This window comes from Rhipicephalus microplus, chromosome 4 (assembly GCF_043290135.1).
Source record: "Rhipicephalus microplus isolate Deutch F79 chromosome 4, USDA_Rmic, whole genome shotgun sequence".
Taxonomy (NCBI): domain Eukaryota; kingdom Metazoa; phylum Arthropoda; class Arachnida; order Ixodida; family Ixodidae; genus Rhipicephalus; species Rhipicephalus microplus.
The window spans coordinates 64,981,141-65,053,229 of record NC_134703.1 but is presented as its reverse complement, the minus strand read 5'-3'; the positions used below and the strand labels follow the sequence as shown (position 1 = coordinate 65,053,229).

General features: G+C 45.2%; 10 non-coding genes across 10 annotated transcripts; 8 read left to right on the top strand and 2 right to left on the bottom strand.

Moving 5' to 3' along the window:
• Positions 1–45,689: 45,689 nt before the first annotated feature.
• Positions 45,690–45,762, bottom strand: TRNAT-CGU (transfer RNA threonine (anticodon CGU)). Its single transcript has one exon. It is a non-coding gene; the product is annotated as a tRNA-Thr (tRNA).
• A 382-nt stretch (positions 45,763–46,144) lies between these two features.
• Positions 46,145–46,217, bottom strand: TRNAT-CGU (transfer RNA threonine (anticodon CGU)). Its single transcript has one exon. It is a non-coding gene; the product is annotated as a tRNA-Thr (tRNA).
• A 327-nt stretch (positions 46,218–46,544) lies between these two features.
• TRNAT-CGU (transfer RNA threonine (anticodon CGU)) lies at positions 46,545–46,617 on the top strand. Its single transcript has one exon. It is a non-coding gene; the product is annotated as a tRNA-Thr (tRNA).
• An 837-nt stretch (positions 46,618–47,454) lies between these two features.
• Positions 47,455–47,527, top strand: TRNAT-CGU (transfer RNA threonine (anticodon CGU)). The gene has a single exon. It is a non-coding gene; the product is annotated as a tRNA-Thr (tRNA).
• Positions 47,528–47,909: 382 nt separating this feature from the next.
• TRNAT-CGU (transfer RNA threonine (anticodon CGU)) lies at positions 47,910–47,982 on the top strand. The gene has a single exon. It is a non-coding gene; the product is annotated as a tRNA-Thr (tRNA).
• Positions 47,983–48,819: 837 nt separating this feature from the next.
• TRNAT-CGU (transfer RNA threonine (anticodon CGU)) lies at positions 48,820–48,892 on the top strand. Its single transcript has one exon. It is a non-coding gene; the product is annotated as a tRNA-Thr (tRNA).
• A 382-nt stretch (positions 48,893–49,274) lies between these two features.
• On the top strand, positions 49,275–49,347 carry TRNAT-CGU (transfer RNA threonine (anticodon CGU)). Its single transcript has one exon. It is a non-coding gene; the product is annotated as a tRNA-Thr (tRNA).
• Positions 49,348–49,729: 382 nt separating this feature from the next.
• TRNAT-CGU (transfer RNA threonine (anticodon CGU)) lies at positions 49,730–49,802 on the top strand. Its single transcript has one exon. It is a non-coding gene; the product is annotated as a tRNA-Thr (tRNA).
• A 382-nt stretch (positions 49,803–50,184) lies between these two features.
• On the top strand, positions 50,185–50,257 carry TRNAT-CGU (transfer RNA threonine (anticodon CGU)). The gene has a single exon. It is a non-coding gene; the product is annotated as a tRNA-Thr (tRNA).
• Positions 50,258–51,094: 837 nt separating this feature from the next.
• Positions 51,095–51,167, top strand: TRNAT-AGU (transfer RNA threonine (anticodon AGU)). The gene has a single exon. It is a non-coding gene; the product is annotated as a tRNA-Thr (tRNA).
• The last annotated feature ends 20,922 nt before the right edge of the window (positions 51,168–72,089 follow it).

The following is a 72,089-nucleotide window of genomic DNA, read 5'->3' as shown; positions in this document are numbered from 1 at the left end:
TGTCGGAGTTCCTGAAATGCATCATCACACGCCTGCGACCACGCTGACAAATCAGAACTTCCGGCAAGAAGATTGGTCAAGGGAGCGATAATGAAGGCGAAATTGCGTACGTAGTGCCGGAAGTAAGAACATAGGCCGATGAAGCTTCGAAGCTCTTTGATGGTGGTTGGCTTTGGGAACGCCGCGACTGCATTACGTTTCGTAGGGTCCGGGAGAATGCCGTCCTTAGAAACCACATGGCCGAGAATAACAAGCTTGCGAGCACCGAAGTGGCATTTCTTCAAGTTAAGTTGAAGTCTCGCCGTGGAAAGGCACATAAGAACTTGCTCGAGGCGGCTGAGGTGGGTCGCAAAGTCGCTTGAAAATACCACATTGTCATCCAAATAACAGAGGCACGTTTTCCATTTCAGACCTCGCAAGACGGTATCCATCATTCTTTCGAAAGTGGCAGGCGCATTGCAGAGGCCAAAGGGCATAACGGTGAATTCATATAGTCGAAACGGTGTTACAAAGGCTGTCATCGGGTGGTCACCCTTTGACATGGGCACCTGCCAGTAGCCGGAGCGTAAATCTAACGAAAAATGAACTCTGCTCCTTGTAGGCAGTCCAAAGCATCATCGATGCGCGGCAGAGGGTATACGTCTTTGCGCGTTATCTTGTTGAGTTGGCGGTAGTCAACGCAGAACTGGATGGATCCGTCTTTTTTCTTGACGAGAACAACCGGTGAAGCCCAGGGACTGTTGGAGGGCTCGATGATGCCACGTTTCAACATGTCGTCCACTTGTTCATCGATGACACGGCGTTCAGCAGATGAGACACGGTACGGACGCTGCCTTAGCGGGGCTTGTTGACCGGTGTCAATACGGTGAACGACCGCAGAGGTTCGGCTTAAGCCTGACTGGTCACGATCGAGATAAGAACGAAAGCGGAGAAGAAGATTTATAATCTCTTCGCGCGGAGTTGGTGCGAGCTCAGAGTCGATGGCATCCGAGAATACGTCCAGAGCATCATTAGGCGCGTTGGTAGGTGTGAGAGCACAAACTGGGAGCGAAACCGTGGAATCGGGTATAGTAGCCGGAATAATGCACTCGTAAGGTTCGTAGCTTCCCAGGCATTCTCCACGTAGTAGGGATGACGGGCTGTCCGAGGTATTGCACACATAAATGGCAGCGTGATCATTGCGAAAAATGACGACGGCAAACGGAAGCATGATATTTCGACGGCACGCAGATGGGACCGATGGCATAAACAACACAGGCGATTTCGGAGGGGAGGCACACGATACCGAGACAACAACAGCTGAGAAAGGCGCAATGTCAACGTCAGAAGCAGCAAACACTCTACACGAAGCACCATCGTCGGGGTCATAGCACGGCACAGATAACGCGAGTTCAGAACGAGCACAGTCGACCAAAGCAGAATTTGACGAAAGAAAGTCCCACCCAAGGATAACGTCATGCGAAGAACGGAATAAAACTACAAATGTGACGACGTACATGGCACCTTGAATGACGACTCGTGCAGTGCACAAAGCTGAAGGCTGAATATGGTGGGACGTAGCTGTCTGCAAAGATAGGTCGGTAAGTTGTGCGGTCACTTTCTTCAAGTTTCGGCACAGTTTCTCGTTAATTACAGATACGGCAGCTCCAGTGTCAACAAGTCCGTGCACCTTAATGCCATCAATATAGAGTTCGATTTCGTTCGGGGGAAAGCAGTTAGGTCTTGAAATTTTCGCTGCCAACGCAGTTCTTGCCTCCGGAACTGCGCCCGTCAGTTTTCCCCTCGCGGTGGGCTGTTGCGACGTAACATCGGAGAAATAGATCGACGACGAGGAGAAGGTGAACGGCTTGCGCCGGATGGTCGGCGACCGGGACGTACGTCTAGAGGTGGATCGGCAGGAACGGGATATCGCGGCTGAGTGGGCATGTAATGTGAGGCCCCTGCAATGCCGTGAGAAGGGAAGCTGCGACGACGGCAGTGACGAGCTACGTGGCCTGGGATGCCACATGAAAAACATATCGGCCGATTGTCCGGAGTGTGCCAGCGGCTGACGATAGGGGCACTGTTCGCTGAATAAGGTACCGTAAATGGTCGTGCAGGCGGCGGCGTCATATAAACGTTCTGGCCTGTTTCATATACAGCAGGAGACGGGACGGTCAGCAAGCGGGAAGGTGGCGTCGACGAATAAACGTGGCGAGTAGCTTCGTAGATGACCGGAGACGCTGGCGCACGTGGCCGAGCAACTGTGGCTGCATACGTTAGTGGTGCGGTAACAGTTGATGGAGCCTGAGCTGGCGGTAATGCTTCGGCAACTTGCGATTGAATGACCTGGCGAAGCGAAGGCGACAAGGGTGCCATCGGCTCGGTAGTTCTTGTGATTATAGATAGCTGCCGGGCGACCTCCTCGCGTATGAATTGCTTTATGACTGGCATCAACGCAGAGTAGTCGGCGGTGTCGTGGCGATAGTCGAGGGATGAGATATCCGCGGTGTCTTGAGCAGCGCAACGTGTAGAAGCGCGCTGCCTACGCAGCTCATCATAGCTTTAGCAGAGCTGAATCACCTCGGCGACCGTCTGGGGACTCTTCGCAGCCAGCATTTGAAATGCACCGTCGTCGATTCCTTTCATAGTGTTCTTGATCTTGCCTGCCTCGTCCAGAGTCGAATCGACGAGCTTGCAGAGAAATAGCACATCTTCGATGTAGCTCATGAAAGTTTCATCTGCTCTCTGTACTCTGCCCCGCAAGCGCTGTTCAGCACGAAGGCGGCGGACAGCAGGACGGCCAAAGACTTCCGTGAGGGTTTTCCCCGATTCCGACCAGGTACTGAAATCACTTTGATGATTTCTGTACCATAGTTTTGCCACGTCCGTCAGGTAAAAACTCACATTTGTGAGCTCATCGGCTGCGTTCCACTTATTGACGGCGCTCACCAGTTCATACTCGGCAATCCAGTTGTCCACATCTTGGTCCTCTGTGCCACCAAATATGGGGGGGTCGCGCTGCCGGAGAGCGCCAGCGCAGTAGACAGGCACAGGTGCGAGATCTGGAGTAGCAGCATGAGATGGCCCCGGATCAGTCATTGTAGGAGGTCGTTGGAGTGTGCGGCTGCGAAGTTCCAGGGTGAGGACCAGGTGGACCCAGCACCTCCACCACTTGAAACGGGTTGTTGAACAAGCAGGAGTTGACTCGGCGAAGGAGAGCTTTATTCAGCGCAAGGGCTAACTGAACGCAAGCCTGCAATCACTGCAAGTCTTCTTCCTTTTCTATACTCGAGCTCCATGCCCACTGCCCTCGTTACAGTGCAAATGAAAAACTAATGCTGGAAGTCGCATTCCGATGATGACATTTCGCTGTTTTGTTTTGGTGTGAGCACTCTGCTTTTTCGTTAAATGCCGTTTATCCTACAGTTCTACAGGAATAGCATTTGAAGCATACACCATTGCCCAGTGCAACTCATTTGCATGTGCAAGCTCAACAAAATTTCCATAACTCAAGCAAGCTCATTCATATTTCATCGTAACTCTGTTCTTTAGATTTTTGTTTCTTCAAGGAGGAAGAAGAAGTTGTCACAGAGAACAGCCTCTGCTTCGAGCTCTGTGAGTTTCCTAATTCTTTTGCCAAGATTTTTCAATTATCGACACACCTCGAAGGGGCGTTCCCCCTTAGAATGGGGGATCAAAACCCCATCCAGCAAGCGGGACCGGGCCAACCACATACATCATAGTGCGTCTGACGCAAGTTCTCACCCCGGCCCAAGCGTGGCCCACGTTGACAATTCTGATGACTCCTCCGTTGAAGATATGGCTTCGGACAGCGACTACGTGGTCGTACCAAGCCGACGCCTGAAGAGAAAAATCAGCCGGATATCGCCCACTAGCCGGCAAGCACAGACAAAGGCGAGTAGCATGCGGTCGTACACCATTTCGTATGTACCGACATCGAAGACAGACATCTTGAACTCTCTAAATAGGCAGATCCTGTCAGAGTACTTTGAGCTCATTGCTCCAGGGAAAGTCATAGAAATACGCATTAATACCCGAAAGAACATACTGTCCATGGAGGTCACTACGAAGGCCTCATTGGACACGCTGAAAACGATTGTTCGATTAGGAAACATTCCGGTTTGCGCATTCTCCGCGTACGACGAAGAAACGACGACAGGAGTTATATACGATGTGGATGAGGAGATAACAGACTCGAGTCTCGAGAAACTGCTGTCATTGTCGGCTCCCGTGCTTCGCTTCCACCGCTTTGGACGCACGCGATGTGTTAAAGTAGTGTTTCAGTCGAATACGTTACCCACACATGTAAAAATTGGGTACGTGAGCACTCGGTACGTCCTTACGTACCAAAACCTCTGCAATGTCATAAATGCATGAAATTTGGGCACGTTAGTGCAGTTTGCAAGGGTGCAGTAACCTGCAAGCATTGCGGTGGCCCTCATGATGGTGATAACTGCAATGCTGTGGCCAAATGCCCAAACTGCTCAGGCGCCCACGACGCAACATCAAAGGAATGTCCCAAAATGAGGAATGAAATTAGTATCCTGAAGAAGATGGTTCGAGACCACTCCACTCACAGAGAAGCTGCGAGGGCTGTACGGCGCCGTAAACATCGTTCGCGACACCGACGCAAACGAAGCAGCAGTGCTCATAGCTTATCGAATTCGACACACAAAACCGTGCCCTCACCACCTCCTAGACTACTTTTGTCGGCCAGAAAGGAGGATACAGATGCTCAAATGCCAATACAGCCCACGCAAGTACAATGTAACCAGTCATTGGCTGTCCCCACGTCGGAGACTCAGTGGCCTTCACTACCATCAAGAGCTACGGTAGCGCCATCATCACATGGTGCCCCTATCCCCAATGAAGAAAACAAGAAGATGGACAACACAAATGTCAAGGTTATGCTTAAAAATTTGATGTGTTCGATGCGTAAGATTCTCAGCAGCCTAAACACTCCCGCTGCCAAGGCGGCTGTGCAGCTACTTGAGGTTTTGGAGCCTCTTCTACTGGTTCTTCAGTAAGTGAACATGGCACTGATGTTCGAAGAACGCATGCGCCAGTCGCTTGTTATGCAATGGAATGCTCGTGGCCTACGTGGCCGTCTGTCGGACTTCAGACAATGGGTTTTTAAATATCAATTTCCTGTTATCGTTATATGTGAACCGAATATGGTTTCACCTTTTCGTATATCTGGATATATCTAGATTTGGTCCCGCAGTGATCAACGTACGAGTAAAATTCTCGTTTGTATACGCCGTGATTTGACGTTCATGAGACATGAAGTCGCGTCGCATACCAGTAATGATTACGTGAGCCTGACTATAACACATAAAAAGCGAACATTCTCCGTAATAGGAGGATACATACACGCAAGCGCACAGATGGACTGCTTCCACCTGGGGACCATTATTCAAGCAGCACAAAGGCCACACATTGTGATCGGCGATTTTAATGCACATCATCCTCTCTGGGGTAGCACTACAACGAATTATCGCGGAAAGGATTTAGCCAATTTTATATACAACTATGGACTAAGCGTACTCAAGGACGGATCACCTACATTTGTTCGTGGTACGTCCTACAGCAGCTGCCTCGACCTCTGTTTCGTTTCCAGAAACCTTCTATCTTCCGCATGTTGGTGCACAGATTTGGACACTCGCGGCAGTGATCACCTTCCAACCTATGTTCAGTTCAGGTGGTTTCGCCGCATGCACACACGCTACATCCGTCAAACCGACTGGACACTGTTCAAGGCATCTGTCAAGTCTTGCTGTGAGAACACGACTGATCCATCCGAGGTAGAGAACATCATTGCTTCATCACTGCGTGGCACAACCAAACAGCTTAACCTACCGATGCAAAGATCAGCAGTTGACTCCCAATACCAGGCCTTTCGTGCAATCCGTCGCCGTGCCGAACGCCGATACAGACGAACGAAGTCACCTTCAGACCTTTCCGCCTGTCGTCGAGCTCAACGACTTGTTCTTCGGCATCTTGACAAGATTGACAGGCAACGTTGGAGAAATTTCCGTGGATCTCTGGACCCCAGGCAACCTCTATCTAAGATCTGGCGGGTCGTACGAAGTTTGCCGACAACTCCCCAACAACGTCAACCATTTCAAGCTTTTGCTCTACATCAGGGACGGACAGAAGTTGAGATAGCCAGTGACTACTGTAGCCTCATCGTGGACACCACTGATGGTCTTGCCACTAATGAGCTTCTTACTACCATTGCGCCTCCATCGTCTGACGAGCGCCTTGATGTACGTTTTACAATACATGAGCTTGACGCTGCGATTTCTGCCTCCCGCCGATCATCGGCACCAGGACCTGACGGAATCACGTATGCTGCACTCAACCATATTGATACAGAAGCACGACGTATCCTGTTATCTCATTATAACACCTCATGGGAGTCAGGAGAAGTCCCAGCTAATTTGAAATGCAGTCGCATTATTGCATTGCTTAAGCCGGGGAAGTGTCCTTATGCACTTTCCTCCTACAGACCAATCGCGTTAGCCAGCTGCGTCGGAAAAGTGATGGAAAGAATGGTACTGGCACGATTAGAGTGGCTTCTAGAGAGCAACAACTCCTTTCCTGCATTTATGAACGGCTTCAGAAGATGCCGATCTGCCATTGATGGTGTGGTCGACTTGATCACCAGCGTTGAAGAGGAAAGAAGCCGGCGCAGACTAGTGGCGGCGGTCTTCTTAGACATTAGTGGTGCCTACGATAATGTGCTGCATTATGCGATCCTTGACGCACTGAAAGATTTTGACATCGGTGGACGAGTGTACGCTTGAAATTTTAGCTACCTTAGGGACCGCACCATTTACATGACGACAAGTAACGGAGACACCGATCGATATAAGGTTCATCGTGGTGTTACCCAAGGAGGAGTTCTCAGCCCGATCCTATTCAATGTCACAATGATCGGCCTAGCAGCAGAATTTCCCAGCACGGTGAAGATCACTGCATACGCTGATGACGCATGCATATGGGCATCCGGAACTACTCGTCCGCAATTGCGAGCTCGACTACAGCGTGCAGTGACGATCACATACAAATATCTACGACGTCAGGGGCCCACTCTTTCAATCGACAAATGCGCAGTGCTTGCGTTCACGCGCAAGAATATGTCGCAATACCCGATATTTATTAATGGGACAGCGATACCTGCTGTAACGCACCACAAGTTCCTTGGGGTTGTCGTACACAGAGATCTATCGTGGACGAGGCATGTCGCAGTACTTAAATCTAAATCGAAGAGCTTCGCTCTTATTCTTGGCCAAGTAGCAGGAGCAAGATGGGGCCCATCAGAATCATCGCTACTTCAATTTACAATGCTCTATTTGTGGGATACATTCGATACAGCATGCCGGTGCTTTCCAATATGAGACCTAGTTGTGTGAAGACACTAGAGAGTGTTCAAGCTCAATGCTTACGAAGATGCTTGGGTCTACCGCGCTGTACTTCAACAAATAGGACAATCGCAGAGACTCGGGCTTGTCCCATCAGTGTATACATGCTCTGCGAGCCACTTAAGAGTTCACCTCCAATTACTGAGCAACCACAGACAGCACCCACTGTCAGTACTACCCGCCACTCACCCAGATTGCAGTTTCTCAAGAGTAATATCACGGCATGAAAATATTATACCATCAAGGTTTTCTCCGCCAAAAGCCCCTGCAATGCCTCCATGGGTGCTGCCTAAACCACCTATCTCTTTTACGATACCTGGAATTACGAAGAAGTCGCTCATTTCTTCTGTCGGCCTCAGAAAACTGACCCTATATCACATTTATACAACGTACAGTGATTCTCTGCACGTGTACACCGACGGATCCACCACGCTAAACACCTCCGCCGCAGCATTTGTCATCCCAGACATGGATATCGCTCGACGATTCAAAGTGGACCATAAACCAACATCAACTGCCGCAGAGCTTGTCGCTATCCGAGAGCCAATAAGGTTTATTTCCGGAGAGCGACCTCGAGCCTGGACGATTTTCTGTGATGCCAAATCCGCTTTGCAAACCATTAATTGCATCATGAAGCAAGGTCCGTATTACAGCTTGGCAATAGAAATCACAGAACTTATTCAGGTTGCTTCAACAAATGGCCACCTTATAACTTTCCAGTGGATTCCCGCTCATTGCGGCGTGATGGGAAACGAAGATGCAGACGCTGAAGCTAAAAATGCCTTAAGCAGTGCCCCTGAAGTACGCATTGCGTTTTCACAAGCTGACACGAACGCCCTGCTTCGCTGCGTGATGCGCAGCTACACACTTCAGCACTGGACCAAACCGGAACGGCGACACCAGCGACTTCACAAATGGGACCCGGAAATGAGGTTCCGCATGCCTCCTAAATTGAAACGGCAACTCAAAAGTATTATCGACCGCATTCGTCTTGGTGTAGCGTACACCAGACGTTACGCACATATCATCGGTCGCAGTGACACCGGTCCTAATTGTGAACACTGTGATGTGCCAGAAACACTTGAGCACATATTTTGTGTCTGCCCAGCATACGCACGTGAATGACAAACACTGATTTCTTCTACTGAACTATATCGCAGTAGGTCATTAACTGATGAGATCATGTTGGGCCCTTGGCCAGACACCATCAGTGCAACTGCGGTCACAAGAGCAGTTATTACCTTTATAGAAACAACTGGACTATGTGCGCGGCTATAAAATGTGTCTCAGCTAGAAAGAACACTACATACTCACCTCCCTATCTCACCATCGTCATCCATTAATCTTTCTTTTCCCCTTTCTCTTCCCCCAGCGTAGAGTAGCAGGCTAGAGCAAGCTATCGCTCAAGCCGATCTTTCTGTCTTTCTGTAAATAAACTTACCTCCTCCTCCTCCCTTGTTTCTTCGTAATGTTGCCCTGCTTCCCTCGTAATACATAGCGATCATGAGCCTCAGAGTATGTAGTGCACCTATATAGTTTGATGATTTGCAAAAAGTAGTTAGATTGCGTTACTGCGTGAGTATACGACACTATAGCGTCATCCTATTCCGCTTTAGCAAGTGTAATAAGCTACGTATATAGACGTACGGCCGTATATAAAATATCCACCCGTACAAAAATCCTGGTGAAATTCGAGGATCTTTATAGGCAAAATTATAGGTTTTCGCAGATTATGTTTGTTTTCCGAAATCTGCTACGAGCTTAAAAATTTAGGAACATGTGGGCGCCAGAAAACAGTGCTACAATGTTTGTCCCTTTTTTTTCCAAGGAAGAGAACATCCAGCCCAGCAACGGATCTTGCTTGACATAACACAATTACTATACATTGAAAACTGATCATAGCTGTCATAAATTGAAGATCAATATGTAAAATTAAAATTGTGCTATTACTTCCTTATGTAACGCATTCGCACTGCGTATCATTCACGCAGGGAAAGTGTTTCGCAGGTGACGCCGTTATGAAGCTCTATGATACGTACCTGTCACGGCATAGAATTGCTTTTTCGGCGTTCAACTTCATGAATCTTCATCTCAGATATCACGCTCTGTTTTATAACACACTTGTGTAAGGGGTGCTTTATGAGCATTCATTTGGACACATTCGCTAGATTTAAATGAGCCAAGAAAGTACAGTATGCATTATCTTTATTGACTGAAATTTCATAACTCATAGCGCCACTGCACTACAAATAGTTGGTATCTGGAAAAGAGTGGTTACCGTGGCAATGAAAGGAGCTTGGGAAATTCACAGAGGTGGCTCTTATTTATAAGAGCAAATAATTTTGGATGAGAAGCATCTTATGGTGATGCTTTTTCCATCCCTCCTTCCCGCAGCGTGCACACCTCCACTGCGCATGCCTATCCCCCCTCCTCTCTCTGCTCTCACGAGTTCCTACCTTTCTCTCACAAGTCGGCAGCGAAGGCAAGGGAACGCTTCCCCAGAACACACGATCACTCCGAAGTCGCTGACAGCTGATCTTGCGGTGTTTCACGTTTACGTGAAACAGACCACGTCTGCTTTGGTTAACACAGAATCACATTCAATATCTCTGACGTGTGCGTTCAGGAGCTGGCTGTTTAGCAGTGCTATAGTCATGGTCACCAGCAGCGTTCACCAGCATCAAGCGATGGTGATCGGCAGCGCTAGCCTAACAGAGATTCTGAATGGTGGTGCACCTGCTTAAGGCGACGTAGACGAGCTTCTGCGGGTTCCGTTCACCATCTACCCGCTGCTCCTGAAGAGGCTATAGGACAATCACTGACGCAACAAGCCCAAAAAATCGCCATTTTTACTTTTTGCCTTTAAAGCGTTGACACTTTCGCCTCTATGAAATCGCACATTGGCTGGATGTCTGAGTGTAATAACACACAAAAAGCTGAAACATAGAGCAACCCATCAACTGAAGCTCATGCCACACTGTTGCGTTAAATATATTTTAAGCACACAAATTGCACTTTTATTTATTATTTCACGCAGCCGTAGTTTAGCACTAGCATAGTACCGTCAGTGATGCAAGAAAAGTAAGCGAGCAGCCCGAAGTGTATGCGGGAAGCTGCAGAGGCACCACTGTTTGTGCAAGATTCTGCCCTTTGTGGGTTACTGATGAAAGTATTACTTTTTATACTAATTATGAAGTATCCTTGTCTTCACCGGCTTTGTATCTGAACATTCTTTTTTTTTACCTCAGACGTTAAAGAATCGTCTTACCGGTGCAAAACCTCACACAGGAAAAGAAAAACGAATCGCAGAAACGTAAAAAATTTATTGTCATTCTGACCAAAATGAAAATGAATTTTGAAGATAATTAGTAGGTCTAGATAGCCATTCGCAGCGAATCATCACACAGTTTCGACAAGTATCAAGTTCTTTAGAAATCTATCGGCAACACAAAAATGCAGGCAGAATGAGAGAGAGAAACGAGAAAAAAGGAAGGCAGGGAGGTTAACCATATGCTAGTACCCGGTATGCTACTCTACACTGTGGTTGGGGAATAGGGGGTGGAAAGAGACAGACAGAGTTAGAAAACAAATAGGAGCAAAACACTGACACGCACGCAAACACCAAATCAATCCACTCAGAGGCGTTCCAAGAGGCCTGTAGTTCACAAGAAGCCCAGTAGCAATTGCACGGCCTTCTTCTGGGATGATGAGTCATGACGATGGTGCAGTATACTTTCTTCTGACAGGTACTGGTCATCTAACTTGTTTAGTGTATTAGAAATGTACTGTTCTTCTAGGTTATATTACGGGCAGTCACGCAGGACGTGTCCAATTGTTTCCTCGTCTCCGCAGTGTGCACAGGTGGTGGTGTCGGCCATATCTATGCGGAGCGCGTACGCACGGGTAAACGCGACTCCCAACCATAGTCTGCACGGAGCAGTAGCGTCACCTTGCCGGTGTTTTGTTAGAAGCTGCAAGCTTAACGTACGATCAAGGGATCGCAATCTTACATACGTAAAAAGAGGCTCATTCCAAAGTGACATGGAGCGTTGGCGAGCAAGCATGCGGAGCCTCCTAGCAGCGCCCGTCCTAAAAAGATGTATTGACTAATCGTTGTCTGTAGAGGCTGAACGGGCAGCTTGATCAGCCCGTTCATTACCGATAATTCCACAGTTGCTTGGCAACCACTGAAATATAACGTGGTCCTCTTTCTCTGTTACAGGGTGTAGCATTTCTGCTGTCTCAAATATCAACTGCACGTGCAGAAGTTTTTCACAAATTTTAGTACAGATTAACAAGCGTCGTGCCACGAGCAACGCTCGTTCAGTGCGCGGCTCGCGTGCGGTAAAGCAATTAAAAAAAAGATGCGAGGCATGACACGTGCTGAGTCCTTACAACGACCAGAGAATTCATCTGCGTGATCTCACCGACTCCATAATGCAATTGCAGAGGGCGTTAGATTACTGGGGTGCTAGAGGAGCAGGCGCGCTCTTCCTGAGGGCATGCTATGCATCACGGGAACGAAATTAGCGCCAGCGAAAGCGGAAAGTAGACAAAGAAGAGGGGCAGGAAGAAAAGAGAGAGAGAGAGATGGAGTTCCGGAAGTGCCCATTTGGGGCGTGTGATCCTGAAACAGGACCTCGAGTGAATGAAACGCGTGGTTGGATCAGCTACGAAAGCGCTGAGGATTCATTTTTAGTCAGCTGATTTGCATACTTAAGATTAGGTCTCCTCCTAGCGAAACTTCCTGTGTACCCTTGCCGGCACGCTTGGCAAACTCTGGAGACGGTATGTGCCTCTGCGGAACGAGATGGGCGGACTGAAAATAGAGTGATGAATATAATGGTAGGGTTGAAGCAGGTAAAGGCAATGAGGTTGAAGGGGGTGCCCAGCAGCGGTAGAGAAATAATTACGAAAAGAAGGAGCGAGGTAGTAGGAGCGAATATAGAAGGGACGAGCGTGGGCCAGAACATGGGCACCTCAGTGCTGCCTACGTACCACGGCCTTTAAGCGAAGGTTAAACTTCCTAGTACTGTGATTATTATCTGGCTACGTCGTAGCCTACCGCTCTTTCTGCAAAGCGACGCTGATCTTGCCAGCATTTGACCACACTGAGCGTGCAAAAGTAGTCGATGTATAACTCTTCATGTTATATTGGGCTCATATCCTGCATTTCCGTGAAGCGAGTCAGGCGTCGTCAGAGGGACCTGTGGAAGTTTAGAGTTTCTTCCATTTGTAGAAAAAAAGTTATACCTTTAAATATTGACTTGAAAAAATTCATTCCAAATATTAGAATGCAACAAAAAAGCGAGAAAATTTTTTTACTCTACTCTTGTTAGGGAAGACATAAGTGCTTTTTTAGTCATGCCCCTCCTCTACTTAGTTTTTGCAGTGATGTATGATGTATGATGTAAGCCTGTTTACAGCTGTCAAGCAATTTCCTCGCTTTGCCGTGGAGCTTCCTGTAACGAGCTGTATAGAGAGACGAAGCTCTAGACGAGACGCTCGTGTTTCTGTACGGAAACCTGCGATGACTCAATCGTCATTGGGCAGTAACGAGGCCGTTTATGCCATCACACAAAAAAATGTATTTTCAAAAGACATGAAATGTCTAATATTAAATGAAGTAAGGGAAAAAATATAACATGCTTGGAATACTGGTGCGAGAGTCACAAGGGCATAAAAACAGAAAGAGTTCACCGGAGAGGAAGGCGGTGGTCAAGTCCCGGCGGCAAACTCAACGCTGGGAAGGGACGGCCGACACTTGGGTAGCCTGGTAAGTCCAATGACAGCCACGGCCAAGAACGCGGCTCACTGCGGAGGTCGTTGACCTGGAGCACGCATGGCGTTTGCCATGCCTATCTCGAACGCTGGCTGGCGCTCGCTGCTGTAGGTGCCGGACTCGCCTGGCGGAAACGTCCTGGCGACGTTTCACCCACGCCAGGCCCGAACTGCAAGGACGGCTTGTATGGCCCAAGGTGGGAGCCTGCTGAGACCTCGAGTCCACAACCCGACGGGTCACTGCTCCCACGCACTGGTTCTTCAACCTTGCTTCTTCCTTCCAGCCACGTCTGCCTCACTCCTTCTTCTTCGCACCACCCCACTACCCTGATTTTCCTGCGTCGTCTTCTTCGACTGTCTCTGTGGCGCGCACTTCAAACACAATTCTATCTTCCCGATCACGCACGGCCACTTCACTCATCATACATGCTCCTACTTCGGAAAAAGTTTTTTTCCTTTCTAAAAAAAAAACTTTCTAGCCACGTCTTAGTCGCAATCACCACGTGTCCGCACAAGACCACTGCATCGCACCAGTGAATAGAGGTGATATATGTCCACAATAAATGTTCACACACCCTCACAGAAAAAAAAAACAAGGAAAAAACATGTAGTCAGCCATGGCACGATGACTGTTTTCTTCTGATGAATAAACCACGTGGTTCAGAAATATACATTGTAGACAAACTGTAAACCAGTTGCCATACACTTCCGTGAAAGCTTAGGTTACAGCCTACTCATGAAATCGGCACCTGAATTATCTGAGCCTCTAATATGTTGAATAACAAAAGAATACTCTTGTAATGCCAGACTTCATCTCAGTACTCTGCTGTTCAGGTGTTTGGCCTTAGCTAGATATTGTAATAGTTTGTGATCAGTTTGCACAACCAACTGCGTTCCGTACACAAAGATGTGAAACTTTTCTATTGCCCACACTAGTGCCTACAATCTCAGCCTTGTACTTGACTCTTCTCTCCTGTCGTGCGCTTCGTTGCTCCTTCGGCGGAGCCTCCCTGGGCACTGAAAGCATAGGCTTGTAATCAGTCGCCGCACCGCGGCCGTTGTCCTGCTTGCTAGGAGAGTTGAAATCTTTGAGAACTGGGGAACTGTACACCCTCGGGCTGTTCCTAAATGGCGGCGTTCGGCTGAACGCCTTGTTGCCGCTGTTGTACGACGAGTTTCCGCTTGACCGTTCTGATGACTTTGTGAAGGTCATGTTATTCAGGCGAGGCGGCTTCTTTGGCTTGGCCCCTAGCATGTCAGACTCGCGAACGCCACCGCCGTTGTTAGATCGACGCGCAGTCATATTTCCACCTCCGGCTGCCTTGGACTTTCCGCCGCCGCCACTGGAACCTTGGCCGATTCCAGAGTTCGTACCGGATGTCTCATTTTTCTTTGGAAGGGCCGGGCAGGCACAGCATTCGTTGGCTGCGAAAGCTGCTCTCAGCGGAAACGGAAGTGGTACTGTCGACGCGAAGTCCTCGGTCTTGAAGGCAGCGGCCCTCGGAGGTACCTGCACCCGCGTCGCGGTGTTCGGCGACGATGACTTGGTGGGTGGCTTGCTCGACACTGCTGTCAGAAACGGCTGTAGATGCATGTGGCTCGCCGGTGTCTTGCTCTCCTTGCGAGGGATCCTTGGGTTTGGTTCACGAGGCCGGTATGGTACCGATCCGCCACCGCTAGTGCCCATGGCGACAGCCACCACAGCAAACTGCTTGGTGCTCTCTTTCCATGTTGTATCAGGGTCGTGAGCCTGACGTGATCCGGGCACATTTCCCACGATAATGTCGCATAACGGGGAAATCATGCATTTTACGATGCATACGCCAAAAAAGTATGGTGAAAAAATTTCCACCTTTGCCTCTGGAACCTTAATTCTACTTCCATCCGCCAAGAACAATGTTGCCGTGGTTCCCGTAAGTGCTCCGTCTGGCACGAGGGAACGCCGTACAATCATCGTATTACTTCCTGTGTCCCGTAATACTGAGGCAGTCTTGCCGAATATCACGCCCTGCAACACGGGCATCTGATGCTTCGTCATCCTTGGTTCGGTATACACTGCACTAGCCATACTCTCTTCGCTTTTTTCGTCCTCCACCTGCTCGACTTTGTTAAGGTTCTCTCTTTGCGACCATATACATGAGGCTTTCCGGGTAGTGCTGGGTATCTTGGTGCACGCTTGGGTGTCGTGCCCAGTTTTACGACAATACCCACAGTATGGTTGCCTTGTCCGAGCGCGGCATTCTGCAGCTATGTGACCGGTCTTGTCACACACAAAACATCGAGTGGAAGCCTTTGAAGTTGAATTACCGCCTTTTCCTGCAGGAGTGTTCTCCCCATTGTCACGGAAAACAAGCACGTTTCACTGCCGCTGAGCTTCTAAAAAATTGTCGGCCGCTTCCGCCATCTCTTCAAGCTTACGGCGGTTTTTCTCTCGCAAAAATAGCGCCACCTTATCATGACAGTTGTTTTTAAATTGCTCCGCTACTATGAGATTCCGAACTGAGGAGTATTCCTTTTCCGTTTTCGACATCTCAACCCATCTGTCGAAGAAGCTTGTTAGCCTCGTTGCGTACTGCATGCCCGTTTCCCCATCTTGTGGCTTGCTGTGTCAGAATTTTTCACGGTAGCCCCTCGCCGTGAAACGAAATCGTTGCAGTAGCGCCAACTTGGTTTTGTCAGAATCGAGAGCCTCTTCTGGCAACAGACGACCAAAGACCTTGAGAGCCTCCCCGCTCAAACACAAACTTAGGGCCATGGCCCACTTGTCTTTTGGCAATTCTTGACCGGTAGCAACATTCTCAAACCTTTTGAGGTATGCGTCTAAGTCGCCCCGGTTCTCGTTAAACCCTGGCATGAAATTGTAAGGATTAATGGTAGGAGATGCTCGAACTGGTCGGACTTGGTCAGCCACCACTGAATCTCTAACGCCTTCAGCCTGAGCGAGTTGAAGACGCAACTGTATAGTCTTCTGGTATTCCTCCTGAAGTCGCCGTTCTAACTCCACCTGCTCCATCTTCTCTTTCCTTGCTTCACGTTCTGCAGCCCTCTCTTCTCGAGCTCGAGACTCCCGTTCTCCTACCCAAGCCCTTAACTCAGCTCCCTCTAGCCCCATGCGCAACGCCAGTGCCGTTAAATCCGAATTCAGCTTTGATCTGTCTTTCTTTTAGCAAAATTTAACTAGGGAACAGTAACTGTTAATGCAATAAACGGCTTCGTCCTGTCGCGGACGCCAATGTAACGAGCTGTATAGAAAGACAAAGCTCTAGACGAGACGCCCGTGTTTCTGTACGGAAACCTGCGATGACTCAATCGTCATCGGGCAGTAACGAGGCCGTTTATGCCATCACACAAAAAAATGTATTTTCAAAAGACATGAAATGTCTAATAATAAATTAAGTAAGCGAAAAAAAATATAACATGCTTGGAATACTGGTGCGAGAGTCACAAGGGCATAAGAACAGAAAGAGTTCACCGGAGAGGAAGGCGGTGGTCAAGTCCCGGCGGCAAACTCAACGCTGGGAAGGGACGGCCGACGCTTGGGTAGCCTGGTAAGTCCAATGACAGCCGCGGCCAAGAACGCGGCTCACTGCGGAGGTCGTTGACCTGGAGCACGCATGGCGTTTGCCATGCCTATCTCGAACGCTGGCTGGCGCTCGCTGCTGTAGGTGCCGGACTCGCCTGGCGGAAACGTCCTGGCGACGTTTCACCCACGCCAGGCCCGAACTGCAAGGACGGCTGATATGGCCCAAGGTGGGAGCCTGCTGAGACCTCGAGTCCACCACCCGACGGGTCACTGCTCCCACGCACTGGTTCTTCAACCTTGCTTCTTCCTTCCAGCCACGTCTGACTCACTCCTTCTTCTTCGCACCACCCCACTACCCTGATTTTCCTGCGTCGTCTTCTTCGACTGTCTCTGTGGCGTGCACTTCAAACACAATTCTATCTTCCCGATCACGCACGGCCACTACACTCATCACACTTCCTTTATCCTTTTAGCAACAAGCAGAAGCGCTGCCAGTCCAGAGCTCTGGTGTTTTGCGAAGCTATATTGGCAGGTGCTGTCGAGTCAAGGCGATGGTCGCCTGTCCTCGCACCATTGCCCCTCATACAGGCGTCGTCACACGCTCGCCACTTATTTCTTCACGAAACACGTAGACAATGTCAGTGGTAACCTTTGGTTGATATCTGGGCTTTAACGTCCCAAACCCAAAACAAGATTATGAGAGAAGCCGTAGTGGAGGGCTCCGGAAATTTTGACCACCTGGGCTTCTTCAACGTGCACCCAAATCTGAGCGCACGGGCCTAGAACATTTCCGCCTCCATTGGAAATGCAGCCGCCACAGCCGAGATTCGATCCCGCGACCTGCGGGTGAGCAGCTGAGTACCTTAGCCACTATACCACCGCGGCGGGGGAGTAGTAACCTTTAAGCCATAAGTATTTCGCGCTTTTCGGCTGCACGTACTATCTTCACTGGAATAGTCGAAGTCGCACAAAATGAAGCGAAATCAGTTGAGTAGTATTGCGAGACGACGGGAAAGACGTGCGACTCCATGGCAAGGGGGGTTAAGAGATAATTAATGACCAATATTTCTCTAATCAAGAGCTTATGTCCTTATGCCGTCACGTCAACAAACGGCTGACGTCACACGTTGTGCTTTAAAGACGGTGAATGCCATGGCAGGATAATGGCTCTTTCTTTTTATTTTCAGAGATTATTTCGGGGGCCCCTTAAAGTGTCCATGGTTAAGAGGATGCGCGGGAAAGGGGCAATGCCAGCACGAAGTGAAGCGGTCGAGTGAAGGACTGGCGTGTTGCCAGACGTGCGCCAATGGTTTCACTTGCGATATGCAATATCACGGTGGCACGGGGTCGTTACTTTGCTCGGGTGCTGAACTAAAGAGACGGGTGCGACACCGGCCGCGGCGGTCGCATTTCCATGGAAGCAAAACTAAACGTTAAAGGCATGTGTAATACACGGTGTCAGTGCATCTCGAAGAGCTCCTGGGGGTAGAAGTTTTCCGGAGCCCTTCATTACTGCGTGTCTCATAATAGCATCATTGATTTATTACGTTCATATTAAACAAATGTGTATTTGTATTTGCGTGAACCCTACTGTAGTGCACACTGTGGCGGTATAACGATCGAATGATGTGCGCTCTCCATTTTACTGCTAATACGCTCTGTTTGAAGACGTGAAAAGCATGCTGTGCTGTCTTCTCTTTATTTCTGAACTGCGAATGTGCTTGGATGCAAGTTTTTCAGTTAAAAAGAGGGAAATTCGGCAAAAGTAAAGAAAAAAGAAAATGTGTCTTACGTAACCGAGAACAGTTAGTACTGAACTATGCTCTTACAATAGAGAAGTTAAAAAAAAACGTGTGAGTGGGCTTTGTTTTTGTGTGCTTTTGGCAATGAGAAAGATTTTTCTCGCTATACTAACAGCATAGTTCTGAATATTCACATGAAAGGAATAAAATAAGCTCTAACATATCAACAGCCCCTGCCAGTGCGTGTAATTTATTTAGTCGTGGGAGAAGCTTTAAATTGAGTTTACTCTCATTTCGCAGCCGGGATTACGCACATTGGTTGTTGCTTAAGCAGTTCATTTAACGCGAGATCTGCACGTAACAATAAACGCAAAATAGAAGTGAACAAACACTGTCCATTTAGGTATGCTTGTAAGCCTTCGGTTTCTTCATGCCCATTTCTACTTTAGAGAAAAGTTCACCATGTGAAATAAAACAACGAACCGGGACGCAACAACCTAATAAAGTAAGGATCCTGATACCTCATATTCATTTAAAGGCACTCATGCTCCTTTTATTATTCTTTATTTCATTGAATGCTTCAGTTATGATAGCCAGAATATTGAGCTAATTAACGGGATTATATAACAACTTGTGGAAAGCATTGCCGCAATAATTTGTCCACCGTCTTTTTTTATAAAGTGATTATATCTGAGCGCCAAAAAAGTTTTTTTGTTTTCTCCCAGATCAAGCTACAGAAGTCGTGCCGGGTGTGAAAACAATTACTTCGAACTATATACGTAGTCCCCATCGCTATGCGCATTATAATATGCATTTTGTGGTTGTATATGCAGAAATGGGAGAAAAAAAGAATACACATCTTTGAAAACTCCAGTCCACTCCGAAATAATAAGAACGGGCCTACAGTGTCATCCTCTGGCTTTGCCACTGATCACCGATTATGTCTGAAGAATGAGGGCAAAAGGAGAGATTTCGTGGTTGAGCAAAGTCAGTGGGATATCAAGGAAGCTTACTGTCATCATCATGAAGCTGACTATGACCCATGCAAGGAAAATGCCTCTCCTGTGTTCGGCTAGTCTACTGGGTACTGTGCTTGCTGCTGCTGCTTTATACCTGCAAACTTCCTTATCTCATCTACCCACGTAAGTTTCTGTCTTCCTCTCACCTGCTTGCTTTTCCTGGGAATACAGTCAGTTACCCTTAATGACCAGCGGTTATCCTGCCTACGTGTTACGCACCCGGCCCGTATCCATTTTTTTTCTTCATATAAACTATGATATCCTTTAGCCTGCTTTGTTCTCTGACCCACTCTGCTGTCTTCTTGTCTCTTCAGGTTACACGTTTCGTTTTCCTTTCCAGCACTTACTGCGTCCTCTTCAATTTAAGCTGAACGGTCTTTGCTCCGTAGGTAAGTACTGACAAGATGCAGCTATACCTTCCTCTTGAGGGTTAATGGTATATTACCATTCATGATTTCAGAACGCTTGCTGAATGTGCATCATCCCATTCTTATTCTTCTAGTAATGTCAATCTCGTGGATCAGCTTCGTGATGTACTCGTTTACCGTTTCCAGTGCACTTCTACACATCTCGTAGCGCTGTTCTCTTCCGAGGTTGTTGTACACTACTTTTGTTTTCTGCAGATTAATCCTAAGACCTACCTTCCTGCTCTTCTTGTCTAATTCAGGTATCATGAATTGCAATGCGCCCCCCGAGTAACTCAGTAATGCTAGGTCATCGGTGGATTGCCGATTATTACAATACTCTCCATTCACTCTTATCAGTAACTGTTCACATTTTAGGCCTCTGTAAACCTCCTTTAAGCACGTGGTAAACAACATTGGGGAGATTGCACACCCTTGTCTTACACCCTTCTTTATTGGTATTCTGTTGCCTTCTTTATGGAGCTCTATGGTGGCAGGTGATCCTGAGTAGATTCATTGCAGGGTTTTTTCACAGCGTACTGCCACCAAAAAAATAAAAACCAGACCCTGCAGCGACGCAGTGAACGTGGGAAAAAAGAAAGAACCAGAAAGCGAACACAATTTTTCCTTGAAGCTCTTCAATTAGGCGCAGCCACATCGACTACCCGCTCTTCATCAATTACGATTGCTCTTTATTTTCCGTTCGCGGTGAAGCTTGGCACGCTCTGTCGCATTAGATTCTTCTGTCCATCAAGTGCCGCTGGCATGTTCTAGACGAAGAGAAGCTCTCGCGTACATCGCAAGTACACTTCCTTCGATAAATGGAAGTGACAATTCATTTGGAACCGCAGAGGAAGGTTAGTCGTCGTGTCTTCTTAAATCAGCACGGCGCCAACTAATTTGAGCTTAGAAAAGAAGGAGCAGCCTTGCCAAGCATTGGGCGTCGACTCAGTCTCTCGTGGTTTGTGCACGTATGTACATTACCACGCGTGGTACATACATTACATTACCACGTACATGTACATTACATTACCACGTACATGTACATTACCACGCGTGGTTGAAATCTTGATGGTGTGTCTCCATAATAAAGGGGCAAAGAGTAAATAGTGCATAAGAGACAAAAAGAAACTAAACAAGGCAAGAAAAAGGCAGAATTCTTCAACTTTTTAGCAATCTGGTAGGCTACTCCGCCATTTGGCAGGAGTTTAGGAGCAATAAATATAAAGAAGAAAAATTGGGATAAAATCGTGCTGGAAACTATAGTTTTTTTCAACCAGTCACGAATTTTTTGCGTTTATGTGATGTCATGGTAATGCCTGCCCTTTTGCGTGAGGGCTTGTTTTTTTGTGCCCTGGAGCGACTAGAAATTCAACGAATACCAAAAAAAGTAACAGTAGACGTGACATTGATAGTAGCGAAAGTTGTCTCGTGTTCTTGCGCCATTCTTGAACATGAGCCAGACCAGCGACCTTCTGGAAAATGAGTACTAATCGAAATATAATGGTAGAGTTAAAATGAGGACAAGGCGTACAAGATCAAATTGAAACAAAACTTCGGTGAGGTTGTGTCCGTAGTTGGGCTTAACAAATACAACACAGTGTAGTAACGCAGTTATACGTAGTAACGGGAGGCTTGTTCTGTATTTGTGATAATTCTTTATGTACATTGTTGTTTTTAGATATTGCGAAAGCTTTCTATCATTTTATGAGGCTTTACACGTCGAGCTTTCTTCAAGAGATTTTTGTAAGAACGCGTGTCACTTTCTCGCACGCCATAAAAGAAGCAAACGCGCTAAAACGGGATTTCATGTTGAAAAGGAACAGGCCACTAAAAAAACATTTTGGTTGCATCGCGTAATTTGAGGGAGCTTTTAAACAAGCACTTTCCCATGAAGCGTCGTTGAATTGACTAGGTGGTACTGTGTGAATACGTTTCTTTTTTGCTTCTTCTTGCTACGCTTCGTAATCGTTTTTTTTTGCCAAAGCAGAAAATAAAGGAAGCATTCTCAGAGGCTTTCATTAAAGGGGCGAAATAATACAGTGAGCGGAGAGGGTGGTTCTCGTCACATGCAGGGGAATGAAGAGAGCCGAGCTATGTGGCGATGAGATAAAAACGGGGCTGGGTAGATATAACTGCCACAAATAAATGTTTCGGCAGCACTACCTTAGGAATGATACGCACAACTCCGGATTTCTCTGCCAGCTGACACCTCGTATATTGCTTTTTGTGCGGTCTGTATTTCCCTCATAAATTTGTCTAGCTTTTGAGGCAGCAAGAACTAGGTGCTAAGGGGGAGTAACTATTTTTCCTCAACCCTAAGCAATAGTTTTATTGATGTACTGGTGAGTTCCCACTGATTCCGTGTTGAATGCGGTGGCAATAAAGGAACAGCAAGCTGGATGAACGAGCGTTACGTCAGCTCTATGGGAATATAATTGAAGCTTGTTGCTATTACAACCACGCATTGTAGTCGTAACGGGTGTTGTGCGCACGCAGGCTGAAGGTTGTTCGCGCCTGTCCAGGCGCTTTGCGCCAGCTTCAATCTGCTGTGAGTGCAGTTTGCAATTACTTTTCTCACGCAACTTTATAACTTATGCTATCGAAACAAGCCTTTCATTGTATTCTTTTACGATTCTGTTATGGCTGTGAAATAACAAAAATACATAAACTGTGCGTAGGCATAGAAGATCAATGCTGCTCACGATAAAAAGCGGAAGCGATGAAAAACGAAACGATTTCACCGAGACTTGGTCCTGTTAACTGTAAGCTCTCTTTCTGTAGCTTCAGTATTGTACTGCTACTATGTACTGGACAGCCAATGTTATGGGTTAGGTCAAATATCAAGGCCCATTTATTGCGGCTTTGTGCGAGAATATTGCCAAAATGAAAGGGATACAAAAAGAGGAAGAAGGGCGAAGGTAGAAATGGGCATGCTTGCGTGCATGCATGTTGAATTCACTGTGGTTGCTGTTGATCGGCTATTTATAAAATTGACTTATGGCAGCAGTGGTACAAATATCTACTACGCTTCTTTCTTTACTCTTTACAGACGTGTGCTTCATATTGCTGTAACACTGCTCGCTAGAGCCATGATAGAGCAGTTATTTATTTACACAATTAGCCCCTTCCCTTTCTACACCTATAATGGCTTGCAGAAGCCCAGCTGGTATAGGCTTCAGCTAGACCTTGAAAAATGCATTAAAAAAGCGTTTTTCGAGCAACACGCTTACAAACGAAAAAAGTAAGTAGCTGGGCAGGCATGTAGGCCGGTGGGTAGGTAGGTAGGTAAGTAGGTAGGCTGGTAGGTAGGTATGTATGTATTTAGGTAGGTAGGAAGGAAGAAAGGACAAGTTTGGGAATGCCCACGAAACAGAACGAAGAGGCACAGAAGTGATGAAGGAGTTAGCAAATATAGCTTTTATGCTTCTTTATTAAACTTGTTTAAGGCAAAGGAGATTGCAGCTGTCTTACGTATTCCTACAAGTGCCCTTTCATAGTATTAACGTGATTGCGTTAGAGAGCTCGTGTTGCAGAAATCCCGCCCTCGGCGTCGGCCCCGTTTGTTCTGAGCGAAAATCGTCTGTGGGCCTGTGAGCGAAAAAGCAAGTTAAAAAATATTCGCGGGAGGCCACTACTTGTCCACACGTGCGCACGTGATCACACTGACAAAGTCGCACATTCGAAAAAAAGTGCTCAAGGTCACGAGGCGTGGTAGTTTCTTTGCCCTGCCTCCCCTTCCTGCTTACCTTCCAGTGCTTTTGTTGGGACGAGAGAAGAGATAATGCAATCGTAGCATGCGACAAACCTTTGTAACTCCACTCGCACTGGACGGATTTTCAAAATTTTTGCGGCGTTGAATTTGAGAGGCAATGACCTCTTCTATTGAATTAATTTTATGGTTACTATAAAAATTGTTTTAGGGCCCCTTTAACGCATTTTGTTCGACAGGTGTCACGACAAAAACGAGCCGATTCGGTGATTTGTAGGCCCATTTGGGAAGCCTCAAACTAAGTCTAAAACGGCCAGAATAGTGCAGCAATTGCCGCTAAGAACCCACACGAACTTTCAAAGAGCTCTGAAAATGGACAACTATGTCCATATAGCGGAAAACATGTCATGCGTTTCCAGAGGTGATGATCAAGCAAACAGCAAACGCTAGATAATGTGCTGCCATATGTGAGGCATTGTCAAACTCCTTACAGCCCCCGAGATGGCAAGCGCGTGGCGTGTATCTTGGGTCATGCGACTCTTGCTTTAGATCAAAAAACTGTATCAACGCCTCCTAAAAAAATTATGCCTGGAACGTGAGCCGCAAACGCGCTGCCCTACCCTCCGATTTTACCCTCCTCCTTCGGTACGAAGGCGAGTGTCTACGACGGCCGCCCCCTGCGAACACAGCAATTTTCTCGCCGGGGTTCTTCGATTTTCAGGCCTCTGGCAGCTCTCTGGCAGCCAGAGCTAGCCGGAGGTCAGTAAGCTAGTTCCGGTCTGGACAGGAAATAGCGTCGTGGTCACGTGTGTGTGGAACCCGAGATAACCCGAAGCTGCCCGAAGATCGCAAAATCAAATGCTGGGACAGCCAGCGTAAACGTAAACAACCTCTACCGTCATGGCGGCAAACGAAACAATGCGCCGCGTGTATGTTGGTTTTTTTCTGCATTGTCCTTTTGTAAATGCGTAGCTAAGCTCGCCAAAAAGCTTTAATAATATCCCCGAGCGTACGCATTTGGGGTCCGAGTTCGAATGCTCAAACGATCACTCGCCACGTCCGCGAACGAAACAGCCAGCTGGCACACGCCTCCTGGTTAACGATGCAAGGTGAGCTGCCGCGACGCTGATGGCTTAACAAGCTCGCGTCTCATTAGTACATGTATCAGTCACTGCACAACACGACGCGAAATCACGCCAAAGTGATCGTGTCCCCAAGAGAGCTCGAGGATATATACCCCTAGTATGCGTTGCATACACGCGTTGACCAACTTACGTTCTTGTCTAAAGTTTACAGATGCGTCGGTATCGGTACCACGAATGCGCGTCGTATATAAAATAAACTTATGCATGACACGTTCTCGACTCATTTTGGAACTTGCCTGGGCATGTTTTCCAGTCCTAAGTGGTACTTAACAAATTTCATGTATATCAGCGAGAAGACGAAGAAGTGTGTTTTGAATAGGAGCTACTTCTGCTAACTCCGGCATATTTCAGTTGTAATTTAAGTCTGTTGATCACTTTTCGCTGCTCCCTTGGAGGGGATGGATGTAGACCATCCCGGGCGCCTGCCGGCACCAGCGGCGTCAGCGGCGGCTGCTTCCAGGAAGCGGATGGGGCAAGCGAGTGACAGCGACAGTGAAGATACTCATGCTTACTATCTCAGCAGTGAGGACTTCTCAGATGACGGTTTCCAACCTGTACTGAGCCGCAAGGCGAAGAGAAGGAACATGAGGACATCCTCATCCTCAACTATTCAAACTGTAAGTGAAGCGCCGAAATCGAACACTTATACCATCCTGTTTCTGCCTGCACTTCCTACCGTCAGCATGAAACGCCTTAACAGACGGTCTGTGTCGAGGTCTCTGGAAACGCTCGTGCCAAATGAGATCACGGACATAAGAGTGAACGCCAGAAAGAATATACTGGCTGTGGACGTTTTGCACGCAAGTGCGTTGGGCGTTCTGCGCAGTGTAACTGACTTGGACGGCAACCAGGTGCGCTGTCATGTTCCCTTGGGATGTGATGTAGTAACCGGCGTGATCTACGACATTGATGTCGCTATTTCCAATAATGACTTACAACTTCTTGTCAAGTCAACAACTGATACTCCTATTGTTGATGTTACCCGGCTAGGCAAGTCTCGCTGTGTGAAGATTGCGTTTTAGAGCACATCACTCCCTTCTCATGTGAAGGTGGGGTACTTATGACATGCTGTGCGGCCTTTCATTCCAAAGCCTCTCCAGTGCCGTAAATGCATGAAACTTGGACATGTGAGCAGCGTCTGCGAGAATTCGGTGGTATGCCATCGCTGCGCCGAGCACCATGAAGCGGATAAGTGCGTCGCAACTGTCAAGAAATGCTCTAATTGCAATGGATCCCACAAAGCCACATCGAAGGACTGCCCGCGGATTCAGAAGGAAATTGTCATTTTCAAGGAGATGGGGCGCGATCACTCATCTCATCGAGAAGCCGGAGCTAAAGTCAGAAGGCGTCGTTCACGTCGACGTCGGTCTTCGAGGACGCCCGCTACCTCCTCGACACGTTTGCGTGATCCCTCATCAGTACCACCTTCTTTGCCTCCCAGACCCTATGCCGTGGGAAAGGCTGTAAAGGACAAAACCAGTCAGCATACCCTAACTGCGACAGAGTGGCCTGCACTTCAAAGGAAAGCAGCATCAAGCGAACCGAAGGAGTTTCATGACGGCCAGTCCGCGCTCCCGGTTCGAGATCTTTCCAACCAGATCAGGCAAGTGACTGCAATCGTCCCGATTCAAGATCTTTCCAACTAAGACAGGCAAGTGACTGCAATCGTGCAATCATTAATTGCCACGATTCGCACGCTACTGAGCAGCATACAATCTCCGTCTGCTAAGAGTGCACTGCAAATACTGGATGCACTGAATCCAGTTCCTGCTAACTTCGTATAAGCACAATGGCTCAACAAAATCTCATCTTCCGCACTGAAGTTAAAAGTGCGTCGATTTTTCAGTGGAATGCCAGAGGCATGAAGTCCCGTATCTCGGACTTTCGCCAATTTGTTCGGGCCAATCAATTCCCTATACTTGTCATATGTGAACCAAACGTATGAACGCCTTATAGATTGTCCGGTTATGAAGCTTTTTGTTCAGCTGCTTGCGAAGAACGAAGCAAAGTAATTGTTTACATTCGCACAGACTTGACTTATCTTTCGCACCCAATAAGTTCAAAAGACGACAATCAGTACGTGTGTCTTCGTGTGAAGGAGAATGCAGTTTCGTTCACGCTTATTGGTGGATATATATCTCAGTCATCGCGATTTGACTGCGACAGATTAAAAGACATCCTAATGAGAACCAATGGGCCTTGGATCATCACCGGTGACTTCAACGCCCTTCACATGCTTTGGGGGAGCACTAGGATGAATGCCAGGGGCGGAATATTGTTACATTCGCTTCCGATTACGACTTTTCCATCATGAACGATGGTACCCCAACATATCTGCGGGGTCTCACGTATGGCAGTTGCCTTGACCTGACATTGGTGTCACGGTGCTTCTCTCACAAAGTTAAGTGGTTTTGCGATATTGAGACTCATGGGAGTGATCACATACCCACCTAGGTGACGATCGATGGTATCATAAAAAATTTCTCTTCCGGTGTTGCAATTGGCACTGATTGGTCGATGTTTGCATCGGGTGTTGAGAACGCTTGCCAAGAAGGCCTCGCCTGCAGCCTGGAAAATACCATAGCGGAAGCTATGCAAGCGTCCAAATGTAAATTACCATTTTCGTCTAAAATAACACAGTTTGACATCGAACTGGAAAAATTACGAGCTATACGAAGGCGTGCTGAACGACGATACAGACGCATAAGATCAATTTACGATCTGAGGGAAGCAAGGCGGCTCCAGAAAAAAATTCAACGACGCATTTACAAACTGGAGAGCGAACGCTGGAAAGCATTCTGCGAATCTCTAGACCCTCATAAACCGCTGTCATATATCTGGAGAACAGTTCGTGGTCTTCGCTCCTCTCCGCAACAACGGCACCCTTTTAAAGCTTTGGCACTCCATCATGGAAAAACAGAACTCGAGGTGGCTGAAGAATTTTGCACAAGAGTTGCCGGGAATATTATGAACGAGAGCATCGACGCCGTGATCGTTCCTGAGACGCGATTAGCAGAAATGGACATTCCGTTCACCATGGAAGAACTGGAAGGTGCGTTAGTCGCTTCTAAGCGCATGTCATCGCCAGGTCCTGATGGTATTACTTATAGTGCGTTGGGCCACCTAGGACAAAAAGCCAGAAAAAACTTTAAACGTGCTTCAACAACTCCTGGCTCAGCGGCAGATTTCCCCGAGAATAGAAAATAAGTCGTTTAATACCACTTTTGAAATCAGGGAAATCACCATTGGACTTGACAGCGTATCGCCCTATTGCCCTCGCAAGCTGCCTCGGAAAAGTGATGGAAAGAATGGTTCTATTTCGTCTTGAGTGGTACTTGGAACGATACACCAAATACCCTTCTTGCATGGCAGGCTTTCGTCGGGGCCACTCCTCCATTGACTGTGTCCTTGACTCATTGACATTTGTTCAACAAGAAAAAAGTCACAAGCGCATATCAGTGGCACTCTTTTTTGACGTGAAGGGTGCATATGATAATGTAGCTCACGATGCCATCCTCACTTCTCTCGCAGCAATGGGAATTGGTGGACGAATGTTTCAATGGATAAAAGATTATATAACTGGCAGGGGTTTCTTTGTACAAACAAATGAGGGTACAACTGCCCAACATTACACCTACTGCGGAGTACCTCAGGGAGGTGTTTTAAGCCCCACATTGTTCAATGTGGCCCTGATTGGTCTGGTGAAGGTTCTGCCAAAGTCGGTGTGCCTATCTATATACGCCGATGATATTTGCCTCTGGAGTGCTGCAGTTACTCGCCCTCAGGTGCGTGCACGAATACAGCGGGCAGCAACCCTCACAACAGCCTACCTTCAGAAACAAGGCCTAAATATATCAACTGTGAAGTGCGCGTTGATGGCGTTTACACGCAAACCAATGACGCCATACCCTGTTTACATCAATGGGCAGAGTGTCAAATATGCACGGACGCATCGTTTCCTGGGCATAATAATCGACAGAAGTCTTTCGTGGAGCCCGCATTGTGCGTACTTGAAGAAGAGACTGCTATCTATTGTGCATATCACGAAATTCTTGTGCGGTAAAGCATGGGGAACTTCTGTGGTCTCCATGCTACAGCTGTACAGGGCCCGATTTCTGGGTCTATTGCGCTACAGCTTGCCGGTACTGACTAACACTTGCAAATCGAATACTTATTCATTGGAGAGTTTGCAGGGTCAGGCACTGCGTATCTGCCTAGGACTGCCCCGATGCGCTTCTACTTATGCCACAATCATGCTTGCCAAAGACCATCCGGTCAGGACATATATAGTTGTGGATTGCCTCAGAGCGCACATTCGACATGCTAGCCGTGTCCCCGACCACCACTTGGCCCTTCTACCTTCCGGAAGACCACGTGCTACGTGAAATTTCAGACGTCATAGCCAAGCAACTAAACAGCATTCCATCAGGAAATACGCCAGCTGCGTGAACGGCATGTCCTTTGTGGTGCCTCGACCAGCCGCAAGTACGTCTAGAAATTCCGGGAATCAAAAAGAAAAGCAGTCACTCCAGAGTAGCATTGAAGCAAGCAACACTGCTATTATTACACGAGTTGTACTTAGACCGAACGCAGATATACACTGATGGGTCCGTCTCGTCCAGCAGCTCATCAGATGCAGCTGTAGTTCCGGCTGCAGAAATGGCAATCAAGTTTAAGTTGTCGCATATGCCTGCATATACGGCATCAGAGCTTGCTGCTATAAGGGCTGCTTTACAATATCTAGTTCAAGAACGTCCAGGAAAATGGGTCATATTCTGTGATTCGAAGGCAGCGCTTCAGAGTTTGCAGTCTGCCATGCGTAGGAGGAGTCATGACCAACTGGTACAAGAAATAAGACATTGCCACCATGAAGCTCTAGCACGAAGGATGATATTATATATAAATGGCTGCCTAGACATATCGGTATTACCGGAAATCAATTAGCCGATGATGCAGCCCGCTCAGCTCATGAAGAAACCCGTGTAGTTCCGATTCCTCTAACAAGGAATGATGCAGCAAGACAACTTTACCTGCTGGCTCGAGATCTCACACGCACGTTCTGGTCGTCTACCAGCTTCCAGAGATGTCATTTTTATGAAATGGATCCTTCGCTCAAGCTTAAGCTACCATCACAACTTTCTCGCTCTGATGCGACACTGTTATGCCGCCTTTGATTAGGTGTTGCATTTACAAAGGTGTACTCCTTTCGCATTGGTATGGCAGACACTCCTACATGTGACTACTGCGGAGCTGAAAAGACCATCGAACACGTCCTGTGCAGCTGCGCTTGCTACGACACTTAGCGATGCCAGCTCCGGATGGTTTTGAGTCGACTTGACCCCGGACCATTTTGTGTGCAGAAGATACTAGGACCATGGGCATCTGCCTCAGTTGCGCAGAAAGCAACTAAAGCACTGCTACTTTACCTTAAGTCAACAAACCTGAGCGACCGCCTGTAGACTGTGTGTGCTCCCCGAGTGTGCTCGTGATTGTGTGTACCTTCTCATCTTTCTGCAACCTCTTTTCTCCCCTTTATCCCTTCCTCAGTGCAGGGTAGTAAACCAGATGTGCGTCTGGTTAACCTCCCTGCCTTTCCTTGCATTTTTATGTCTCTCTCTCTCTCTCTCTCATGTATATCAGCTTTGATTTGACCAACTAGGTCATAGTACATACTGCGCGGCATTATTACGAAGAGGCGAAACAAGACAAAGCCAACGATGAAATGGGTAACGAAAGGATGTATACATTTCTGAATTCATTGTCATGTTTTTTTTTTCTCGCGTGGTATCGTATAATATCATATCACATATGTTGGCCCATAGATCGAAGTGGGTTCGCAGGCCGCTCACGACCAGCGAGCATCACCACTGTGGCATCACCAACAGTCGCGATCTAGGGCCTTCTATGACCATCGAAGATCAACCGAAAAGTCAGGACAGATGTTCTAAGAGGTTCACGCACGCAAACATACGACGAAGCGAGCTAGTTTGACCACAATCGTCTTCGACGAGTGCCCATGAAGCAGGCACGGCTCCATAAATGACTACCAAAATCTCGACTACTACGAGAAAAAAAATACCTCCAAAGATGCCTCTATGCGTGCGTACGAACGTGTAGTACATAACTTTTGAGGCATGTGTACGACGAAGACAGCAGGCCCGTTCGCCGCGTTGTTCACAGGAGGAAGCTTCACGCGAAACGTAGCAAAAGCGATGAATAGTAGCTTCAAACACTCGCCGCCACTCGTAATCGCCTCATCTCGCAAGGCGGAACAGGCTTTGGAAGATAACGCCATGCGTAATGACAAGCGAAGGCGCAGTCCTCAAGCGCCCACATCGCGATCCGTCGAGTCCACATCAAATTTTTATTTGTATTTCTATCCTCCCTTTTTCAATATCACCAATTTTCTTCTCATCCAGGCACCTCCTGGATTTTATACCGTGGCTTCTTCTGGCGCTTTTTGTACATTTGGCGTATTGTTCCTGTTATCTCACGCTTTTTTCTTCCCTTTTCTTTCCTTCTTTTTCTTTCCTCCTTTTTGACTATAATGCAGTTAAAATAGAATGCATTGTTTGTTTCTTTATCAGTCAATGATTTTTTATTCCACCGTTTATTTATTTTTTATTCAGTTATTGAAAGTGCTGCTCGCCAAAAGTGATCAGCAATTAGATGAACTTGACTACACACACGGCCAGAGTCTGAGCAGCTGTTGGAATGCACTACGTTGCCGGGCTGAAATCTCAAATACATGCTCGAGCTCGGGGCAATCGTTAAACACAAATTTACACTGTCCTCACCACACTTCACACTGACTGATAGTTAGGCGATGGCACGGGGGAATGAGAAATTGATCTGCTAAATATAGCAGGCCAGTTTCAACAAGACAGAGGTATTTCTATTTGACTCTGATGCAATGGCGACGAAGAGGATTGAACAAATTTGTGCTTTTTTGCTTTTTTTCTGCTGCACTACTATTCCGCCTCCTGAGTCGTATTTTTTTTTTTTGGCTTCATCCCTCTGTACTCATACAGGATGTATAACATTGCATCGTTCTCTGAATCTCTTTTTCTCCGTTTATTCGAGCCTAGTAGACGCCGTTGAAGTGTACGATGTCGTGGTGGTTGCTGCAGGAATATAAAGGCGGCATCGTGAAGGGCATTTCTATTTTACAAACTTACTCGATATTCAAGCGTCTTTTCGTGGCAGGCGTTTGAGTTTTGGTACCGTGGAAGTGTAATTTACTCATACGAGAAAAAGCATTTTTTGCTTTAGTGCCATAATGATTGAAGCCCTATACACAAGCCTAGTACAGAAAGCCTTGTCTGAGTGTAGAACTTGAAATACGTTAAGCACGAGAGAGGGGTTAGAAAGAGTGGTGCACTGAAATTACTGGACTGTTGAGAGAGTAAGTGCTGGTTGTGCAACAGTCAGCATTCAGCACCAATTATCAATGCGCGGACAAGGCTGGAGGCCTAAGCAAAAACAAGGAGGGGGGAAGCCAATTGTCTGGTTATTTTTCGCCGCGAAAGCTGTTATGAGATAACAACAAGGGCCACGTGCACTTTAGTTGTCTGTAGCTGGTGTCTGTAACCACTATCAGACGGAATGAGAAAAACTAAGTAAATACAAAACATCGCGCACACACCGGAAATGAAATCCTGGTCGGCTGGTTCCTAGCCTGGTATACTTCTACGGAGCCACGCCGTAGAAGAATATTTTTTATGTGATTTATTATATTGCGTATTTTAAAATGTAACAATTACTTTAGCGTAGTCATGCATTCACTCAACGACAATATTCGCATAAGTACTGCACAAACAATGAAAAGGTTACACGCATATATACTAAGTAGGACCAGCAAAAAGAGGTAAAGTTTTTAAAAAGGTTGGTAAGGATGAGTACCTCATCATGATGGGGTGCCAGTATAGTGTGATGTCAAGTTCTTCAGTTTTTCATAAGTGCACTTTAGATAAAAAGTCGTACGCATGAAATGTATATTTCAAGCAGTCATTGGTTCTGCATTATTGTCTTGCATGTGTGTTTTTCCACAGACTGAACACTCCCATAAGAAAGAACATACCAGAGAGCATTTCATCAATACATGTTGGGAGAAGGTAACGTGTGGTATGTGATTTAGTGCTGAAGTCTATTTTAACGGTTCGTTGAAGGATGCCTTAAAACAGATTGGCATCTTTGCAGCTAATAAATCTGCGTTTTACTGTCTCTGGTACAACCCAGAGGCGACAATTAACTGAGCTGGTACTTGTAATTAAGTATGATATCACTGTGGCTACAGTGCATATCTGATTCTTTTGACAGATAAGCCTCAGCAGTTACATTTCACGTGACCACCTGCATTACGAAGCAGTACGCCACCGACTCTCGCGTTTCCTTTGACAGGCGGTATCATCCTGCGATACTACTCCGGGTGTATACTTTAGCACGTTGGTAAGCGTATATATTTATGGCAACACGTATTCCACCACCTGTCGCCCCATGGAAATAGCTTTGCGCTAGCTCTCTAGTGGCACCCAAGTGGTGAGGCCCGTTGCAGGAGCTACTTTCTAAGAAGCTCATAGCACGCAGATACACATGAGACATCTACCATTTAGTCGCTCCTGTAGTCGAGGATAAGCTGCTCTGGTACAGGCTCTGTTCCCTGGAGTCGGTGTTAGACCAAACTTTAAGAATAACCTCGGCGCTGCTGGGCAAGAAACTGCTTTCACAATCGATGTTCATCAATCAAACTGGTCTCCATAGGTTCACGGGAGGCATATCTAATGCCGTGTGGGTGTATATCTCAATGCTCAGAGCAGACAGGCACCAGAGAAATAAAACCTTGGGACATCTCCAAAGGTTATTGTGGTTATGCGGGCCATGAAAAAGCGATCGAAAAAGTGGAATCCTTTTTATTTATTGTATTATAACCAGATCTCAGAAGCGCAGAAAAGGTAAGGGATGTTCAGTCCCACATCTGTTTTTTTAATCACGCAACTTCTTGTGGTTCGTAAGAGCAATTGTTATAGGGTGAATTATGCTGTGGGATCCCGCAGGAACTGTCTGCGGTATTCTACAGAAGAAAGAAGACGCACAATGAGTAATTCTAACGCAAGGTGCCTTATAACATTTCATTATATATTATGTATGTAAAAACAAGCCAATCTATAGCCTCAATCGGACCCCAGTGGTTTATGAGGCTTTCACTTGGATTGACATCAGCAAATAAAGAACGCTTGCGTTATCATGCTGGAACACGTTTTTGTTAGGTTTAGCTGCCCAAAAGTAATCTAGACAAGAGCCTCAAGAATAATTGAGCCATCGTGGATGAGTGTTCACAAAAACAGATAAGAGGAATACGTACTGTTCGTAAAATATATAGTTTTAGACACTCCTGCTGCCGAACAATAATTAAGGTGGCCGAAGATTGTCAAAGGGCACATCAGAATGAAAAATATTGTATATTCAAAGTCTGGGCTACGCAAGATAACTGTTTTATATTTCTGAGGTTCAGATAGTATGAATATTGGCACAAAAAAACACAACAAATACAAATCGCCAGCTGAAGAGAGTTCTCCCTTTCTGTAGCATTATTTTTTTGTATGATTTCCACTCGGTCGTTCGCTTTTCATAACGGTATACGATACACAGGACGAGGATCGATAACACCGCGAGGGAGGACCTGCATCTCTTTGCAATATCGAAGAAATTTCAGGCAATAGGCGCCGCGGATATTGCTTCGTGCTGCTGAACCGCCTTCACAAAGCTGTCGCAAAAAAAAAAAAGACAAACCGCATTCAGCTGTTCGAACATGTGGTGGCAGCACGCTTCTGAAGTATTGATAACCATGACGTAAGATAGCAAAAATTTCCAGAAGGCTATTCTTATTTTCCTTTATCGTTTCTGTCTTTTCCTATAGGTTTCAGACGCAATGAAGGGATGACAACCGCATGGACAGAGAAAAATTCTATTTACACTTGAATAGCGCTAAGCGACGAGTGGGATGAGCAGGGCTGTTCCCTTCAATGCAGGAGTGGTTTTTTTTTTGTCTTTTAAAGCTGCTTGCTTCATCTACTTTGGCATGTGGGGGTGCAGAACGAAATCGTTGGCTCCTCCGGAAGAGACAAGACAGAAGTTCCAAAAAGGTGCCTGAAGGGCACGTAGAAAAGGATATGGTGAAGAATAGAAAAACAATTATATGACTGGCCATCGATTGGCAGTGTCCCATATTACTTGTGCATTTTGAAAGCGCTTTGTGCAGGCGGAAAGAAGGCATACCGCGCGACAGATTGCTTCAACGCGCCCGCGTAGCAGCTGGGAGAATCATTTTCTAAACACTGCCCACGGCTTTTTCTCCTTTACACGTTGGCGAGGTGAGGCTGATACATTGCGCCACAGATGTGTAATCGATAGGTGAGCAGCCATTGATGTCTTTCTGTCATTGTATTGTTGCCAAAGAACAGAGCTGGTCTTGAACTCGCAGTGAGAGATGTCAGGAGGCAACCTCCTCACACTCTTTATTGAGAGGTAGGAATAACAAATCCTCAGCCCGCACCATATACATACAGCAGGCAACGTCAAATAAAACAAAATGAACAAGGCAAAGCCAAGCAAAAATTTTACAGGGAAGGATGCACAGCAGAAATGAACTCCACCTTCAGTCAAACGGGACAAAAAAGAAAAGCTATTGTTTCGGTTTACAATGATGTTCTTGCTACTAACATGTTTGACCTAGTTGATCTTCAGTGACGAATTCTTGCGATGCGCATGTTAATGTGGCTGTCTCGGAGTTCTTGCTTTTTTTTTTGTTGGTTGTGAGAGTAGGAGTTGTCTGTCAATTTCAATCTCTCGGCTGAAAGGAGTGCTGCGTTGCAAGCGACGTTGCAAACGTTTGACATCGCTAGCGAACTCAGTGGCGTAGTTTCAAGAATCCACCCATGCACAGGTGCCTGCATTCCCGTTTGCGATTGAGCGCGGCTTGGAAGGCCGCCCGATCATCGGCACGCAGTTGCTGTCGGCACTCGACCTCCCGGACTTGTTTTTGTGCCTGGCATGAGCCATTGGCCAGGCGAATGAGAGCTCTTTTACGTTTCTACTTTGTGGAGTTTTCCGTTGCATACCCATGTCGAAGGTTTCACAAAAAACTGATGCGTGCAGGTTTGGCCAACACCTTAAAAAAATTCTTCAAGCCTCTTCACATCCTCCTCTCCTCGCGTGCTACGTCACGCCAAGGGGCCAACCGAAGAAGTGGAAAAATGTCTCGCTACATTGTAGTCTCGCTCCACGTCTGTCCTCCGAGCGCTTGCCCAGGCAGGTCAGCGCGTGTGCGCCAAGCTGCTGCGCAATTTGTGGCCTTTGTGGCGGGTGCTCACTGTCAATTCAGTAGTCATCGTGTCTGTGTGAGCTTTCTTTTTTGAGCGTACACGCTATAATGCTCGATGTCATGTTTGTCACGAATTGCAGGAATTGTAACAACTGCCAGTTTGTGCAACATAGACCTCAGGCTCTGCCCAGGCAGCGCTGCGAAAAACGCCGCCACCAGGACCCCCATCACTGTGCCGGCCATAAATGGGTATTGTAAAGTGAGCCGTCTGTAAGTTAATGTGTATAGGTCCTTCTTTTTCGTTACTCTTGAGGCGAGGTTTCCTAAACATCAAAAACCTGACAAGCTTCTTCCTGCCATCCAACCTCGCTTCAAAAAGTAGAAAGCTCATCAAAACGCATTGCGTGTACAATGCGAAAGATGTTTAAGTGACTCGGTGTACTGCAACTGACAATTTAAGTGCAAGCGAGCATCGCATGAGATCAAGCTTAGGTCCAGCACTCCTAAATACATTTGTAACGCCCATGTGCGTTAAAATTGGGCACACACATGATGCCAAAGCGATGAAGTGCACATATGAGCAATTCATCATATGATCAGTGATGCAAAGTTGCTTTATCCAGCACGAATAGCCTTCGCGATTCTCGCCTTTGCAGTTGCATTCTCCATCGATCTCTGGCTTCCCGTCCGTTGAACTGTTTTATTAACCATGCTAGAATATTCTGTTGACGGCTGTCGTTCGTTTGTATATACTGCAAATGGGGATACATGCGTGTCCACTTTCTTGGCGTACAACGAAAGGCAAAACCGAGGCCTCCAAGATAGCTCTGTGAATCGTGGATACTAATGGCAAGAAAAAAAAATTATTGTGGTCAATATCATTTCATGGTTTACCTGTATGGCGTGCGTGTTCGCGTTTCATAGTCAGAGCTAGAACTTACAGCCTTTAAAGTCCTACGTTCTTAATGTTGTAAAACTTCAGGTTATTGGTGGGCGCCATGTGTGCGATGTTTATCGCGCGCGTCCTCTGTCTACTGGTGCAAGGCGTGCAACGCAGTCAAAGGCCCTGTTAAGCTTCATAATCAAAGCAACCATGGTTCTCCGTCAAAGCCACTCAAAACATTAACAGAATACCTAGATTATCACACCTTCTCATGTGAATGGCTGCAGAGAACACGAGTAATTCGCTTACCCAACGCGGTCACAACGGCTCGTATTTCATGTGGCAGGTATTGCATAGGCCAGACTGGTAGATGCGTCAACGCTCACCTGCAGGAGCATAAAAACAAACTCAGGAACAGTGCAATTGACGGACACCTTGCCGGCCATTGTAAGAAGTGTGACGCAAGGCGACAGGGTGTTCCACTGTTCAGTAAGACAGTTCTATACTGTATGGGCACTGGAAAGAAACGACTAAAGAAATGGTAGAGGTGACAGAGATAGCGAGGGCAGGTGACAGGTTTGTTAGTATCCCGTCCATCCTGGTATCTGTTAAAGAGCATGAAACATGTCCGTTTTTGTTCTGGTTTCTCTTTTTTCTTCTTTCTTTTTTTCTCCTCTTTATTGCGGTTTACATAGGTTTATATATGCTTTGATTTTGCAATAAAACTTCAGTTGATAGTGAGCGCTTGTCCTAATCTCTTTCTGCCCGTGTTTTGTGCGCTCTGTTTTATGAAGAACAACCGTATCTAGAGCTTTCGCCGTACTGCTTCGCTAAAGCTTTGGAAATCAGCGAAACTGAAGTCCTTTACAACCATAGTAATTGACAACGCAACAGTAGCGTGTGGCAGCTTGGGCTGGTTGATATGACGTGAAGATAGTTATAGCACGAGAACAGAACGACAACAAAAAGCGCTCGTGTTCTTTGCGTCTTTCTGTATTTTTGTCGTCGTTCTGTTCTCGTGCTATAACTATCGTCATGGCAACAGTAGCGTCGACTGGGGCTTTTGTAAATTTGAAGCATTTCTTAGCGAACTTCGGTGACTTTGCGCGTATCTATCTATCCAGCCGCTTATGACTTTTAGCTCTCCTGGCCGTTTTAATAATGGTATCGGTACCAAATTTGGTATGGCATAACATGACTGTATGAAATACATATTTGACTAGTTATAATGTTAAAATAAAGAAAAAATCCAGAAAAGAAAGCACTCCGGCGCGCGTATTTGTACGTGGGACCTCTGCATCGTGAAAGCGAGGCGTTAACCACTGAGCCCACCCCGGAGAACGTACGGTGGTGTTGTTTACGTGACATGTTGCAAAACTGGTATTGTATGCCAAGATTGTATGGCAAACACAAGCGACAGACCCCAACCAATAGTAGAGTACCTCAAATTGTTAACAACTTTTTCTAAACATACGAAAATCATGACATGCGTGTCATGTAACAACATAACTACATGCCACGCTAATGACGCGCTCGCGGCCGTTTCATTACCGTCACATATACCAACTTTGGTATTACAGTAGGCGAATCGATGACGAAGGTACGTAACTGGTGCAAACATGATAATCATAAGATGCGTGCAATGTAATAACATTACTACATGCCACGCTCATGATGCGCTGGCAGCCAATTCGCTAGTTTCACTTATACCAAATTTGGTATTACGGGACGTGAATGCAAGACGAAGGTATGACACTGGTGCAAACATGATAAACATGATCGTTCAGCGAACTGGGAGCGCGGGAGTAAACAGAGACACAAAGCAAATAGGAGGCACACATCATGAATTACCAACTAGGCCACCTTTCCATTCTATTGCAATGATAAACATGAGATGCGTGTCATGTAACAACATGACTACATGCTACGCTCATGATGCGCTCGCGGCCGTTTCTATAGCTTCACATGTACCAAACTCGGCATTACGAGACGCCAACGGAAGACATAGGTAAACTACACATACAAACGTAATAATCAAGACGTGCGTGTCATGTAACAACAAGACTACATGTCACACTGATGATGCTCTCGCAGCCGTTTTGCTAGTTTTACATTTTACAAATTAGGTATTACGTGACGTCAATGGATGACGAAGGTTATGCGACTGGTGCAAACATGGTAATCATGAGATGCGTGTGATGTGAGAACATTACTACATGCCACAGTCAAGGCGCGAATACATTCTGAAGGGACGTGGTGCGCGTGCTCACCAGCGTTCATTTCGTTGGGTCACGCCGGCGTTGACACGCCAGACACCGGTCCTGCCATATACTCGCAGGCACGCGCCACGCTGCGTTACTTTGACGCATGCGCGTTTCAGCGCGTCCAGCGTCTCTCCGTCACCAAATGAGGGAGATGCAGTGTTGTCTGGGTAACGCATCGGCACGAAATGCAGCATGTAGCATTTCGTGCCAGTTGCCGTCGGGCCGCGCTGACGGACGCTGGTCGCGCCGGTCGCGCCGGTCGCGCCTGGCGTCAGGCTATAGAGTGCTCGCGTTTTGCTAACGTAGCATCACTGTGCCCAGCGTGTGCGCGCGTCAACGCTACGTTCGAGTATATTGAGCCATTCATGATGCGCTCGCGGCCGTTTTGCTAGCTCCACATACACCAAATCTGGTGTTACGTGACGTCAATGAATGATGAAAGTATATGGCTGGTGCAAACATGATAATCCTAATACGCCTGTCATGTAAGAACATGACAGCATACCGCACTCATAGTGTGCTCGCGGTCGTTTGGCTAGCTCCACATATACTAAATTTGGCATCACGTGACGTGAATAGATGATGAAGGTAAACGACACATTAAAACATGATAATAATGATACGGAAGTCGTGTACGGCATCATTTCCCTCCACCTCGTTGATTTGATTGATATGTGGGGTTTAACGTCCCAAAAGCGCCATATGATCATGAGAAACGCCGTAGTGGAGGGCTCCGGAAATTTCGACCACCTGGGGTTCTTTAACGTCCACCGAAATCTGAGCACATGGGCCTACAACATTTCCGCCTCCATCGGAAATGCAGCTGCCGCAGCCGGGATTTGATCCCGCGACCTACGGGTCAGCAGCCAAGTACCTTAGCCACTAGACCACCGCGGCGGGTCTACTTCTACCTCGTAACATTGTGCTGATTTAAAGTTATATATCAACCTTTCTCATTCGTGCATCGCATATCATCGATGCCAAATGTACGTGGAATCTGCCAATTTTTTTTTTGTAGAGTGCGGAGCCGTTGTGTCTGCTCTTGTTTTAGCTGTCATTCTGGTGAGTGAATCAGCAAACACTTCAGAGCAGTTTGGGAAAGCATCTGACTAGCGGAGAGAAATTCGTATCTCTTTAAGGGGCGAAGCTCTTTAGGCCGTGGGTCATTCCCTTCTCTGTACGTATATGCAGCCAACTTCAGTTTATGACTGTGTGTGTATATATCTTTCAGAATAATATAACTAGATGGCGTTAGTACTTTTCACAGCATATACACGGAGTGAATGAATATGAGTGGGGCGCAGCGTCCGTCCGTCCGTTCATTCGTCCGTGCTTCTGTACGTCCGTGAGTGCCCGTGCGTTCGCCCGTTTATCTGTCTATCTGCGCTTCCGTCTGGCCGTCCATGCTTCTTTCCGTCCGTCCATCCCTCTGTCTATCAGTGTATGCTTGATTGCATCCGTCCGTCTGTCAGTGCTTCCGTCCTTCCGTGTGTCCGCCGTCTGTCTGTTCGTCTGTGCTTCTGTCCGTCTGTCTTTCCTCGCACTTAAGAAATCTTTACTCTTTACTCTTTACTGGCACTCAAGGAATCCGTGAGTACGTGTGCATGGACCCTGACAAAACTAAACCTTTTTCAGAGGTACTTAGTGTCCGTGCTATGGTGTTTCACTATCGCGAGTAAAAGTAATTGGAGCAGCACTTACGTTCCCTTGAAATGAAGAAACAGCTAAGGTGAAACACGAAACTTGAAAAGCACATTGTTTGTGTGATTGATTTTGATTGATCTATGTTTGTTTGTCATATTTCCGTCTGTGTACTACATTCGCTATATGACATACTAGCTGCAGCAGCGTGACAGGCCCGACAAAAGCCTGCAATCCATTGGCTCTCTTTGCACGCCCTTACCAGCTCACGACGATGAATCTCATGCGTCAACTGAAATAGTTGGCACTAACTCAACTCGACCCAGATGTTTCTTCGCTGCTTAAATTTTTATAGGGGCCTCTCTCGGGTGCATTAGCGCGTTCAATAGAGCTCGTTGAGGGCCAGCCAAATAACTCAGACGGGTGCGATCACGTCGGTGGAATCTGCACCGGCGCCCGAGAGGCACGCAGCCCTAGGTTAATCCAAATTTGCTTTCGGAAAGTTGACAAGACAAATTAAGTGCGGGGGGAGGGGGTAAACAAAAGCATTCTAGGTGGAGATAAGACCACCATGAAAGCACGTTGTGAAGCTTTCTGCTGTGAGGATACGAGTGGATTGCTTCAGAAGCTTATAGGAGGTATAGTGCTACAGGGGCGAATAAAGTGCGTGTTCAGTATACGTTCCTGATACTAAAATTCTGAGACGTACTACAGTGAGGTGCAGTAGGCGTTCAGGTGCAGCGATGGCATAGTGGTTAGAGCGTCAGCCTCACGTGCAAGAGGTCCATGGTTTGAATGCAAGTGTCGCACGATTCCCCACCAGATTAAAAAAAATATTCGAGTGATGATGAAATTGCATTAGGAGGGCTGGGGTGCGGCCTCAACGGTGACCACCGCCGGTAACGAACTCCCTAACCAAAGGAGGACTGGCCACCCTGATGCAGTATCTGGCCACTACTTCTCACATAGATATGCTAATTAACATTCAGCCCTCAGTTCCCAGCAGATGTGAAGCAAGTGACCACGGCTGCGGTCAGATCTGCCATGCAGCACAGGTTGCTAGGAATTTGTGGGGTCTAACTGTACTATTCGAGGAACTACGGGGTAATAAATGAGATGTAATGGGACTCAGTGAGATTAGGAGGACTGATGAGGCCTATATAGTGCTACAGAATGGTCATGCCCTTTGCTATCGTGGCTTCACTTACAAAAGAAAACTGGGGGCGAGGTTTTTTATCCCCAGAAATATAGCTGGTAACATAGCGGAATACTATAGAAGTAATGAAAGGGTGGTAGGTTTCGTAACTAAACTCAATAGGAGAGCCAATTTGAAGGTGGTACAAACCTACGCGCCTATATCCAGCCATCATGATGTATTAGTTGAAAGCTTATATGAAGACGTGGAATCGGCAATGAGTAAGCTAAAACACAGTACACTATACTGATGGGTGAACTCAATGTCAAAGTAGGGAAGAAGCAGGATGAAGACTACACAGCAAGAATTTATGGCATCGGTAGTGGAAATGCCAAAGAAGAGTTATTAGTAGAATTTGCGGAGCGCAAATATTTACGGATACTGAATACCTTCTACCAAAAACAAGTGAATCGTAAGTGGACATGAAGGAACCTTAAAGACAAAAGCAAAAACAAAGTATACTTTATACTGAGTGCACATCCAGCCATCGTAGAATGTGAAAGTGCTTGGCAAGGTACGATGAAGTGATCACACAATGGTAAGGTGTCGAATTCACTTGGATTTGAAGAAGGAGCGACCGAAACTCATACTTCAGTAGTAAATCAGTGAGCCATAGCACTGAGAGGGAAAGTACTCGACTCTTATCGAAGAAAGTGGCCTTAGCGTTGACACAATGAATGATAATCTGACGAGTATCGTCAAGGAATGTGCGGCGGAAGTTGGATGTACGGTAGTTAAGCCGGATACTAGGAAGGCGTTCCAGGAGATGAATAACCTCATTAAGAAATATCAAAAAATGAAAGCCTCAAACAGAAAAGCGAAATAAAACTTACAGAGCTTTCGAAGTGAATTGATAAGTTTAAGGAATCCAATGTGGGAAGGTGTACCATGAAGAGAATCGAACATGCTTTTAAGAACGAAGAAAGCGTCAAATCGTTGAAGAAAAAACTTGGTATAGGCAAAAACCATATCTATGGACTAAGCAACAAGGAAGGCAAAGTAACAACCAATACGGATAGAATAGTTAAAGTAGCGGAGAAGTTTTACAGAGATCTGTACAGTAGCTGGGACAACCACATCAATAATGTAAGAACTAGGAGTAACCCAGATGACATCCCCCCAGTAATGACAAAGGAAGTCAGGCACGCCTTGGAGGAAATGATAAGATGCAAAAGCGCTGGTGAGGATCACGCAACATGAGATGTGCTGAACGATGGAAAACAGATTGTGTTAGAAAACCTAGGCACCCTGTTTAAGAAGTGTCTTCTGATGGGCAGTTCATCAGAATCTTGGACAAATGCTAACATCACCTTATCCATAAGAAAGCGGACGACCAGGACTTGAAGAATTACAGGCTGATCAGCTTGCTCTTCATAGTAAACAAGCTATTTATAAAGATGATTGCTAACAGAATAAAGACAACATTAGAATTCGATCAACCGAAGAATCAAGCGGAATTTCTAACGCACAATCGACCACTTTCATACAATCAATCAGGGGACAGAGAAATGCTCAGAATACACTCAACTACTATACATAGGCTTCATAGATGACGAGAAGGCATTTAATTCAGTAGACGTATCAGCAGTCATGCAGACACTGCGAAATCAAGGCGTCGACGAAGCATACATAAACATCCCAGAAGAAATCTACAAAGGATCAACAGCCACCGTAGTGTTCCCTAAAGAAGGTGACAAAATACCAATAATAAGGGTGTAAGACAAGGGCATACGATATACGCAATGATATCTACCACGTGCTTAAAGAAGGTTTACCAAGGCCTAGAATGGAAAGAGATAGGAATAAGAGTTAATGGAGAATACCTTAATAAACTGATGACATTGCATTGCTGGGAAGAAGCGCTACCGACAAGTGCTCTGAATCTGCAAATAGATAACACTAAATGATGTTGAAATGAATATCCCTGACTAAAGAGAACAATGCACGATGATTGATGGGCTAGAGAACGAATGGTTGTACGCGAACATAAGTAGAAAAGCGAATCAAGTTCTTCGAAGATAAAGACATGAAACAAGTAAAACAAAACGATCCAGTTTTTCAATTTTCAACGAAGGAAAAGAAAAGAATAAACTGACATGACTACTCAATGTTAATCGATGGGAAAAGAGGAAGGGTGGAGTTCATGTCTTCTTAAAGTACATGCAGACCCCCTGTGCAAGCATTTTCTTTCGCTGCCGGTTGACCCACCTATACCGCATCCAAACTCAAACTTTGTTTCTCAAGGGCTGCCCCTGTTTCTCAAAGGCCAAGTTTTAAACCATTTCAACCTGTACAAATTAAGAGGACACGTTTCCACCCGAATTGAACGCATACATACGCTGCAGCTTCTCGATGCGACCTCATTTTTCATTCAAAGGTCGTGCCTCTTCTTTTACGCGTGAGTGACAGAGCCTCCCAAATCAGAGGCAGGAATGAAAGTTGCAAAAGAAGAAGGAAATTAAAATAAAGAAATAATGGTCCCTAGGTTGCGCGTACCGGTGATGAAGTGCATTCCAACCCTCGACAACCCATTATGCCACAAGCCAGTGTTCAGAGTGAGTCGGGTGATTGCTGAGTGGTCCTGAAGCCATCAGTGTTGATTATAGGAAGATTCTCGCTTCCTTAACGCAGTACTGGTTCTCTAGTTAAAAAAAGAGAACGTTCATGATTTTGTATCCGCTAAGCGAAGCTATCAGAGTGTGCATTCATATAGGCGAAAAGAAGGCTAACCAGTGACAATGGTGTGAACAAATGAAAGCACAACGTCACTCTGAATGCTGCACACGGTTCGCTGGTTTCGCACGGCGATGCAAACATTTCTTCATATGGACTGGACTTCGTAAATCGTTCAGTCCATTAGAAATGAGAAAAAGAGAAAGAAATGCCGTGGTGTTTTGGAGATCGGGAGGAGACTATGCATATATAAATATATATATATATATATATATATATATATATATATATATATATATATATATATATTGCAACCACCGACGGGCTATATGTATTCAACGTGACACCTTTCGGGCTCTGCAACGCACCCGGGACTTTTGAGCGCATGATAGATACCGTGCTGCGCGGCCTGAAATGAAAAAGCTGGCTTTGCTACCTGGACAACATTATTATCTTTTCGTCAACGTTTTCTGAGCACCTAGAACGACTGGATCAAGTTCTGACATGCCTTGCCAGCGCCAGGCTTCAAATAAACACTAGGAAATGCTCTTTCGCTAGCACATTTATCAAGGTCTTAGGACATGTCGTTAGCAAAGATGGCATCCGGCCCTACCCTGGCAAGATTTTTTTGCAGTCCTTCACTTTCCGCGTCCTGAAAAACCAAAAGAGCTTCACAGTTTCCTTGGCCTCGCCTCCTATTTTCGCCGGTTTATTTAGAACTTCGCTTCTACTGCTGCTCCGTATATATATATATATATATATATATATATATATATATATATATATATATATATATATATAAGGGAAAGAAGTGTATACCTAAGGGCTCGTTTTTCCGTGTTTTAACACAATATTAATGAGATATAACAGACAGTAATGCCAAAGAATGTACAGGGGAAGTTATTAAAACCAATGCAATGTAAATAACAAGAAAGAAAAGTGGATGAAAAAATTACCAACTGTGAGCAGGAATCGAACCTACGACCTTCGAATTACGCGTTCGATGCTCTAACCACTGAGCTATCACAGCGGCCCTCCCTCCATCCACTTTTTTTGGTTTATCTATGAATTTAGAAGTAGGAGCGACAGTCAGCGCCATCTATAAGCCAAACAACGAGTGTGAAAACACTCTTATGCGCATGTTTGGCGTCACGTAGCACGTGAACTTATTATGAGCGGGCAGCTGATTAATTGTCCCTCTTATACAACCTAAACACACCAAGTCTGCCAGTACGAGACCCTCGTTCAATGAAATAAGGGAAAGAAGTGTATACCTAAGGGCTCGTTTTTCCGTGTTTTAACACAATATTAATGAGATATAACAGACAGTAATGCCAAAGAATGTACAGGGGAAGTTATTAAAACCAATGCAATGTAAATAAGAAGAAAGAAAAGTGGATGAAAAAATTACCAACTGTGAGCAGGAATCGAACCTACGACCTTCGAATTACGCGTTCGATGCTCTAACCACTGAGCTATCACAGCTTTTTTTCTTTCTTTATTGCCTGTTTACATACACTGAGCTATCACAGCGGCCCTCCCTCCATACACTTTTTTGGGTTTAACTCCATCCACTTTTTTTGGGTTTATTTCATTGAACGAGGGTCTCGTACTGGCAGACTTGGTGTGTTTAGGTTGTATAAGAGGGACAATTAATCAGCTGCCCGCTCATAATAAGTTCACGTGCTACGTGACGCCAAACATGCGCATAAGAGTGTTTTCACACTCGTTGTTTGGCTTATAGATGGCGCTGACTGTCGCTCCTACTTCTAAATTCATAGATAAACCAAAAAAGTGGATGGAGGGAGGGCCGCTGTGATAGCTCAGTGGTTAGAGCATCGAACGCGTAATTCGAAGGTCGTAGGTTCGATTCCTGCTCACAGTTGATAATTTTTTCATTCACTTTTCTTTCTTGTTATTTACATTGCATTGGTTTTAATAACTTCCCCTGTACATTCTTTAGCATTACTGTCTGTTATATCTCATTAATATTGTGTTAAAACACGGAAAAACGAGCCCTTAGGTATACACTTCTTTCCCTTATATCATTGAACGAGGGTCTCGTACTGGCAGACTTGGTGTGTTTAGGTTGTATAAGAGGGACAATTAATCAGCTGCCCGCTCATAATAAGTTCACGTGCTACGTGACGCCAAACATGCGCATAAGAGTGTTTTCACACTCGTTGTTTGGCTTATAGATGGCGCTGACTGTCGCTCCTACTTCTAAATTCATAGATAAACCCAAAAAAGTGGATGGAGGGAGGGCCGCTGTGATAGCTCAGTGGTTAGAGCATCGAATGCGTAATTCGAAGGTCGTAGGTTCGATTCCTGCTCAGAGTTGGTAATTTTTTCATCCACTTTTCTTTCTTGTTATTTACACTGCATTGGTTTTAATAACTTCCCCTGTACATTCTTTGGCATTACTGTCTGTTATATCTCATTAATATTGTGTTAAAACACGGAAAAACGAGCCCTTAGGTATACACTTCTTTCCCTTATTTCATTGAACGAGGGTCTCGTACTGGCAGACTTGGTGTGTTTAGGTTGTACAAGAGGGAAAATTAATCAGCTGCCCGCTCATAATAAGTTCACGTGCTACGTGACGCCAAACATGCGCATAAGAGTGTTTTCACACTCGTTGTTTGGCTTATAGATGGCGCTGACTGTCGCTCCTACTTCTAAATTCATAGATAAACCCAAAAAAGTGGATGGAGGGAGGGCCGCTGTGATAGCTCAGTGGTTAGAGCATCGAACGCGTAATTCGAAGGTCGTAGGTTCGATTCCTGCTCACAGTTGATAATTTTTTCATCCACTTTTCTTTCTTGTTATTTACATTGCATTGGTTTTAATAACTTCCCCTCTACATTCTTTGGCATTACTGTCTGTTATATCTCATTAATATTTTGTTAAAACACGGAAAAACGAGCCCTTAGGTATACACTTCTTTCCCTTATTTCATTGAACGAGGGTCTCGTACTGGCAGACTTGGTGTGTTTAGGTTGTATAAGAGGGACAATTAATCAGCTGCCCACTCATAATAAGTTCACGTGCTACGTGACGCCAAACATGCGCATAAGAGTGTTTTCACACTCGTTGTTTGGCTTATAGATGGCGCTGACTGTCGCTCCTACTTCTAAATTCATAGATAAACCCAAAAAAGTGGATGGAGGGAGGGCCGCTGTGATAGCTCAGTGGTTAGAGCATCGAACGCGTAATTCGAAGGTCGTAGGTTCGATTCCTGCTCACAGTTGGTAATTTTTTCATCCACATTTCTTTTTTGTTGTTTACAATGCATTGGTTTTATTAACTTCCCCTGTACATTCTTTGGCATTACTGTCTGTTATATCTCATTAATATTGTGTTAAAAGACGGAAAAACGAGCCCTTAGGTATACACTTCTTTCCCTTATTTCATTGAACGAGGGTCTCGTACTGGCAGACTTGGTGTGTTTAGGTTGTATAGGAGGGACAATTAATCAGCTGCCCGCTCATAATAAGGTCACGTGCTACGTGACGCCAAACATGCGCATAGGAGTGTTTTCACACTCGTTGTTTGGCTTATAGATGGCGCTGACTGTCGCTCCTACTTCTAAATTCATAGATAAACCCAAAAAAGTGGATGGAGGGAGGGCCGCTGTGATAGCTCAGTGGTTAGAGCATCGAACGCGTTATTCGAAGGTCGTAGGTTCGATTCCTGCTCACAGTTGGTAATTTTTTCATCCACTTTTCTTTCTTGTTATTTACACTGCATTGGTTTTAATAACTTCCCCTGTACATTCTTTGGCATTACTGTCTGTTATATCTCATTAATATTGTGTTAAAACACGGAAAAACGAGCCCTTAGGTATACACTTCTTTCCCTTATTTCATTGAACGAGGGTCTCGTACTGGCAGAATTGGTGTGTTTAGGTTGTACAAGAGGGACAATTAATCAGCTGCCCGCTCATAATAAGTTCACGTGCTACGTGACGCCAAACATGCGCATAAGAGTGTTTTCACACTCGTTGTTTGGCTTATAGATGGCGCTGACTGTCGCTCCTACTTCTAAATTCATAGATAAACCCAAAAAAGTGGATGGAGGGAGGGCCGCTGTGATAGCTCAGTGGTTAGAGCATCGAACGCGTAATTCGAAGGTCGTAGGTTCGATTCCTGCTCACAGTTGGTAATTTTTTCATCCACTTTTCTTTCTTGTTATTTACATTGCATTGGTTTTAATAACTTCCCCTGTACATTCTTTGGCATTACTGTCTGTTATATCTCATTAATATTGTGTTAAAACACGGAAAAACGAGCCCTTAGGTATACACTTCTTTCCCTTATTTCATTGAACGAGGGTCTCGTACTGGCAGACTTGGTGTGTTTAGGTTGTATAAGAGGGACAATTAATCAGCTGCCCGCTCATAATAAGTTCACGTGCTACGTGACGCCAAACATGCGCATAAGAGTGTTTTCACACTCGTTGTTTGGCTTATAGATGGCGCTGACTGTCGCTCCTACTTCTAAATTCATAGATAAACCCAAAAAAGTGGATGGAGGGAGGGCCGCTGTGATAGCTCAGTGGTTAGAGCATCGAACGCGTAATTCGAAGGTCGTAGGTTCGATTCCTGCTCACAGTTGGTAATTTTTTCATCCACTTTTCTTTCTTGTTATTTACACTGCATTGGTTTTAATAACTTCCCCTGTACATTCTTTGGCATTACTGTCTGTTATATCTCATTAATATTGTGTTAAAACACGGAAAAACGAGCCCTTAGGTATACACTTCTTTCCCTTATTTCATTGAACGAGGGTCTCGTACTGGCAGACTTGGTGTGTTTAGGTTGTACAAGAGGGACAATTAATCAGCTGCCCGCTCATAATAAGTTCACGTGCTACGTGACGCCAAACATGCGCATAAGAGTGTTTTCACACTCGTTGTTTGGCTTATAGATGGCGCTGACTGTCGCTCCTACTTCTAAATTCATAGATAAACCCAGAAAAGTGGATGGAGGGAGGGCCGCTGTGATAGCTCAGTGGTTAGAGCATCGAACGCGTAATTCGAAGGTCGTAGGTTCGATTCCTGCTCACAGTTGGTAATTTTTTCATGCACTTTTCTTTCTTGTTATTTACATTGCATTGGTTTTAATAACTTCCCCTGTACATTCTTTGGCATTACTGTCTGTTATATCTCATTAATATTGTGTTAAAACACGGAAAAACGAGCCCTTAGGTATACACTTCTTTCCCCTATTTCATTGAACGAGGGTCTCGTACTGGCAGACTTGGTGTGTTTAGGTTGTATAAGAGGGACAATTAATCAGCTGCCCGCTCATAATAAGTTCACGTGCTATGTGACGCCAAACATGCGCATAAGAGTGTTTTCACACTCGTTGTTTGGCTTATAGATGGCGCTGACTGTCGCTCCTACTTCTAAATTCATAGATAAACCCAAAAAAGTGGATGGAGGGAGGGCCGCTGTGATAGCTCAGTGGTTAGAGCATCGAACGCGTAATTCGAAGGTCGTAGGTTCGATTCCTGCTCACAGTTGGTAATTTTTTCATCCACTTTTCTTTCTTGTTATTTACATTGCATTGGTTTTAATAACTTCCCCTGTACATTCTTTGGCATTACTGTCTGTTATATCTCATAATTATTGTGTTAAAACACGGAAAAACGAGCCCTTAGGTATACACTTCTTTCCCTTATTTCATTGAACGAGGGTCTCGTACTGGCAGACTTGGTGTGTTTAGGTTGTATAAGAGGGACAATTAATCAGCTGCCCGCTCATAATAAGTTCACGTGCTACGTGACGCCAAACATGCGCATAAGAGTGTTTTCACACTCGTTGTTTGGCTTATAGATGGCGCTGACTGTCGCTCCTACTTCTAAATTCATAGATAAACCCAAAAAAGTGGATGGAGGGAGGGCCGCTGTGATAGCTCAGTGGTTAGAGCATCGAACGCGTAAGTCGAAGGTCGTACGTTCGATTCCTGCTCACAGTTGGTAATTTTTTCATCCACTTTTCTTTCTTGTTATTTACATTGCATTGGTTTTAATAACTTCCCCTGTACATTCTTTGGCATTACTGTCTGTTATATCTCATTAATATTGTGTTAAAACAAGGAAAAACGAGCCCTTAGGTATACACTTCTTTCCCTTATTTCATTGAACGAGGGTCTCGTTCTGGCAGACTTGGTGTGTTTAGGTTGTATAAGAGGGACAATTAATCAGCTGCCCGCTCATAATAAGTTCACGTGCTACGTGACGCCAAACATGCGCATAAGAGTGTTTTCACACTCGTTGTTTGGCTTATAGATTGCGCTGACTGTCGCTCCTACTTCTAAATTCATAGATAAACCCAAAAAAGTGGATGGAGGGAGGGCCGCTGTGATAGCTCAGTGGTTAGAGCATCGAACGAGTAATTCGAAGGTCGTAGGTTCGATTCCTGCTCACAGTTGGTAATTTTTTCATCCACATTTCTTTTTTGTTGTTTACAATGCATTGGTTTTATTAACTTCCCCTGTACATTCTTTGGCATTACTGTCTGTTATATCTCATTAATATTGTGTTAAAACACGGAAAAACGAGCCCTTAGGTATACACTTCTTTCCCCTATTTCATTGAACGAGGGTCTCGTACTGGCAGACTTGGTGTGTTTAGGTTGTATAAGAGGGACAATTAATCAGCTGCCCGCTCATAATAAGTTCACGTGCTACGTGACGCCAAACATGCGCATAAGAGTGTTTTCACACTGGTTGTTTGGCTTATAGATGGCGCTGACTGTCGCTCCTACTTCTAAATTCATAGATAAACCCAAAAAAGTGGATGGAGGGAGGGCCGCTGTGATAGCTCAGTGGTTAGAGCATCGAACGAGTAATTCGAAGGTCGTAGATTCGATTCCTGCTCACAGTTGGTAATTTTTTCATCCACTTTCCTTTTTTGTTATTTACATTGCATTGGTTTTATTAACTTCCCCTGTACATTCTTTGGCATTACTGTCTGTTATATCTCATTAATATTGTGGTAAAACACGGAAAAACGAGCCCTTAGGTATACACTTCTTTCCCTTATTTCATTGAACGAGGGTCTCGTACTGGCAGACTTGGTGTGTTTAGGTTGTATAAGAGGGACAATTAATCAGCTGCCCGCTCATAATAAGTTCACGTGCTACGTGACGCCAAACATGCGCATAAGAGTGTTTTCACACTCGTTGTTTGGCTTATAGATGGCGCTGACTGTCGCTTCTACTTCTAAATTCATAGATAAACCCAAAAAAGTGGATGGAGGGAGGGCCGCTGTGATAGCTCAGTGGTTAGAGCATCGATCGCGTAATTCGAAGGCAGTAGGTTCGATTCCTGCTCACAGTTGGTAATTTTTTCATCCACTTTTCTTTCTTGTTATTTACATTGCATTGGTTTTAATAACTTCCCCTGTACATTCTTTGGCATTACTGTCTGTTATATCTCATATATATATATATATATATATATATATATTTATATATATATATATATATATATATATATTTATATATATATATATATATTTGATCAGCGAAGGCTCTGCAATGAGCTTTGCGATTAGTATATTGATACTGCTGGCAGTACAGTTTTCGTATACTTGCGCTTCTTCATATAAAGAGCGGAGCGGGAAAGCTGGCTATGAAACGTTTGATTGTGTTTGGAACGAACTTTTGCGGCCACAATGTGCAGGCCTCCATGTGGACTCTATGTACAGCTACACTTATAGAGACGCGAGCGTGGCAGATAACGAGTTTTATCACGCGGAAGCGTTCGCACTACAGAACTTCTAGAGTGCATGGGCTAATAAGAAGAAAAAAAGCAAATTGAATGCGGGATTGAGCCACGATATTTAGTGTAGAAAGGATTTAGAGAACTGTGTCACAAGCTAGGCACACACAGGGAGAACACATTAGATGTTCGCGATTAAAAAAATGAAGAGAAAATAAGCGAAAACAAATTGAAAATTCATTTAGGAAGCACTTGAAACTGTCGTGCCATGTCCACACCGGAGCACTTAAATTATTCTGATGCGTCCTCAAAGCACCTCATAAGCATTTTTGTATACTTCGGTGGCATTTACGAATTCATACTCTCGTCTCCTTGGAACGGCGAGCACTTCGGCATGCAACATCTGCGCCTGCGAGGAAACGCTTGAGCACATTCTATGTCATTGTCCAGCATACCAGACCGAACGACGTATTATGGAAGCCAAGCTCTGTCAGCTGGATTCACGGCCGCTTACAGAAGAGAAGATCCTGTGACCATGGCCGATGGCTTCCCATACGCGCAAAGCCACGAAAGCCCTCTTGTACTTTTTAAGGACCACCAAACTTCACGACCGCTTGTGAAAGAACTGTGCGAAGCCGTGCTGTGTAGTCTCGAGCTGACTATTTATGCTTCTCTTTCTTACTCCTTTTCTTTTCTGTCTCTTTCCGTTCTATTATTCCCCTTTTCCCCACCCCAAGTGTAGGGTAGCCAACCGAGCCAAGCTTGGTTAACCTCCCTGCCTTTCCTCTCTATTTATCTCTCTCTCTCTTTCGGTTATCATAAACAAACATAAGCCTTTCTCGCAAAGATAAAGTTCAGTTAGGCATATTTAAGTTCCGTGGAATAAGCCGACGAGTATTCCGTCTTAAAAGAGAGACAATTGTTTGAAGAACGCCGCCATTGAAGCTCCAACTTGTCCTTTGAAAAACCAACTTTGCTTATAGTTAGTTATCACAAACTCTGTTTCAACACTCCGTTTGTAGAAATATTTCCTTTTTAAGCCATCGGATGCTTAAGGATTAAAGATTTCATTTCGAATGCATGTGTTTTCTTAGGACATCCGGACATTGTAAGCCTCTTGTAACCGTGACTAAGTGCAAAACGCCCGAGGCGTCGTCTATAACACGCATTAGCTATAGACGCACTCATGCCATACTAAGATTTCAAAGCCCGACTGAGTTCTCGTCTAGCCATGTGGGCTTCAAGCTTTCCTTTGATGCAAAGCTGAATACGAGGATACTGTACTTTCACGCATAGCCAACCCTGTCGTGTTTGCTATGTGGGCAAACAGACTGCAGTGCCTTACTTCAAGCTGTAATGACGCCATGGTGATATGCCTCTGGCATCTATTAAACCTTACGAATCCAGCGCTTCTTGCATCGTAGCGTACATCTCTACCCTTCGCACGATCCCTTCGATTCAAGTACGCCGCACCAGGGGAATACGATGAGTGAGAATAATTGATAACTTCCTGTTTTACACTTCTCCGTGCGTGATTAAAACTTGAGTTTAACATTGACACGGGTTGAGGGAGTGTCCTCACCGAAGCACGCCTCGCAAATTAATTCAGAACTTTTCAATACTGTGAATACATGTTTCATACTAATAACATATTGATAGGCCCAACATATTCTTTATTTTTTTTCTAGTGGTAAATCTACCTTCAGGCTAAGTGACTCCATGAACGTTTTAGAAACGATGCGCGGCACGCTATCTACAGAACACATTTGTATTATAATTTCTGTATCTCATATCAACTAGAGTTCATAGAATATTCGCACTATAGCTTGGTAGTGCTTTGAAGATGCCATGTTAAAGTATAAAATACGAGACGCCAAACTATACAATCTGACGTGATTTATACTTCAAGGAACGCCAAGGATAGTTGAGTGTGAAGAAGCCAAAGTCGGGGCACTTGCCAGATCGAGTACCGGTTGTGTACCACCAATATTACGGCTGTATCGTTAAGACAGATCAGTCGTGGTGGTACAACACTTAAATGAAAGAGCGAGGATGGTCAGCTGGTCATTCATAGCTCATTCAGCTGAATCTAACACATGCCAGATCAAACATACTGCCTTACTGAGTGAGTCCTCACAATGCTGTGTGAGTAATCGGAAGCATAACTTTCGTGAGCTGATTGGTTACAGCGCCATTCTGCTTCCACTATGCTTTGTTGTTTTTGCAGGCAAAGGACATGAGTGAATAAATACCGCCTAACCCAACGTGTGCGCCGCCAATAGCGGGTCAGTAAGTAATCGACCGTGGTACCAAGATGAGACTGTGGCTTGTGTTGAGTTGCTACCTCAACAAATAAAACATAACAAAATGTACTAGCCAAAGTTATTAACCACGAATAGGCAAAGTTGAAATGAAGGTTGTGAATGGCAATAGTATAATACCGGGTCAATTAGTCGTGTCAAAGACGGTTTCAAAATAACAAGTTCTACTAAAAAAAGGACTTCCGGTCACCTGATTTACCAATTTCTAACTTTGAAACTGAAAGCACGCCCTCAAGTTTTTTTCAGGGGTAAGGAAAGTCTCTCTTTAGTTTTTCAGATAAAACGCACGCACGTAAAGTTCAAAAGAATCTCTTATCACATTTATGTAGCTCAAAAATATTTAATGAATATATTTTGCCAACTAAGAGAAGGAAAGTGTAGAAAATGAGCGGGCTCTTTCCTAAAGCTTTTTTTGCTTACCGATGCTATTAAGGCACATCGGAGGGAGGACGATACCGGATGTCGTCAAGGGTCTGTATTTGTAAACAGTGAAAGGGTCGCAAAGATCGGTAAGACGAATCTGAAGCTTACACATAAGAATATTGAACTTCTCGGTTTGAGAGCACGGAGACGAAGCTTTGTGGTTACTTTGAACCTTACTTTTGCTCCGCAGTAGTGAATAAATATGACTACAAGTGTGTGTACGGTAAGTATCCGGCGTTGGTAAGACTATTATATATATATATATATATATATATATATATATATATATATATATATATATATATATATATATATATATATATATATATATCACGTTTCGCAGCTAGAGAGCTCTTGGAAGCTTTTTCTTATCAAAACGAAAGGGCCTAATTGAATCAGTGGAACTTCGATAATGTTCTATTAGACAGAAATACTTTTTTTTATAGCTTATCGCCTTGACTATGTCGCTGTACGTCATTTTGTGGCTGTGCACGCACGCGTCAAATTTTGTTTTTTTTCCTGCGCATTTCCTAGACTGTCACTAAACAGTTAATAGTTGGAGCTGTTCTTTCTTCTCTTCTGGTCTTCTCGTTTCACGAAATGTTCTTGCACCTCAGCCATTTGCACCAAGAGGCAAAAGAATCTCGAATCGGAGCGGGCGCTGCAAGCAGCTGTCAAGCGCCAAAAGTGGTCGCTACCCGAGGTTGATGGCGCCGACGAGCGCTTCACGCGTGACTTCCTCGATCACTCGTTGGGCCACAGCTGTGAGGTTTGCCACCACTTGTTGTTTGAAAACAACCTAACCATCAACGTCTCCGTCCGCAACAACCATTCTCGCACCAACGCTACCAGCGTGCTACAACGGTAGTTTCCTGTCACTGTCACGTAATCGGCACCGCCAACCGACTACAACGAGCACCGCGTTTGCTCCACGTGAAAGACTCTGATGGCACGAAAAGTTTCGCCCATAAGTGTGACGCACGGGTACCAGTACCCTCTCAAGCCAGACCACCTGCACAACGTCATCAGAGGGACATGTATTGACATTGATTGATTGATATGTGGGGTTTAACGTCCCAAAACCACCATATGATTATGAGAGACGCCGTAGTGGAGGGCTCCGGAAATTTTGACCACCTGGGGTTCTTTAACGTGCACCCAAATCTGAGCACACGGGCCTACAACATTTCCGCCTCCATCGGAAATGCAGCCGCCGCAGCCGGGATTTGAACCCGCGACCTCCGGGTCAGCAGCCGAGTACCTTAGCCACTAGACCACCGCGGCGGGGCGACATGTATTGACATTGCCTTCCTTATTTTCAACTACATCCTCTAATCTAATATCATCTAGCCTCGTTCTTCCCCGACCACAAAATTGTAATCTTCAAAGAAAAACGCGTCCCACAACTTTGTAATCACTAATGTAATCCTCGTACATAATTTCTTTCATATGTAAATCATTATATGTTGTGCATATATAGGTTATTATATTTGCACCGATATCTAAATAATGAACATTGTGTATGTAAGCGTATAAATAATCAAGCCTATAACAAAGTTCCGTGTCTTCTTATGATGTGCGGGCGAACGTTTCGCTGTTCTACCTAAAAGCATTTTAGCTTCGCTCAACTCATCAACATTCACTTTGTGGAAATGGCGGAATTTTTTACCCAGCAACTCTTCAGAAGGAAGTCTAAATTGTGGCCTGTACGCAATAATATAAATTCCGATTTGATACGGACGTATCAAGTATGCAGTTAGGGAGCGGATGTTAGTTTTATAACAAACAAGCCGAGTAAGCAAACCATTTGCAGCAACAAAACTAGGTAGCTGCACACAAATGAGCAAACAAGAAAACGAACAAAAACAAACCCTGCCAATTTTTCAGCCAAAAACAAACAAACAAATAATCAAACAAACAAACAAGCAAACACAACGCGACTCATCATTTACAATGGTACGGACTGAGAACACAGAGAAGAGTATTCGAAAAGTTTTGAAAGAGCCCTCCACGTGGTGAGAAAACTTCAGAAGAGGAGCTGTGTTCCACAAGCATGTGTATAACAGATATAATTTTTTGAATGCGGTGTAAAGACCAGAACGCCACCACACACAAAAAAGAAAGCGTAATAAAACAAACTTTTCAGCGCATATCATTTGCATTTTAATCACTGAGCTTCGCCATTGCTGCGTTAGCACAGGCGGCTGCCTGCATTGTCCCTGCGTCAATGAGGACGAATCATTCAGGTTGGGAAAACTTTCAGCGCTGCAACCTTTTGAATGAGACCACTGGTGGTCTTCCCTCATTTGTGCCTGCCTTAGACTTAATGTAACCGATACTGCCGTTGGTTAAAAAAAAATCTGCAACTGTCGCTGAATAGGTTTTCCGGAACGATATAGTTCCTCCCGTTTCTTTTTAAACTTTTTGTTGATGCTATGAGCTTCATTTCTTTTTACATCATATCTGCAATCGCCCCGCCGTGGTGCTCTAGTGGCTAAGGTATCCGGCTGCTGCCCCGCAGGTCGCGGGATCAAATACCGGCGGTGGCGGCTGCATTTCTGATGGAGGCGGAAATGTGTTAGGCCCATGTGATCAGATTTGGGCGCACGTTAAAGAACCCCAGGTGGTCGAAATTTCCGGAGCCCTCCACTATGGTGTCTCTCATAATCATAAGGTGGTTTTGGGGTGTTATACCCCGCATATCAATCAATCATATCTGCATTTTAAAACAAGCATCTCGTCGACGTCTAAGGAGGGCACAACTACAACAACACAACGGCGCTGCTTTTTGTGCAATAACTAGGACTGCAATGTCGAAACTTTCGATAACGCAAAGCAATTGCGAAACTTTCGATAACGCAAAGCAATGGCGAAAAAAGAAGTAGAAAATAAAAAAAGAATGGAGGCCTTGTCGAAATGTCAACACCAAAAAGAGCCAGGTTTCACTTGCATATATTTGGAGATCAACCGAAAGTCACATATCTGCACGTATAGGCTCGGGCGAAACTTTTTCTCTTTGTACTGTTGCAGCATGTAAGCCTATGTGACAAAAAATAAAAAAAGCAAATACAGAAAGGTTGATGCAAACAGCACACGAAGACAAATATCAAGCAAAAGAAGCTTTTATGCATATTGATTACCGTAGGTCTCCGGAGAGACGGCTTCTTTCAGTGTCATTACGTGAACTGAAAGCCACATGGTAGACCTATCCATCATCAAGAAATCTGTAATAGCAAAACTCCATTTGTTACTTTTTTTATTCTGACAGAAGATTCAGTTTCACACTACAGTCAAGTGTAAAAAAACACCAGGCCTGCGCTGTAGGCGCAGCACAGTCACAGCGTAAGCCAGAAGAGAAGCCTTTCAGAGCCTTTTCAAAACACTCATTGGACAACTGCTGCAAGCAAACTTGCTTGGTAGCCACTAGGGCATTAATAATAAACTTTTGAGTAGTAGGCCGGCATTCGCTATGCTATTTTTGTCATTCTTCTGAGAAGCATGGTATACGCTATACAATCGCAAGGAATTTTGTGCCAATTTTCCATGCAGTGGCTGACGACGATGAGGTATTATGGCTGAAGTGGGTATGTGGCATAATTAAAAAAAATGGCAGCATTTCCACGGAGTGAATGATGGAGAGTGGGGCGAAGCATTCGTCCGCCCATTCTTTCTTGCTTCTGTTCGTCCACACGTCCATTTGAGTGACAGTTCATGCATCCATCCGCCTGTCCGTGCGTGCGTCTGTTCGTGCGTCCGTCCCTGCGTTCGTCCATGCATCCGCCCCTGCGTCGGTTCATGCGTCCATCCATGCATCTGCCTGTGTGTCCGTTCGTCCATCTATTCAACACTCCAAGTACCACCATCTCGCATCTTTTCATTATATGTTCCCCATATAGAAGCAACGCCTTCCAGCGGACATTCCAAAGACTAAACGAGAGGTGGCAGACGCACACTTTCGTACGGCTTGCGCTTCGGGTCCACTTCCCACCTTTAACCACCTCGAGTTCGTGGTATATACTAGTTCAGTGTATTCATGGCACTGCGGCCAAACGTTCGCTAAACCTTTCTAAAACCAAGGAGGTTACACCCAGCGAGTATAACGTAGCAACCCTTTCTTGTCAGATAGTGCTCAATGTACATGCCAATGACTGCTAATGGGAAATGAGAGACGGGAGCATTCGCCTTTTAGTTAACGCGCACGCCGCGAACTTTTTATGGTTCAACAAAGCACAGGAGAAATCTCCCACCGGCCCCACCTTGCAGGTCAAAATGTAACACTGGTTACACACTACGACTATGACTACGAGGGAAGAACGGGTGCCGCTTTTAGGAGCATCGCCCATAAAAGTCAGAGCTTTGCCGGAAAGGTGAATCAATGAACGCGATAGCAACAAATTGAAAGGTCACGCGCAGAATGTAAATCAGATCGAAACATCCCCGCGTTCCTCACGCACAAATGACACACAAAACGTACTCACCGGTACAGATGCACGCGAATAAGCGTCTCATTTGTTACTTTGCTGTGTCTGGAAAGCACGCGCTTTTCTCAAATGGAGACTGCAATGATTGCAGTGACCTTTGTTCACCCGGTAACTACAAAAGAATCGCTCCAGGTGAAGCGTGAAGCCAGCCAAGGCGTATGACCTTCCCCTCCTCGCTGCCAAGAGATAACGTCGCATGAGGCAGCGTCGCTCCCCTTCTTTAAGACGGGCAAAGTACGCGTAGAAGATTAGAGCGGGCGCCGCCGCACGCTCATGGCGCCATCATGCTGGTACTACCTAACGCTGTAAACACCCCCCCCCCCCCCTGACACGCTCGTGAGCAGCGGTAAGTGGTAGATATAAGTAGCTTGCCCTTTGAACGTTGAAGGATGTGCTCCGGTGTGGCTAACTGTTAACTTAGACGCTTTTTACCTCATTTGTTTTGTTCATGTTTGGCCTTTGTTTGATGTACCTTTGTTTGTGAATGTTGTATGTACACAGGCAATAAAGAAAGAAAAGAAAAGCTCCGGAATGGCTCAGTGGTTAACGCCTCGCTTTCACGAAGCAGAGGTCCCACGTTCGATTACACGCGCCGGAGTGTTTTTTTCTGGATTTTTTTCGTTCTTGCGTTTTCATATATATAGATATGTATACATATACGGTGCATGATACCGACGCCAGCGTCAACATCTAGCAGAGAGTGTTCATGTAATTGCTATTGCAATAATATAAGAACGAGATCAAGCTTTTGTGATGGTTTAGAGCATTAGATGGTCCACTCGTTACACTATTCGTATTGTGTGACGAATGGTTGTTCTTTCGCTGTTGTAAAACGCTTTATAAGTCGCATTAACGTGGTTGCTTTTCCGACATCAAGCATGTGTCTAAGGCAAGTTTGACAACAAGTCACAAGCACCGCTGTAGTTCAGTGGTCGAATACTGGGCTGACAATCGGCGGATCCGGGTTCAAGTCCCCCTGTGTCATGGGTACAAGTTTTCTTCAAATTTCTCGCGATGTGGTTACGGACATCGGCGGTGGCGGACAACTGCGCGGGATCCGAAAAGTGATCGCATAACAGCTTTCGCTAAAAAAAAAGAAGTTCCCAAGCATTTCCCCGAGGGTGAACATAGTTATGTGCGAATGCACGGGGTTATGCTATGAGGGGGAGTAAAGTTAAAATCCGTTGGCATTCGCCAGTGAGTTAATGTAAACTCCCCCGTGTGATCACATTGCGATTCCCAGGAACCATTAGACCCTCTCGGGAAGTCTTGGTGTGTTTACGCGTATATGTGAGAGTAAATTCGCACTCTAATGATGTTTATGTCCGCAGTCCGCTTGCGCTCGGCATCACGGGCCCTTCGCCGCGCTGTCTTGTCTTCAACCGGCGCGACATCTTCAACGACGCGTGCAATGCTCGCATTCAATTGCGTTGTACTCGTTGTTGGAGGTATTGCAGTCGATATTGATGCCTGCGATGGATCCATACCTATGACAACTTGCCGATCTCGAAGAAGTCGTGGCTGTGCGAGCGCGCGCAGCCACGAAGCGGAGGGCGGAGCGCGCGCAATCACGTGGTGTGTGACGTCGCTGCGCCGTTGCTAAAGACGCTCCTCTCCGCTCCACGCGCCGTTGCTAGGGGAGAGGAGGAGGCGCACCGCGGACGGCGGATTCAGGATCGCTTATAAAGTGCATTCGCACTTAAAAGGAGAAAAATATCAGCACAAAGCAATAGAAACCGTTTGCTGTTACCTTGCGCCTCAAAACATGCGCTTTTTTATGGCTGCATGAAAAGTCTTGTGAACAGCTCGAGACAGCTATTCGATCAAGCCCCATGAAAAAAACTTCAGCTGGGATTTCTTGCAGCATCTGGTCATCCTATCTTTTGTTCGCAATAAAAAGTTTTGCACAGTGCATTTTGTTTTTTCTTGCTACAAAACGTGGCTTTCTTTGAAAACTTGGAATGTTTTGATTCAAAGATTTCTTTAGAGATTAGGTTCGTTGCTACGCACAAGTACGACGATTTGGTTCCTGTACATGGCTGAAACATTTAACTGGACAAGAATTGAAAAAAAAAGACATATTGCAGTTTAACTGCTCTGACACCTGAAGAAGTGTGTAGCACGGGCGTCCATCGATTTCCGTTCGTAGTGTTGGAATTTCTCCGTTCACCAAAGCATCGATGACGTCAAAATTTGAGGAGTGCATTAGGGGTTTACCCATCACGAGTAACCTTGTTAGGAAGATTCGCATTCTAGTGTGCGTGTGTGTGTTTTCGCTTCCCTCCCACTTTCTTTCTCTTATTCCCTTTTCCTTACTTTTCTGTCTCCCATTCCCTCTTTCCAGTGCAGGGTAGCAAACTAGGTACTTGCTTTCTGGTTAACTTCCCTGCCTTTCTTCATACCATATCTCTCTCGAGAGGTGACAGGTGGACTACATGTTGCTGTGGTTAATAGTATTCCCTCTTGCCATGGCAGTTGAGATATGTGTCATCTGCAGCGAGTTCACTGAGGATGTTTTCCCTATTATATGTAGTGACGCTGCATGGGGGAAGCATAAAGAGGAGGCATTCAATCACTCGGTAATTTGGTTGCGTCATCTCTTCGTGTCTTCGGAGTTAACAGCAGGTTCAGGAAATATTTCAGGATAATTTGTTAATTTTTCCAATTACTTCTGGGTTGTTTTTGTTAAATAACATTCTCTGTCCTGGTTCGCCCATTTCAGTCTGTTTCCATTTCAGTTTAGAGTAGTGCATCAAGAAGAACAAGCCATAAGCACTAATGTGCTCCACACCCAAAGCACTTTTGCACTTCGTTCGTGGCTTGAGTGCACGTTAAATACACCACGAGATCAAAATTCATCTGCCAGGCGTCACCACCGCCCGAATTTCTTCTCATAGTCTTCCTACACCACAAATAAAATTTATTTTTTTCGTGGTGCTCGTGACACCACAAATGGGGCTATTTTTGCGGAAAACGCATTTATTATTAGTTGGCCGAGTTTGATATTAATATGGGCATTGCAGAAAGTGGGTGGCGTCCATATCTGCCTGTGACTCGCTGCAGCATGGAAGCTGTTTTCGTGAACGCTGAGTAGTGAAAACTTACTCTCACAACTTTTCTTGGGTATGTGAAGCTAACAGTTTCCCCCTTTTGGCTTGGAAGTGTTCGTTATGTTTTTTAAACAGAACTAGATACGATAGGCAACATAGCTGCCATTACAGGCAATTAGAAAATTGCGTACATTGTAACGTTCTGTAAAATTGAAATGAATTTCCTTTCACAACGCACGCGGTATGCAGTCAACTTCGTAGCGTGTTGAACATAATTTTAACTGGTGCGAATGTTCATGCCTATCGCTGTAGGTAAGCGAGAAATATTGATTGACCGCTCATTATGAAAACCTTTTTGAACGAGTGATAGTAGCGCCAGTGTACTGGTATTTCATCATTGATATGACAAATTCGGAAGTGCATGGAGCTATGTACTTATAGGTGCGTTGCGGGAGAGCTGAAGTTCACATCACTTGATTTGTGAGTATATACAAGAACGTGAATGTTGTCATCGGTGTAAGGATCGATGTCCAAAATATTCAGTATCAACAACATGTAAGTGCAACAGAAAGTAAGAAAAGTAAAGTGCTACTTTTGCTCGAGTAACCGTTTTTCGAAGAAATGCTGTCTTTATTTTCAAAAGCGTCGCTTTGTTTTGAGGTATAAGAATCACAAACTTGTTACATGACACCACGACTATGAAATTGCTCGGCAGAAAAAAAAAAGTTTAGTCTACTTATGCATCATTGTTCAGTTTTCATCATTCACTTTCACCAATAAAAGAAAAGAGAGTTTTTGCAAAGCCTTTCTGTAAACACGCCATTCTTAGCCCAGCTATCAATCAGGATCTGGCCCACGCGTCAGACAGCAACCTGTAACTTTGTTGAGTTTGCCTGTTTTGTTTGTAGATATCGTTCAGGGTTGCGTATACTGCAGTTGGTCTCTTGTCGTGACGGTGTATGGTTGGCTACAGAAAGTTGTAATGAGCCACAATTTGAATACCAAAGCTCTTTATTCTTCTTCGCCCGTGATGTGTCCATCCGAATTATTAACCGTTATTTTTTTATAACATTTTTGTTTAACCGTGAGAGATCCGTCACAGGAAGCTTTACATTATTGAATAACGTAGTACGGTAGAGTGAGAAAGAAAATCACAGCATATCCACGGAGTGAATGATGATGAGTGGGGCGAAGCCTCCACCTGGACGCAATGACGGACGAAGGGATGGACGCACGGACGGATGCATGGGCGGTCGGACAGACAAACAGACGAACGGACGAACGTACGTGCTTACGTACGTATGGACGGACGGATGGATGGATGGACAGACAGGCAGACAAACAGACGGACGAACGAACGAACGAACGAACGAACGAACGGATGCACCGATGGACGGATGGATGCATGGGTCGACGGATAAAAGGATGGGTGGACGGATTGATGCACAGACTGACGCACGGATGAACGAATGGATGGATGGCCACGCTAATGCACGGCCGGACGGTCGAACGGACAGACGCACAGACGCACAGAAACATGGACGGACAGATGGACGCTTCGCCACACTCATCATCGTTCACTCCGTAGATTTGCTGTGACACCGCTTTTAATGACACGCAATGCAATTTAACGACTTTGAAAACTGGCTACTACGACGACGACACGGGGCGTACGACCCACGTTGTAAGGAGCCTCGCCCCTAAAAGTTTAAGTACTATATGCATTTCGCCAGGCTTCGGTAACAAATTGTATAAGCAAAAGAGAAAGGGCGCAATGCCAAGGGTTGAATTTTAAGAAAATTTATTTCCTAGAGAGGGAGAGAGAATAGGAATAGAAGAATAGAAGGTATTCTAACCAGAGAGATTGACCTGAGTTAAGCCCGGTACGCTACATTGCATCATCGCATGGTCAGTTCTCTTTGCCACGGGCTGCTCACCCAAGCTAATAGTATGCACTGTGTTATGATAGGCTGGACTTTTTTCGCCTTATAGAAAGCTTGAGCGCTTCTTGCTTTATCAGGACGTCATTTTCTTCAGGTCACAATAACATGATCTATCTTGCAAAATATGTTACAGCAGCACTTGCATTACTCGAGAATATTTTTTTTTCAAGGTTGTTTCAGAGTCGATGTAAAAAACTTTCTTTCATGGGGGAGGCGTCACGATTTATTACGTTGAATTTAACTACAGAAAACTGTATCGCCGACAGTATACACGGAGATTTTCTTAGCTTTAGCTTTCCCAAGCGGTGAACCTTTAAAAGAGATAAAAACCACTAATTTTCCTCCGTCTCAAGTAAAGCAAATTAAAAAATGAGTCAAGAAAATATATAATGTTCATTGTCAATCTCGGAGCAGATACACAACTGATGTCAAAGAAAGCGGTCGTTATTTAGCCTTCAACATTAAATTGACTGATTTGTCGTCCTGTTTCTCATGAAAGTCTTAGTTTTTTGCTTGCTTTTTTGCCTCGTAATACTTGTAAGATAGATTTATCCGTGAAGTTGCTACGTGAGTACGTGACGATGCCTCTCTCCCTTTGCCTTGTCGTTAAAAGAACCCCTGAGGCGACTTGAGCTAAAGTTCGAGAGGCTTAAGGAGCGGCGGCTGCCCGACAGAGATTCCTTGATGCAGTCTCGACGGGGATGCTAAATCGCAACAGGGCGCTGGTGTTTCTGCTCAAAGTTAGTTTTTTTCCGGAATTCTACTACGGAAGCAACGGTGAAGCCGCATTTCGAACACCATCTGAACCAACGCATGCTCCACCTACGCAAACTACGAAAACAAAAGAAAGAAATAAGGATGGAAGGAAAGGAAGAAGCAATGTCTACGATTGTACATCGAAGAGAAAGGATGTCCGGTAGAAGGTATCACGGGGGGACTGTCAAATTTATGTGGAGTACGGTCACGTCTGCAGTATGCTTCCGCTGTGCACTGGTCCTCGTTAAGATATCTTTCTTTTTTGCTTTAAGTGAATAACAACACGTAAATACTCGCTCCAAGCAGACTCGACGCAGCGAGCAAACGGCGCGAACTCACAGCAGTAAGTCTAGAACTATCGGCCCACACTTTCACGTCGAAATAGAAATCTGAGTGATGTATCGGGACGTTTCCAGTGCCAAGCATATAATCAGCGAGCTGATGGCCAAGACACGTTTGCAAACAATCTCTCTTTGATGCTCTTCATACCAGATCAAACGAAACGTTTTATATATGAGCGGGGGAGCGGCTGTTGCTTTGGCATATTTTTTTTAGTTTACTTCTTTGGTTTATATAGAATTTTCCGGAAAAGTACACCTGTTTGACCAAAACGATGATGATGTTTATTTATAGAATATTGCTTAGTGTTAAATGAAGCCCGCCCTTGTAGTGTAGCTACAAACGGTGCATAGCTGCCCATGCCATACACTGACTTAAGAATCTAATAAAATGGCCACGAAATATCGCTTAATGTTTTTGCTGCAGCTGTGGGCACTGATGTCGTCCTTCTTTAAGATGCTGGACAAAAAAGTTTCTTCAGCACTATAGATATACAAATAATCTAAGATTTTGATAAATGATCCCTGTAAAACGGCACATACAATCGTCTTAAAAGTGACCACACGTTTTTCGTCCTGACGAAACAATGAATCGCAACATAATACTTGACTGAAATTTGTCACGTTCCAAAAGCGCAAGTGGAGTGGCCTGAATATTGAAGTATGACTTTCAGTGGCACTGTTGAAGCATTGTGCCGCTTATGAAATTAAACTGACTCGACAAACATGACCGGGGCGGCATTGTGAAAGAGCATGATTCCACCATTCTTTGGGCGCCGGCAAGGCCTGTCTGACGAGAAAGCCGCTGTGCTACACTGCAGCCAAAACTAATGAGTGTCGGTGCTATAGAAGGATAAGCCGCAAGAACAGCGTGACATTGGTATAAAGTGCATTAAAATTTAAATGATTGCTTTGGGATTTCGGCTAGCTTGCACCCACATGCATGCTTCTTTCTTTTACCCAACTTTGAGGCCTTTCTATGCTTTGAGCTCAGTGTGGTGACCTATTGCGCCACGCTGCTGGCGTCAGCCTCTAAAAGTTTTAGTGACCATAAATATGTCCTTGCACAAGAACAAAACCGTGTAGGCGTATATATTTTCGGTTACAACACTATGTTCTGAGAACAGTGGCTGAGATTTTGTGTACTGGGCACGATATCGCCCACGTTTTCTGCTTATTGACGCAGTGTTTCGGCCGTTTAACTCTTTGCTTACCACGAGTTAACGAAAGAGTAGCTTACATGGAAACAAGGTTTACTGGTGATGTGTACGTGAAGAAAAGGTACTCTACCATTTGATTGTATCAATAGGAGTGTCTCTGTGTAATACTCTTTCATCATGATATTGTTGTCTTACTGCCGTAGAACACCATGAGAGCTTGCCAGTGTTGATATTGATTTTTTTACGCATTCAACGAAACGTAACGCATTTCAAAAATAGAACCCCGATATGCGATAAACATCTCGTACGGTTTTCAAACGGAAGCGTTATGTCTTTATGGCAGACTGTATAATAGCGGTTATTTTTACTGAGAGTGCTTAAGAGATACTAATATTTTCTCAATATTAGTAGCATTTGGCAGATTCTCAAGGAGGTTTTCAATACAGAGAATTAGGTCATTATTGATCGTTAATTTCGGGTACTCTTGTTTTTTTTCTCGCATTAAACTTCTCAGAAGCATCGTTTTTGTTTAAAGTATACTGCTACCTTTTCTCTTGTTCTGTAAGGTGAGCAGTTTGCTTCGTGCTCTAGATTCAGACAGAGAGCGAGCAGCGCACACTACGTAGAAGAAAGCTAAGACAAAAGCTGAAGCGGTTATAACACCTTTTTTCTCTTTGATAGCGGAATAGCCCTTGCCTCACCTAAGAACACAGGTGATTTGTTCTCTTCCTGAGAAAGAAAAGTAAAAAGAAAGAAAGAAGGAGGGTTGAATAAAATAAAGCTTCATCAGCGTACTACCCAGACAAGAATACAAAATGAAGCGAAATGACCTAAGTGCAAAAAAAAAAAAAACTGTCTCGAAAGCTCTCACACTTCGGCGACTTTTGTTATAGAACATTTTTTCTACCCTTATTTTCCCCTTCCACTGCGCACTTGTAAGCCTGTGTTTATGCACTTGCGCGGAACGCAGTTTAGTCCAGTCGGCCTGTCTATACTATTAACCTTCAGCGAGAGTATTCTTGAGGCTGTGAAACTAAGCAAACAAAACGACGCCATGTAAAGTGAAATAAAAGGAGTGCCAGAAAAAAAACACGAACAAAGGAACAGAAAAAAAAACCTTAGAGCATACAAGGCGGAACTACACCAGTTCACGGATGAAACAAAAATGCCTCGAGGTTCCGAACACACACGCAATCACTTACAGGCCATAACTAACAGTGAGCATACAAGTGAACATACGAACGAGCAAATAAACGTCACGACGTTTATCCGACTATACTATGAAAGGACTATTAAGTACGACCGACTTTGTTGTGGTTTAAATGAATTTGACTTTCCTGGCCTAGCGGCCGGTTTCTCCAACCTACAATTGCCCAGTTTTTTTCCCAGGCAATTCTTCGTAGTTCTATATACTGTGATCGCCAAAGACATGTTCACTGTGTGGATATTTGCGACTTCAACTAAACGCTCGCTACCTAGCTGCCACGCCTGGAAACGGCGCTGACAGGGTTGTTGCGCGCGTTCAGAAGTGGCCGCATAGTTTCTTCATTTTCACCATGCCTCACGTGCGAGCCCGGAAAAGAGAAAAAAAGAGATATCGAGAGACTATCTAAGTGTGCCGCAATGCATGGTATTGCGGGAGAAAGATGGCAACGTGTCGTTCTATTCCTTCCCAAAAGATACAGAGGACGCATCACAGAAAACAGCAAAAACAAGAAACTTGCGCGTTGGAAAGGAGGTGACAGACACTGCGGTAGCCTGCTCAAATAAATTCGCTCCCGACGAATAATTTCTCCCAGGTAAGTACACCAATGTTTAGCATCTATGCGTTTTTAACGATATGCGTGCTTCTCAGATCACGGAGTATAGCTCCGTTTATAAAAGTAAGCGCTTCTAGAAATATGTTGCGTTACGCGCATGACTGCATTTATCGCATATGCTTCTTTTCTGTGCAAGTCGTAGTGATAGCCATTTTTAAACTCAGCTACTGTAATTCTTCCCCCGGAAAAGTTTTCATTTCAAATGTCGCGCGCGACGATTGCGCATGCGTAGAGTGCATGTATCTTCTTGTGTATATATGCTATGTCCGGTCATTCGTAGCGTGCATAGTGCACGTGCATATATCTGCTAGGAATATCGACTACTGCCAGCACGAACAAGCGAGTGTTCAGAAGCACATGTACTTATTCTTTTAGAAACATAATAACATAGATCGGCGAATAAAAGAGCATCACGATAACAATTAAAACTGTATACGATTTGCCTCATCTCAAGATACACTGGACCAGCTGGACCAGCTTTTGACGGCACAACGAAACTCATTGGGGTACATGCAACCGGCAGCATGGGTAGCAGCCTAGTTACCTCAAAAACTGTTAAAGTCCTACCCATAGCAGTGTAGAAACACAGATCAAAAGTGCTAGCGCCTTTGAAGAAGCCCGCTACACATGAGGTTTTGCCCTTTTCAACCTCGGGCTCGCTAGCTGCACTCTTCAACTTGAAGCAATTCTTATACGGTTCACCATAGAGGCACAATGTTTGTACGCACAGCGCCAATATTTCCGCTGTTTGGCGAGTAAAATCTCTTATGCCGATGAGAATGAAGTGGTGGGTTGCCAGCTACTTTACACCTGCGACGAAGCTACGCGATCCGGCGTCACAGTGACGAAACTTGAGCACAGCGCCAAGCGAAAGTGCCGCATCGACCCTGTTCAGTGCAGCCATCTTTGCTTTTTAACCATTGTTGGCAGCACAGGGAGCGTTTTCTGTGTTGCGAATATATTTCCAATATAACAGCCGCGGATACAACATCGTGACGCTGGAAGGTTGCGTTCTGTCTTCACTGTTCGTTATCCACTGTGACAAGATCCATAACACAAAACTGCGACGATTTCCTCTAGTGAACAACTAAGTAGCTGAAGCCGCAATCTTTTTAAGTTACCCTTCAAAACGTTATAGCGTGGCGAGCATCTCTACAATCCTAACCTGCCATCAACTTTCGTAATTGCATACTGCATGGCCCTGCACGGGATTTAAGACTTGATAAGCCATAGCTTCGTCGTATTGTATATGCGATGGGTAATCAGGGGATTCTCGAAGACATTGAATTGAAAAAAAATATTGCATGGTGAGCAATAAATAGTAAAACAAACCCCCAATCTGGTTCATAATATAAACCACTTGACAAAAACAAAGTTTTGTCGCTTTTATGTGAGACTTGTTATGATTCTCCACCCTGCTACATGGTCGTACAGGACATAAGACGACCGGCGTGGTCTAGGAAGACTGAACATGGTCTGGCGCTTTGAAAAAGGTGTCAGTGTTGTGCCTCCCTACAATGAATAGAAGTGTAGCTCACAGTACAAAACCACGACCATTTCTTGTTGGGGTCAGGCGCGGACCTCCGTAGAGGTTAGAATACAATGTGGGTTGAGCCATTCTGTTGCCCCGTTCATTTTGAGGGTCTAAAGATATGACACATGTTAACCTGGAATATATTGCCTTTTTTTCACACAAGACAGTGGTATATATCTCTAAATCGGAATTTCTACTCAGTGACTCTAAACTGTAACAACCGCGAATGCTAAGAGAAGGAATTGCAGTTAAACGTCAATGTCACACAGCGGTAAACAAGAAAAAAATTAAAACGGTGTCAACTTCAGAAAAAGCTTTTCAAAAAATTGCCGCGGACGTGAGTGCCTGCAAAACATATTTTGGCGAGTGAAATTGCAGTGATTTCTTATCATTATTACACGTGAGACTGTTGATTAGGATCGTTAAATGCATTGAAACAATGAGACAAAGCAACAACCGCAAGAAATAAGATTTATACTGCATATCAAAAGAACGTCTGTAAATACAGGAAGGAAGGGGTACATGGTATCGAAGAAGGTATGAAGGACAGGCGGACGCGCCAGCTGGTGGCCCCATTTCGACAGTACTGCAATCAATTAAGTTAGTTTTTCTTCTCAGTGTCTAAGATCGCGACGTGTAACCACACCTGGCCACTCTTTTTTAGTAGTCGGGTTAAAGAGAAGGTTTGATCTCTATGCCAGGCGTCTGCTACTGCCGAAAAATAGAGACTAGGTGCGAAAAACAAATGCAGGGAGGTACATCCCAATTTTGTGATAACGCTATCCGAGTCAACGTAGTCACAGGTTTCGAATAGTTCTTGTACTGAACTGATGTTCGGACTTAATAGTAATGCAAGCATGAGCTTTTCTCTGCTGCAAACTAATATGCCACCGTTCCTCTTTTCTTTAGTACTACAAGTAAGACGTCATTTTAACCCAATAGCATTGAAAAGTTTTTTTCGCAGAAATTCTGGTGTCGGCCTCGGTGACGGTGCCGGCGTCGGCGTCAGTGCCATTGGTTGTGAGCGAAAAATCTTCATCTTGAGCGTGACCAAAAAAGTGAGAAAAGTGAAAATAAAAACCTGCAAAAGTTTGGAGTCCGAGTTGAGATCAAACGTGGGTAGTTTGCATGGCAAGCTGGTGTCCTACCACAAAGCCATGCGCCTGCTTGGAAATGCAGTGAAAATAACTTGCTCTGCTTGGAAGTTCAGTGAAAGTAAGTTGCGTACTTCACCAAACACACGCGTTCTATACACATGCTTTCCTTGATTGATGGATATGTGGGGTTTAACGTCCCAAAACCACCATATGATTATGAGAGACGCCGTAGGGGAAGGCTTCAGAAATTTCGACCACCTGGGGTGCATGCTTGCCTTCACACCATAATTTAGTGAAGTGATGGGCTTGTTGTTTTTGCATTGTGAATTACGATCAGTGCTTGTCCGTGTCTCCTATTCAGTTCCCGCGTTGAATGTCGTGCTGTACGTACTTCACAGTAGAAGATGAAATACTGCAGTAATAATGCGTTCTAAACGCGTACATTTCAGTTGGGTGTCAGGGTATGTGATTATCATAAGAACTTGATGGTATAAAGCTGGTCACTCACTATAAGATGCACACACCTTACTGTGCCTATTTTCTTAGTACCACGTAGTGGGTGAAGAGTAAGTTCGAAAAGGTTCCATGCAATAAGTGTTTGAAGTATACGCACTAGAGACCAGATATTGCTATCACGTTGAACTGTTTAGCACGAAGCTTAGCGATTCAATTTTTTCATCTCTTTGTACAAATATTGGATATGTT